The sequence below is a fragment of the Camellia sinensis genome, chromosome 2, assembly GCF_055761805.1.
Source record: "Camellia sinensis isolate YWXY chromosome 2, ASM5576180v1, whole genome shotgun sequence".
In the NCBI taxonomy this organism is placed as follows: domain Eukaryota; kingdom Viridiplantae; phylum Streptophyta; class Magnoliopsida; order Ericales; family Theaceae; genus Camellia; species Camellia sinensis.
In genome coordinates, this window is record NC_138962.1 from 41,383,838 (window position 1) to 41,455,926 (window position 72,089).

Sequence of the window (72,089 nt, forward strand, 5' to 3'; positions counted from 1 at the left end):
AGTGAGGTCATCTCTCTGCGTGGTTTCATCGGTGACTATCGAAGGGTCCTCTGTTACGCCTGCCATGGATGTATTTGAGTATTCCCACAGACGGCGCCAATTGTGGAGAAGTGGTTTGGAAATACTCTTCTGATCCCGGGGGACGCTAATGATCCTCTGCTAGTCACCTAAAAAGGAATAAACACTCCGATCGGGGGTGCTGGAATTAGCACTCTGACGGGCAAGTCAGTCTCTACACTCAGGATTACTTGTATTCTAAGTTAAGAACAATAGTTCTCACATACCTTTCTTTGACTGTTATTCCTTTATTTATACTCGTCTCCAAGGCCTCGGGGCCTGGTCCACTTTTCGCTCACTATTTGCTTATTTATTCGGCCCCATAGTTCAATAATTACTCGGCCTATTTATTGTATTCGGCCTCATAATAGTGCAGGTTAGAGCTGAGTAATGTCTATCTTCTGAAGCGTACGCTTCTAATTCTGCTAATTATTCGGCTCCCACAACTTTGTTATTATTCACTGGGCCTCCGCTCACGAGTTATTTATTATGTATGTAGGTGAGCAGGCTCATGATCAAGCTTAAGATAATGCTTGAAGCATTACATGTTGTGTTTTTCAGCCACCTTCTGCGCCTCATGAGGAGGTTCCAGGTCAAGTCATGTCATGTGGCTATGTTAATATGGATGTATAAGACTGTTCCTTTTGCTCTATGAACAAGTTTTCCTTTTTTTTTTGTACTTGAAGTGATGTGTAAATACTATATCTATGTCGTATATTTCTTTTGTCTGCACAGCTCGATGGACTGCGTATATTTCTTTTATGTATTCACTTCCGCAGCCCCTAATTACAAGCCTATTTGTTACGAGGCCTTCGGTAATCCAAGGATTACTGGCCGATTACGACATCAAACCTATAGAGGCGGGTTTGGGTCATGACATAATGCTAGATTAATAACTGAAACAAGAGCACATAATGTTTATAAAAATCATATCATGATTAGTAGAGGCCAATCTTTTGATCTAGCAAGCAGGGGTGCTCAATTCATGACCTTCCCCCCTCATACCTAAGTTCCCGAGCCGAGACAACTTTGGTGATGACGGACATGTGGCCTTTGGCACGAGTCATGGGTTTCCTAAATTTCCCAAATAAATATTTAGATGGTGACTCTATATCTGGCAAAGCAGTCCAATTTTGGCATTATTTGATTTAAAATCGATTTTCCAAAAAGATTTGCCAGATTTAGACTCTAGTGTTTATCAGTTTCATATTGCACTTTGTGAGATTAGATTCAGAACCGCAGGTGTCATGATTCGAACCCGCCCCCATAGGTTAAGGACATAACCGGCCAGTAATCACAAGATTACCTACGGCCTCAAACTAAATAGAACATAACTCATCAGGGTAAAGGGGCCAAACAGAAGCAATTTTAAACTTTTGTCCATAGAGCTATGCTTATATGGCACATCATAACAAACCATACATATACATGTTAATAACTAACATCAAAATATGTACTAACACAAAGCTCTGTACATACAGGATCATTCAAGTCTAGGTTAGCCAATCAAAACTATATACAAACATATCCAAAGTCCTCGCCGACATGACAAAATAAACAAGATAGCAAAAGGGCGAAGACGGGTCTCGTGCGTGAGACATAAGGGCTAACTCTTCAAAACCTTAGTTGTTTCACACAAACTTCACTGAGGCTGGGTTTGGACCTCTCTTAGCTCACCTACAAACACATGAATGAGCGTGAGCGAAAGCCCAATGAATAATATCAAATAAAGAAGTTATACAAGCGGTATGTAGAACAACATGCTTCAAACGGCCTTGAGCCCAATTCGTATTTCTATTTAGCATATATATATAAATTTAGGTCAAGTGACTGCGGTTCCAAACACATCATATGACCTCGAGCCCAATTCGTTCGTGTCATATTGGCCTTTGGCCCATTTATCTTTCACTCATGTCAAACCGGCCTTTGGCCCAACCATTCTTTCATTCAGATCAAACTAGCCTTTGGCTCATCCATTCTTTCATTCATGTCAAACTGGCCTTTGGTCTATTCATTCTATCATTCATGTCAAACTGGCCTTTGCCCCATTCATTTTGCGTAGCAAACATTTGTCCACCATTGAAATTAACGAATCTATAAGACTTACATAGGAGTAAGCAATTGGACAAATAACATACTTCAGATATCTTTGTGAAGATATTACTCACAGTGATCAGCTGGATGATTTGCCCTGGAGCTTGACCCTACATTTTACATAACACACATGGGTCACAAACGATTCAATCCGTTCCTTAATTCACATATTCCTCTTTAGGCTTCTTTCTTATCCTTTTAACTCATTTACAATGCTTAATGCATGTCTAAGAGTACTTAGAAGTGAAAGAGAACGGAAAACAAAGCATAGAACGCATTTACAAAATTTCAGAAACAGGGGTCCCCGTTTAAGCGTGGACTTCCCCGCTCGAGCGGACCCATTAGGTCTGCAAAAGTACTGGTTACTTTGTTTTTACGCTCGAGCATGAAGTCGGTGCTTGAGCTGGATGCCACTCTACATAGCTCCCTGCTTGAGCACGAACTTCCCCGCTCGAGCGGACATCCATGTCTGCAAAAATACTGGGAGCCCGAATTTCCCGCTCGAGCAACACTTTCCCCGCTCGAGTGGACCCAAATTCTGGAAAATCCAGAACTGTTCTTGAGCTTCAAACTTGTATTCAAATAAACATATCTTGCATATCACGGCTCAAACTTCACATATACATGTATCAACATGATCCAACACCAAATTTATTACATTATGAAGCTCAATTTCACAAATTAATCACATGTATGTCCCAATTTACACCAAACTCATTTCCAACATAACAAACTCGTGTATTCAAAACTCATATTCTTATGAATTGTACATGCATGTGATATATAACCCTCATTCTCAACTTAGATGATGAAGAGATGGTAAAAAATATGAGCACTAACTAAAATCTCACATGGATTATACATTTTGTGCTCAAACATGCAAATTCAAAGCAATTTCTCACATGCATGTGCATATTGACTTCCAATTCAACAAAACCAACTCAATTTCATCATAATCAATTTAATTCATGTTCTTGATCATTATTCAACCTTGAATTCACAAAATTACAATTTAAAATCCATGAATTTACTTACCTAGAGGCTTTAATCTTCACAAATTCTAGTTGAATCTTGAGTCCAACCTTCCAATTTCTCAAACTTGAGGCAAACACACAATTCTCCTTCTTTCTCCCTCTCTAGAGCCGGCCCCTCACTCTCACAAATGTGCAATTCAGATTTGAGTCCAACACAAAGTGATCAAAAGTGTAATAGGGCCCTTATATAAGCTCTCTCTCACATACACTATTTTAATATTAATTAATTGGGCATTAATTCATAATTTAATCTATTTAATTTGATCCGAATCAATTTTCAATTAAATTTCACCATAGGCTCTAAAAATTACGCCAATCATAATGGCGTAGTCAATTTCGGTTTCTGTGGCCGATAGGGCCTTCAATTAAAATTTCAAAGCAGATAATCAAACAGATAGTCCTACGGTGAACAGATAGAAATTCAAAACCACATATTTTCACATAAATGGCACACAAAATCATATCAAACACATAATCACATTCATAATAAAGACAAATTAGAATAATACGGACCAGGGTTATCACAGTAGGAGTCTGAACTGTAGGGCTTCTTTCGAGTTCTCCGAAAGGGGGTGCGAAAAAATCGAGATACAGGTCTGCTCGAGCGTGGAAAGCCCCGCTCGAGCGTCAAACATAGATGTCCGCTCAAGCGTGAGACTTTACACTCGAGCGTGAAATACACTCTCCCAGCAGTTTTGTAGATAGAGTCCCCGCTCGAGCGCTAGAAAGTCCGCTCAAGCATGAAGCCAAAATTTGTGAAGTCCGCTCAAGCACAAGAATGCCCACTCGAGCGGAGAAGCAAATTTCTGAGCAATAAAGGTTTGGAAAAACAAACAACCAACCTATTCCAAACACCCAATTACAACCCAATAACCAACAATAAGGGGAAGACAAGGGAAACAAGGTACGCACAACCATCTAAACCATACCAACCCGAATCCAAAATATCACAAAAGACGGTTCAAAAATTGGAATCGCTATAATCTCCCCTCCTTAAAGAATTTCGTCCCCGAAATTACAAATCATGTTCAAAATCATAATTAAACCAACCACAACAAGGTTATTCTTACAAGTTCATTACCATGACCCATTCTCTGGTCATCCATTCTCATTGACTCGATACACAAATCCCAAATTAAATTAAATTCACAATTTCCAAAACATTTTCAATGTTTTAATCAAAATCCATAATTCTCAAAAATTTTACATAGCATATACAATGCTCATACTTTTCATTAACATAACCAAATTCTTAATACTTGCTTATGCATCAATAAACAAATCCAGATATTTCTCTTGGACTCCCAATTCACGTTCCCAAAGTCACTTTCTCAACTCCGTGATGTTTCCACAATACCTTTACCAAGGAAATTGTCTTGCCTCACAAGACTTGGTCCCATTTATCCAAGACTCTCACCGATCTCTCCTCATAAGAGGCATCCTCATCTACCTCTAAGTTGGTCCAATCCAACACGTGTGATGGATCCGGCTCATATTTCTAAAGCATACTAATATGAAACACGTCATAAACCTCGGAAAGTTGTGGCGGTATTGCCAAACGGTAAGCAACCTCCCTAATCAGCTCAAGGATCTCAAAAGGGCCAATAAACTGACGGGACAACTTCCCACTCTTCCCAAACCTCATCAAACCCCATCTAGCTGATATCTTAAAAAACACATGATCTCCCACCTCAAAAGACAAAGGTCGCCTCCTACGGTCGGCGTAACATTTCTGACGACTCTGAGCCGTAGCTAGCCTCTTACGGATAAGTACAACTTTCTCCGTCGTTTCCTAAACCAACTCTGGACCTAACAAAGGTGCATCACCCACCTCGGTCCAACACATAGGGGATTTACGCGGTCGACCATACAAGGCCTCAAATGGTGTCATGCCAATACTCGATTGGAAACTATTGTTATAGGCAAACTCCACTAAGGGAAATTGCCTCTCCCATGAGCCCGTACAGTCAAGGACACAGCCTCGAAGCATATCCTCAAGAATCTGAAGAGTACACTTTGACTGTCCGTCAGTCTGAGGATGATATGTAGTACTAAAAGTCAATCTAGTGCCCAAGGCACTCTGCAAACTCTACCATAATCGAGCAGTGAAACACGAATCTCTATCTGAAACAATCGTCACAGGAACCCCGTGCAACCTCACTATGTCCCTAATGTGCAAGTTGGCAAGATAATCTACCGAGTCAGTTACGCACATAGGAATAAAATGTGCTGACTTAGTCAACCACCCAAACGGCATCACTACCCCGTTGAGTCCTCGAAAGTCCCACAACAAAGTCCATCGTAACATGTTCCCACTTCCACTAAGTTATAGGCAAGGGTTGCAACAAACTCGCTGGCCTCTGATGGTCGGCCTTCACTTGTTGACAAGTAAGGCACTTCGATGCAAACACAGCCACATCTTTTTTCATACCTCTCTACCAAAACTAGCGACTAAGATCATGATACATCTTTGTGCCTCCTGGATGCACTGCAAGGCGTGAATGATGAAACTCTCGCAGTACTTCCTCTCGGCAAGACTCTGCCACAAACAAATGATTACGATATCTCACACTTAGGTCAGGATATACAGTCAAACCTCTTTCTACTTTCCCATTGGAAATTTTCTCTCGGAGGGTTTCTGCCTCAAGATCACCCCTCTGTGCTTCTAACACTTGGTTCAAGTGCAGGTTGTGCAACTACTGTAAACAAAGCTGCAGACTCAACAAACTCGCCCAGATGCAAGTCAAACTCATTAAGAGTACCCAACATTTCCCATTCTCGAATGGCGATAGAAAGCTACACTGTTAACTGAGTTTCTACTCAAAGAATCGGCCACAACATTGGCCTTACCAGGATGATAATGCAACTCGAAATCATAATCCTCCATTAATTTCATCCACCTCCTATGCCTCAAATTCAAGTCCTTCTGTGTAAACAAATATTTCAGACTCTTGTGATCAAAGAACACCTCGAACTTCTCACCATACAAATAATGCCTCCAAATTTTCACGGCAAATATCACTGCTGTAGACACCCCATTTTTGACTATCCTCAAGACTTGGACGTCACCGTTTGAACACTCGGTGATCATCCATGTTTGTGTTCGTCCTGAGTTCTCGGAGGTCTCGGCCACGCGCCTTGTCTCAAGACCTCTCGACTTGCCTGTTTTGTGTTTGGTTTTGCACCAAACAGTTGTGTTTTGCTTTCGAGGGGCAAGGAATGGCTTGTTGGCCATCCCCACACCTCACCGGCCATGGCTTGAGGCCACCGGCTATTGTTTTGTTGCCATCGGCCAAACGTTTGGCCGGTCGGCAATATTTCTGGTCGGCCGACCATTATTTTGGTCAAATTGTCATTTTTTTCTGGCCGACCACTGTGCATCTGCTTTTGGTAGATATTTTGTGCCAACTGTGATAGCTGGCACCCACTTTGCACCCCCTTCATACACGTGTATGGAGGGATTTCACTCTTGCTTAGCTTGTTTTGTAAGCTTTGCAAGAGTGAATCTCTATAAATGGAGGCCTTCTCCTCCCTCCTCGAAGGTTCCAAAAAATTCCAGAGAGCTCTGAGATTAGGGTTAGGTCTTGTGTATCTATCTATCTCTATATCTCCTTCTATTTCACTCTTGTGTGCGTATAAGGTGTATTTGTTCTTAGTTTTGCACTAGGACACCTAGTATCACACCTTACCTTGGTTGCTGAGGTGCCAAAGGGTTGTTGCTAAGGTTTTTCAGTGGATTTAAGCTTGGAAAGGCTGCTGGAGCTCCATTCTTTAAGAGGTCTATAGGGTGAGATTTTTTCCCCTTTATTCCCCATTTTTGCATAAGCTGTTAGCCATCCTTGTATCTGTTTTTAAGCTTAACTTATAACATATAAAAGTTCTAATTTTAAGTTCTTAAAATAGTTGTGTAAGGTGGTTTTGGTGTTTGGCATTGTTTGACCCCTCGTAGGCCTTGTTTGGCCTCATTTTTGTGCATTTTTGGTGAGCTCCGGGACCACCTTGTCTTGGTTTCCTCACCATTGAAATCCAGAGGGATTTCAGTGATGGGGATGGTGCTTTAAGGTCCTAAGAAGGAGAGGGCCATCCCCTCTCCTTGTTGCCTTCAATATTGGCCATTTTAGCCTCATGTGTGAGCATCTTGTTTAAGTTCATGTTGGCGATGTCTTAAGTAGTATTTGTGCTTATTTTGTCATGATATAGCACTATTTTTTAATTGCTTTAGACACACCATGCATGCTTAGCATACTTGTCCTGTAATGCCATGAAATTGCTTTAACATGCTTTGTGCTTTGAGCCTTGTTTCTAGCATGATTTTGGCCTAGCTTTGTGAAGCTTTTATGCATGTTTTGGTGTGCTTGAGGTTTGTTTTTAGTTTCTCGGGTAATCCATGCTTTGCTTTATATAGCTACCCTACAATCTCCCTTGTAGGCTTTGAGTGTTGACCACTCTAGCATGCTTTACTTGCTTTGTTTCAGTGGTTTGGAACCACTTATCATGTCATTTCAGTCCTTGTGGCATGCTTGTATGTTTGTATTTGATGCTCCTTTAATACTTTAAAAGGTTGATGCCTTATGCCTCATGCTTGGTCATTTTGCATGTCTTTAGGTCTAGGCCATTTAGATGCCGTCTAGGTGGGTTTTGGGGCTCATTTTAGCATGTCATATTTCTATTTTGGTCTCTTAATTCATGCCATGTTTGGTTACATTAAGTGTGGTGTAATGCCTCTCTAGTGGCCTTGCATGCCTCATGCATTTGCCCCTTTTTGTTTTTAGATTGTTCGCTTTGGTCATCGCTTGTGTTAAGCTTACTTTACCATGCTTTAGGACTGTCTTGGGTCACATTTTCCATATGCCCACTGTTTTGCATGGTTTTGGTTCAAGCCTTCTTGCTATTTTTGGGCTTTAAGCTCTATTGCATGCCATGATTGGTTTGTTTATGTGATTTGCCATCACTCTTAGCACCATTTCAGAGCTTGCAACATTGTCACATTTGCATGCTTTTCATCCTCTTTTTAAGTGTGCTTAAAAATTGTTCTTTGATGCATAAGTGTTGGACCTTGCGTGCATGAATGTTTGTGTGTACATTCGCCTTGCATGTTGTCACACACTTGACCCCTTTGTATGTTGTTGCATGCTTAGGTGGTAGTGTATTTGGCATGCATTTCTTTTGCTTTGGTTGCTTAACATGTCACATGTCTTGCATGTTTGTTTATTGGCATTACATTTTGCATGCTTGTTAGCTTGCATACTTGTTACATGTTTGTATACTTGTCTCCATGTTCATGTTGTATACTAGCCTATATGCTTAGGATGCATTTGGCATGCATGTCTTGCCTCTTGAATCGATTATGATAGAGGTTGGGTCCATTTGTTTGTTTGGTTTGCATTACTTTTGACATCAAAATGCATACTTGGCTTCTTGGACCATCACGCATTAAAATGCGTAATTTGTGGTCCGAGGGTCGAGGACCATCCTCCTTTGAGTCAAGAACATGATAAGGAGGGTGTTGGTGCACAAATTTGCTTGAAATGTATTGCCATGCCATGTTTGTCCTCTATTGCTGTCAAAACAGGATTCTGCAGGCATACATGGTCGACTAACCATCTCTATTGCCCACTGACCAAACATTTGAGGCCGAGAGCCATATCAATGGTCGATGACCAATTCCCTATAGTCGGTGGTGTTCCCCCTTGGCCGGTGACATCCCACAACCTTCAGGGAGTGATGCTGAAGCATCCTTGGGATTTGTGCAAGTCTTAGAGATGCAGAGCAGTGTAAATAGAGGCTGCTTGTGCATGGCGACAGATTTCCGAGCGAATCCAAGCACACATGCATTGGACCCTCTTCTCGAGGCTGTTTTATTACTTTTTTAGCTTAGTTAATTTGGTTAACTAGTTAAGTGGTCTGTATTATTTATTTCGTCTCTCCGAGAGAGAGCATAATTGTGTAATAAGTGTGGGTGCGTGTGTGCATGTCTTCCAACCCCCACTTCTTTCTCCCTTTTACTTACCTGTTTTTGATGGTTAGTACTGGGGCACGTTTCATTTAGCATACCTTATGCTATGCATGTGTGCATCGTTCATCTGTATTGCATGCACCGGGCTCGGCGCATCATACTAACTGCATAAGTATTTCAAACCCAAACTTGAATACATGCTATTAGTTGCATTTCACATGCCATCCCTAGATTAGCCGAGCCTATTCTAGTTGCATTTTGTATGCGATGCATTAGTCATTTAACATGGACTTGGATCATACATTTGATTGCTAACAAGTTCCTTGTGTTGGCTTGGAGTACGATGTAAGTATTTATGCTTTAGCATCTCGCATGAGTGTGAATGATGACATGACAGCATACTTACCATGTGGCTATGTGCTTATGTGATATATCTGCCGGAATGTCTGTGGGTGAAGGTTGGGATTTTTGAGTTGGAACAACTCCTTGAAATCCGTGTTTTAGCCTACTTGCGAGTAGCAAATTTCAAACCGATTTCCAAACAAACGGATATGCGATGCTTTGTTCCAAATTAGGCGATCTAGTCTATACTTTTGTGTTGTGCGCATCACATAGTAAGATTAGCTAATTAACCGGAAAGAACACATAACATTTTCAAAACTAGATATCATGGTTAGTAGAGGCCGATCTTCGGATCGGGCGAGGGGGGTGCTCATAGCTGACCTTCCCCAATCGTACCCAAGTTGCCGAGCCGAGGCAACTTTGGTGATGACGGACACGTGGCTTTAGGCAAATGAGTCAAGGTTTACTAAATTCCCCCATAAAAAATATTTAGGTGGCAACTCTATATCTGGCAAAGCAGTCCATGTTTGGCACTTCTTTCTCAAAAATCTATTTTTCAAAACGATTTGCCGGATTTGGACTCTGTGGTGATTTATCAGTCTGACATTGCGCATTGTGAGATTAGATTAAGAACCGACAACAAAATGAGTCCGAACTGTGGCATCGGGGGCCCAAGGGCGCATCCACAGTTTCTGGCGACTCTGCTGGGGAGTTTAGAGAGCTTGACTCGAACTCATGATATCTTGTTTTGATTACACTTATGTGTTTCTTTGCATTGCATGTGCATCGGTGCGCTTAGGACACCGTGTTTGTCGTCTGCTATTCCTAAATGGTTTGCCGGAGGCTTGCTTTGATAAGCGTGCCATAAGGCTGACCAGTTACGGGCTCTGCCATGATGGGAACACAAACCCCGATTTTCACCGAGGCACCCTTTTTTGACCATTCGACCTAGTGCATGTTCGGAATCCATAGTGACCATTCTAAGCTAGGACAGGTTGCTACTCGATTATAGGTTGTTTGAAACCGCTGCGTGCGTAGTGAAACCCTAGCTCCTGACAAAATAGGACAGGGAAACCCTACCCCAATATAGGGGTGTTTTGGCTCCCATTTACTTGCTATGTGCTTTTGGAGTGTATCTCTACAGGGAATGTGCATATCAGTTTGTAAATCTGAGTACCAGGCCTGTGGGCACCAGTATTGGTATTCTGAGAATCAGTTATATCCGCAGGTATCAGATTCAGTTTTGGGGCAGTGATTTTGGGGGAACAGTAATCAGTAGTAGAGTACAGTTATTCAGCTACGCTTCTGTCTATTCTGATTAGGGCTGAAATGCTGCGTGTTTTCCCTTTCAGGTTTAGAGATTTAGTACAGAATAGCCAGTGTTCTCCTTTGCTGAGGCAAGATAGATATCTGATCTGTCAATCAACCGGTTGCGCCAGTCACCGTTCAAGTTCAGCGGACTTATGATGACACAAAATTCAGAGGAGATTGTGGTTACGGCAGCCGCGTTGGACCGAGGAACCATCTTGCGGGATGAGACCATTGTTGAAATACCACATCCGCCCAGGTCACCTGCTGCGCGCCCGATCTGGGAACCCCAGATGTTTCAAGCTCGTGAACCCACCATGTTTGAGTTAATGGGAATGATCGGCGACCTCCAGAGATCTGTGGCCGATCTGGCCTATGGGATGTCGGCTCCATCACCAGCCACGTCATACGCCGTGAACTTCATACCATAGGAGCCCCCGTTACTGGAACGGATTGTGATCGAGCTCAGCCAACCAGAGGTTGTCTCGAGCTGTAGCAATGACGTGTCAACAACAACCGGGTTTCGCTCTGATATAACAACCCAAACCCTCGATCAAGCTGAGGCCAGAGGTAAGAATAAGGTGGGAACAAATGCCGATCCCGTTCAACAACTGCTGTGGGCAATCGAGGCTTTGAAAGCCGTGGGGTATAATAAACAGCAAGTATTCGCAGTTATGACTAAGACTGTGGATGATGCTTTCCCCACTCCAACCGAGGGCAGTTCAAGCCAGGCAGAAAATTGGGATAGGCCCCGTCATGCCAGAACAGTTCCTTCCAATTCCAACCCTGCACCGGGAAAAGATCAGAAAGCCAAGGTAGCACCTGCCGATCCTTTTTTGAGTACATCCAGCAAAGGTCCACAGACTTTGAAGTATCTACCCTGAGGGCGCAGAGTTTTTCACGCCCTCTACATGCCTTTGTCTAAGGCACTTCAAATCCTGGCGGAAAAGGGTCATCTCAAACCTCTTGAGCCTCAGCCTCTCCCCAGTCATCTTCTAGCGGGCCATGATGCTACTCAATACTGCGCGTATCATCAGCAGACCGGTCACAGCACCGACAACTGTTTTCGTCTCCGCCACGAAGTGCAAGATTTGATTGACAATAAGGTCATCCTCCCGCTAAGCTCGGCAAAGTCTGTCACCGCCAGGTTATTAGATTTCGAGGATAGCGCGAGTATGTGATCACGGGTTGGACCACCTACGGGCGGCGCTCGGTGCCTTTCAGGTGTGGCGTTTGGCACGCACTATGTTGAGCATTTGCGAATGCAGTTTTTGTAATTTCTGGCTTGGGTGTCGAGTCAGTTCTCTGTTTTTGTTTTGAGTCTATCTCTTTGTCTTGAGTCAGTCGTTTTGCTTGAGGGTCTGTCTTGTTGTATTGAGTCGGTCCCGTTGTATAGAATGTTAGGTGATTTTGGGATTGTGGCCTCAAACACCGTTTTTTGTTTTGTAATTATCCTTTTGCTTTCTTTTGAGTCTGTCTCTGCTGTGGAGCCAGTTGCAACCAGGAATTCTGAATGAAACAGCTGCGGCTATCATGTTTCCGTGCTTATTGTTACTTTGAGCTAGTTGCGCCAGAGGATTTGAATGAAACAGCAGTACATCTCACCTGCTCTTCTACACCTTGAAGTCATTGTAATGACCTAAGTTTTTCAAAAAAAATTTTAAAACACTGTGTGATGAAAACGAAGAGGACGGAATTCCTCGGGATGTGAAAAACTTTGATCAATTGAGAGAAAGAAAGGCATTCTAAGCCCTTAATGACTAAGATCATGTTTGTTAACGTGAGTACTGAGAATGACCTTGGCTTGATCCAGATTGGTTCCGCACTGTCTTCAGCGCGAGCGATTAGTCGCTTTCTTAAAAATTTTCAAAAAAAAAAATGTTTTGCGCAATCTTGTGAAGATCTGTGTGGAATCGCTCTTGAGATTGTGCAGCCTAGGATCGCTCTCAGCCTCAAGATTCAACCCCTTTGCTTTCAAACCTTGAACGTGCATTCAGAATGTTCAATGGCCAAACCGCAATGTGAGGCCCGCGTGGCCAGATTCGGAGCAGCCCTCGAACAAGAGGCACCAAAGTCAGATCAAGAAAATCAGATGTTATCAAGGCAAGCTTGTGAAGCTAAATCATAAGCATCCCTCAAACTAAGGGCAATAATGTCCAATGCGCTTGAAGAGCCGAAGATGGATCCTTCCGCAAATCAATACAACGGCCGTTCTCCTGGATTCAGATGGCTTCAAAATCCTAAAACCATTTGGCATGGACAAAGCTACACTTTTACCCTTGAGAGGCTCGCTGGGCTGAAAACCCGTAAGGGCGACCTAGGCAAAAGTTAGAGTAAGAAAAAGAACAAAAAGAACAAAAACAAAAGAGGAAAAGAAAAGAAAAGAATACAAAAAAGAAAAAAAAAAAGAGAAAAAGAAAAGAAGAAAGAAAGAGAATTGAAAAGAAAAGAAGAAGAAAGTTCGCAAGGTTGAAAACCCGGAAGGGCGGCCTTGGCAAAAGTTAGAGCGTAGAAGGTGAGGGTTAATACACGAGTGTACCTTAACCAGAACTACGTAAGGCTTGATTTCCATGTTTGGGATACGTAGGCAACTTCATCCTGAAGTCCAGCCATCAACACTTTCAAAGTGACTGTGTCCATATATATTGGTTTTGACCATCTTCATCTTCTCTGTATCCAAGAGCTTGGTTGCGAGCATCACTAATGAGGACTATTTACAGTATGCTGTGGCGTTATCCAGACAAGGGGCAACTTTCCATTGCCATGAGTCGCCATTCAAACAAGGGGCAACTTTCCATTGCCATGTAGCTCTCTTCAGGCAAGGGGCAATTTCCCTTCGGATCCAAGGTTGTGCATCTCGAGAGTAAGTTTCATGCTCGTTGAGCACTGGCTGTTTGCCAAAATGATTTTTGAGAATTTTTACTAAAGTTGACTAATTTCTTGAAATTTATTTCCAAAACTGGACCATTTCTTGGACCCAAAAAGGAAAATTTTCAGTGCTCATAGCCTGACTTGCATGATTTCAAATCAGAAAATTGAACAAGCGTGTTAATCTAACTCTTATTTTGGTCAAAATTGTTTTAGTAGAAAACAAAACAAAAAAAATGGTCAAAAAAATGAACTAGGGGCACAGTTTAGTTAGGTGTTCTGTCTTTTCAGCGTTGACAATGCATTTGCCAGAATGGGCACCATACTTGCTAAGAAGGGCACCTTGTTCGCCAGAAAGGGCACCACTGAAGCTAACCGCAAAAGGGCAGAAAGCTCTCACATCGTCCAAACAATGAGGTATCAAGCCAAGTGCGAAGCACGAATCGGAATGGATCAAGATACTCCATTCCCTCATCCGGGGGATTGACTAGACATCACCGGAAGAAATAGCCGCGAGCTGATAATTTTGGGCATGGACCCACAACTTTCTATTTATCCATCAACCACCCAGGGGAGGGATAAAACAAAAAAAAAAAAAAAAGAGAGAGATGTACGTTGAGAGAAAAAGTGAGAAAATGGCTTTTAAAGAAAAAACAAAGCCTGAGGGCCGAGTGATGTGACAATCACAAATAAGAAAGGGTAGGAAATAATACCCGGAGAATTGGCTCCTCGCGAACTGAGAGGTCTCTTGTCTTTGTAACACGTTTGTGTGTCGTGTCTTTTGTTTTGTTTACCTCAACTTTTTCTTTGAGTCTTTTTCGAGTGTTACTCGATGTGTTTAGGTCGTGTACCTTTTGTTGAGTCGTAGCATGCTGTGTTCAGTTGTAGACTCAATACCTGGTTGAGAACCCTTTTCTCATTTTCAAAAAAAAAATCATTTTGTGCTCAGAGTGCTGTGCCATTCTCCACATTTGTGCAAAGCAAGACTAGTTCTTTCAACAACCGCAAGGTTCAACCCAGGCCATGTCGGAACAGTAGAACCAGGACCTATCCGAGACTATGTGGGTTTCGGACCACTAAGCAAAAGAAAAGAGGAAAATTGTGGAGCATCCATGTTTGTACCAACTTTTACATGCCCCGTTTTTGCATCCCGTCTTCAAGGTTGAGTTGTTTGTTCAGAATGGGTTGTGTGTTCAAAATAAGCAGTGCGTTGTATGGGCTGTGTGCCGAGTAAACCAAGCACTGTGTTGAAAGATGTGTGCTCAGAATGAGCAGTGGGTTGTATGAGTTGTTTTGACGTTAGTTGGATCCCTACTTGGTTGTTACGATGCAAGTGTTCCAGTTTTTAGACAAAAGATCAATCTCATTTGCATTGTTATGTAATATGATGCGATGCAATGCGATGCGATGTATGAAATGTACGAATGCAACACTTTTTCAGACAAAAAGCTGGTTTCATTTCATCATCTTTTCAAGTACATAGTTTTGAGGAAAACAAAACCTGCCCGCGGCAGTACAAAGTGCTCAAAATACTAGCTAAAAGGAAAAGAAAAGAAAAAAAGGAAAGGCAACAAAAATTCTGGATCAATGTCAACTGCTCTCAGGCCTGAGGGTCTGTCCTCGGCCACTTTCTGGACGAAGGTCCAGGAGCATCATCGCCAGCTCCACCATCTGAGCCCGAACCCAAGTCATCTCCGGTCTCCTCCTCGGACGACTCTACCTCCACCTCCGACTCCACCTCAGACTCATCATCGTCAGGGATCGGTGCCCGAGAGCTACTCCCAACATGAGTGCGCCCCGCTTTGGTGCGGGGATATACTGTGCCTCCTCGCCCTCTTCCTCGAGCAGGAACAGAAGGTCCAGCTGGAGCACCCCTTGCGGCCGACATCTGGAATGGAGGCTGAAAAGCACAAATGGCAAACGCATCATTATGCTATGCAAAGCAGAGTATGAATACTGTGAGCAGTGTATCAGTACAGAATGCAGTGTGTGAGTACAGTGTATGAATACTGTGAGCAGTGCATCAGTACAGAATGCAGTGTGTGAGTACAGTGTATGAATACTGTGAACAGTGTATGAATATAGAACACAGTGACTGAGTGCAGTGTATGAATGCCGTGAGTAATGCTGTGAACAGTATATAGGTTACAGTGTATCAAATGCCATGAGGGCCGTGTAACAAGTGCCATGTTGATAGTGCGATGCATCAGATTATGCGTGAAACAGATTATGCACAGTTTGAGATTGTGGTTGAAAGAGAGCTTACCGGGATACCGTAGATAGCTAGCAGGTCGAGGCTCCGCTATAGCATCCCCATCACGGAGGCGGTCAACTCCAGGGACTGGCGACTATACTCAGATGAAGCCTGCAAAAGTGTTAGAAGTATCAGTATTCTGTGGAATATCAAGAGAAATGAAATGAAATGATTGTACAAAATACAGTAGTACAGACCGGGGGCAAGTTATAGAACCCGACTAACTTATGATCAGCCGGAGGGGGAGCGATGGGGATCTGATAAGTCTCCCCACCCTGCCGTCTGCATGTCGTCATCGTGGGTAACACTAGCCATCCAGCTCCCTGTCCTCTCCGGGACCCACTCCTACCACGAGCCCGAGCCATCCTCGGTGCCTCTGCTCCTGCCTAAGCCATCCTCGGTGCTCCTACTCCTGCTCTAGCTGCCGGCGCTGCTGGCCTCTCCCTCTCAGCTCGGCCGTCACCACTCAGAGGCCACATGATATAGGTCTGGACGTACTCCGTGTAGTCGCCCTCGCCCTTGAAGCCCTCTGCATCCCAGCCGATCGTATAAGTTGCCATCTCCCGTGGGGTGTATCTCTCTGTCTGCCTCATGGTCATAGGAGGTGGACCCGGGGCTATCTGCTCTAGTAAACCTAAGGTCTGACGCAAGAAGCGCTCGCCCGGGTACCAAGCCCGACAGACCGGGCCCTCCAGCAAAATCCTGAATCGGGCAGTCTCTTCAGCACTAGCATACCACCCCCGAACTGCGGCTGGCAATGGAGCCCAAGGCTGCCAGGTGATCTGTAAATGATATGCAATTTGTTATCTAATGTTATCAAAAGAATAATGTAAAGCAAAGCTTAAATGAACTGCAAATTCTAAAAATACCTCTACGGCGGTAATGGTATCGAAGTAGCGATGGAAGAATATGAATTACTCCCGTGGTCTCCGCATGCATCTCACATCGAAGCGTCGAGAGAATGGAACGCCGAGGGAGGTCTCCTCTTCTGGCACTGGGGCAAGCCTCGGGAAGTAGGCATAGACCCACAACTGCAGAGCAAATATTAGTATGCTTATCAGATAAAGAAGAATGTAGAATAAAGTAGAAATCGCAGAACTGTATATTGTGCAGTGTATCGTGCAGAGTGTACAGTGTGTGCAGTATACAGTCAGTGTAAAGCAGATTGCGTGTTCGTAGTATGTGCAGTGTACAGTCAGTTGGCAGTAGATTGTGCAGTATATGAGGTGTATTGTGTAATGTGTCAGTGTAAAGCAGATTGCATGTTTGCAGTGTGTGCAGTATACAGCCAGTTGGCAGCAGATTGTGCAGTATATGAAGTGTATGCTGCAATGTGTGTAGTGTGTAAAGCAGATTATATGTGTGTCGTGTGTGCAGTATATGACCAGCGTGAAGTAGACCGCAGTGTGTGGAGTGTACAGAGTACAGAAAATGTAAAGTAGAAATGTAAAACAGAAAAGAAGATGTACCTCCCAAGCCCGCCAGTAGCCTCCGAGCAACTGTCCGCTACAACGGGAGGATGAGCTCATGTATCCGTAAAGGGTGACCAAGCCAGCACCACCCCAGTCGTAAAGGCGGATCCGTGTGATGTCCACTAAAGCGCTTAGTAGACAGAGGGGCATGGTGTTTGCCCGGTCGGCGAAGAGAGTCGTCCCTAGCAAAAACATAAGGAAGCCGCGTGCATACTGCTCCGCCTCCTACTGAGCCATCGGTGCCTCCTCAGCCAAGGCTGGCTGAATCCTGAAGTGGTCCTCGAACCACGAATATCTGACAAATCCTGGACGAGCAAGAGATGGCAGCTCGCCAAGCAGGTACATCTGGGCGGCCTCCCACTCGTCCATATCTGTGTCAAAGGGGATCTGATCACCCCCAACCCCGATGCCGGTGAGCATCAAGAAGTCGAAGGGAGTCATCGTCATGTCTCCCGTAGCAGAGAAGTGGAAGGAATCGGTGGTGTCCCACCACCTCTCCACCAGAGCAGCAAGGAGAGGCCTGCTCGTAGTAAGGCGCGAGAGTCCCCTGCAGAAAGTGCCGAAGCCGGCCTGGTCGACGATGTGGCAGACTGTATCAGGCAGCTCCATGTACCACCCTCGGGCCATGACGTTCCCATACCCCCGGAAGGCATGGGAATCCCCCTGTGGTGCAAAGCAAACAGTTACGAAGCAATGTTAAATATACAGTTTTGAAGAACATTCAGAATGGACAAAAATACAGCGTGTGTGCATGTGTTCAGATTCAAACAAACATCGGGTGCCGGTGTGCTCACAATGAACTACAGCGTATGATGTATCAGTATGTTCACGTGGTTCAATGAAAATACAGTGTGTGTGCACGTGTTCAGATTCAAGCAGATATCGAGTACCGGTGTGCTCGCAGTGAACTACAGCATATGATGTATCAGTGTGTGTTTGAGTGGTTCAGTGAAATATAGCGTGTGTCCACGTTTTCAGTTTCAAGCAGATATCAGGTGTAAGTGTGTTCACAATGGACTACAACATATGGTATATCGGTGTATCTGGGCCAAACATTTAAAAGACAGAATCAAGTATTGCAGTTGTGTATTCTACTTTGCAGAAAATGAAACGGGGAAGAATGTACCTCGGAAGCGCCGTATGACAGATTTGACTCTGGCTCGCACAGAAGAAGCTCCGGCAGCACGGCCCTATCAAAACTCCGGAACTGGCAAAGTCCGTTAGGAGGCAACACGTGAATCATCGACCTGTAGGCCGCCGGGTCGAACGGTCGAACACTCAAAGGCAAGAGCTCGGCCTCAAGGTCCATCTCCTGCTCCGGAGGAGTCCCGCCCTGTGGAAGATCGTCTGCCATGCCGAGAATGGTGTGAAAATGGCCGAAGGTGTAAAAACCGGGCGAAAATGTGAAGAGTCAACCGAAAAGTCAACCCCGGGAGGGTGAAAAATGGTCGGAAAGGTCGGGGTGCGAAAAAGGCACAGAGATCGAGGTAAACTCGATGGAAAGAAATCCCGAGTGGTGGCAATCGAGAAAAAGACACTGAAACAAAGATTTGTTCGGTTCAAAATGTTCGAAACGGCGAGGGTTTCGCGAATCAAACGTTGAAACGGGCCCAAAAACCAAGGAAAGACGGGGATAGAAGATTCAGAAATAACCTAGAGAGAGAGGGGGCTATTTTTTGACCAAGAGGAAAGTGAAAATATAGGGCTAGAAGCCCTATATTTAAAGACCCATACCGAATTGACCAAACTGCCCCGACATAGGCACTTTTGGCCGGTCGGCCACATTGTTGGCCGGTCGGCCAAATCGATGGCCGATGGACTTTTTTTGTGGCCGATGGATGGCCGGTGACCTCCCCCGATGGCCGATGAGTCTCCTACACCTTTGTTTGGCTCTTTTATGTGGTTTGGGGCCTCCATGCTCAACACAGTGCAAGAAATTGCATTTCCGAAGCTTAACCGGTCTCTGTGCTGTGTCTTCTGTGCGTAGCACTCGAATATGTGCAAGGTGTATCCTTTTTGTATCCTTTTGTCTCTTGAGAGACTCGGAAATTGCTTTACATACGTTACGTTACAACGTTTTGTCGTGAACGCGCGTTGAGTTATACATTATCTTACTTGCATTGTTATGCATTTTAATATCGGTCTAAGAGACCTTAAATCCTCTGAAGGTGCAAATCCTTCAGTGTTTGTCGTGCCCAAATGGCTTTTGGTAGGTTTTATCTTCGGTTGCATTGTCATGCATCCCCCGACTCGCATTGTCATGCATATCACGCGTTGTTATACGCACCTTACATGCATTGTCATGCATTTTCCTTATCTCGCATTATCATGCGCAGTTTATTTGCATTGTCGTGCATTTCAATAGACGCGCATTGTCGCGCATTTGTGTCTCATTTGCATTGTCATGCATTTCAAAAAAAAAAAAAACAAACATGCATTGTCATGCATATCTCATTCCATTGTAAATATTGCATTTACATCCATTGTAAATAATGCATTGTCATTCATTCATTGTAAATAGTGCATTGTCATGCATCATTGTAAATACTCCATTGCATATAGAATATATTGCATTGTAGCTTGCATGCATTCACTGCATCACCTCCATTTATGGTTTGTGCCTTTCCAAGTTAAGCTTGGTCTGGTATGTGCCCGTACCTTTCGCGTTGAAGCACGGTTATGATATTATGTGTACGCACCTAGTGTTGTGGGTGATGGCACCGTTTCTGTGTTAAACGCGATTTGTATGTGTCCATGCCTTTCCTAGGCAAGATACGTTTTGGCCTCAGGCCTTATCCATTCAATTCATTGCATATTGTATATATTGCATTGTAGTTTGAATGCATTCATTGCATCACCTCCATCTATGGTTTGCGCCATTCCATGTTGAGCTTGGTCTGGTATGTGCCCGTACTTGTCGTGTTGAAGCACGGTTATGATATTATGTGTACGCACCTAGTGTTGTGGGTAATGGCACCGTTTCTATGTTAAACGTGGTTTGTATGTGTCCATGCCTTTCTTAGGCAAGACACGGTTCGGCTGCATGCCTTATCCATTGCATCCGCTGCATTCATTGTAAATGTTGCATTGTACATAGTTTGCATTGTCATGCATTCATTGTAAATATTGCATTGAACATAGTTTGCATTGTCATGCATCTACCCTTATCATGCATTGTCATGTATCTTCTTACTTTGCATTGTTATGCATTTCAATTACATGCATTGTCATGCATTTCAGTATATGCATTGTCATGCATTTTCCTACCTCGTATTGTCATACACGTTTCATTTTGCATTGTTCCTGCTATACACATTGCATGCGTTTTCGCGCGTGCTTTACTTACATGTGTATATTTTGCTTGCTTTACACATTGCATGCGTTTCCGCGTGTTCTTTACTTATATGTGTTTATGCATCCCCCCCAGGTGGTTACACATTGTATGCGTTTTCACGTGTACTTTACTTATATGTGTTCATACCTTGCTTGCTTTACACATTGCATGTGTTTCCGTGTGTGCTTTACTTACATGTGTTCAAGCATATTTTCAGGAGGTTACACACTGCATGCGTTGTCGCGTATTCCTTTACTTATATGTGTTCAAGTTTCCTATACACATTGCATGCGTTGTCGCGTTATGCTTTACTTATATGTGTTCAAAGTTTCTATACACATTGCATACATTGTCGCGTTATGCTTTACTTATATGTGTTCAAGTTTCTATACACATTGCGTGCGTTTCCACGTATGCTTTACTTACATGTGTACATTTCAAGTTTCGATACACATTGTATACGTTGTCGCGTTATGCTTTACTTATATGCGTTCAAGTTTCTATACACATTGCGTACGTTTCCACGTATACTTTACTTACATGTGTATATTTCAAGTTCCTTTTATACACATTGCATGCATCGTCGCGTATTGCTTTACTTACATGTGTACATTTCAAGTTCCTTTTATACACATTGCATGTGTTGTCGCGTATTGCTTTACTTACATGTGTACATTTCAAGTTCCTTTATTTTCACACATTGTACATGTCGTCGAATGTGCTTTACTTACATGTGTGCATTTCATTCATGCCACACACATTGCGTACGTTTCCACGTATGCTTTACTTACATGTGTACATTTCAAGTTCCTCATCATACACATTGTGTACATTTCCACGTATGCTTTACTTACATGTGTACATTTCTAGCTCCTCATTATACACATTGCATGCGTTGTCGCGTATTGCTTTACTTACATGTGTACATTTCAAATTCCTTTATTTTTACACATTGTAGATGTTGTCACATGTGCTTTACTTACATGTGCATACTCTTCCCTGCCTCCACACATTGTACACATTGTCGCGTGTACTTTACTTATGTGTTTGTGCCTTCGTAGCATTGTTATGCCTATTTCCAAGTCTCATTGTTATGCACACATTCGGGTTGCGTTGGTATGCACCCCTTTCACCCGCATTGTCATGCGCCCCTTCACCTACGTTGTCACGCACTTTCAATTACATTGTTATGCATACTTCTAACAATATTGTACCTATTAAGTTTCTTTCTCTTTCAAGCACGATATTGTATGTACGGTTCATTTGAAGCTAGCACGACCAGACGAACCGCACGGGTATTATATTCTTCGCGTGAAACGTAGCGAGAATAACATAATTCTCTTACATCCTTTCTACATTGTAATGTAGTTTGGCTTTCGGCTAGCTTAAAAATGTTGCATGTTATGCTTCGTTACAGCTTTCTTTGCGTGATCATAAGTTATGTTCGGCTTCTTGCATTGTCAGTTGCATTTTGGCCCCGCCTTCGGGGGCATATCTTTATTGTCTTGCATGTTTGTCTAAGTCTTCGGCCTTGTCAAAAATGGGTCGTCTCTAGGCTTTGACACTCACTCCCGTCATTGTTATGACTTCCGAGTTCTGTCAAAGAGGGGCAACTGGAGACACCCCATTTTTGACCGTCTTCAAGACTTGGACGTCACCATTTGAACACTCGGTGACCATCTATGTTTGGGTTCGTCCTGAGTTCTCGGAGGTCTCAGCCACACGCCTTGTCTCAATACCTCTCGACTTGCTTATTTTGTGTTTGGTTTTGCACTAAACACTTGTGTTTTTCTTTTGAGGGGCAGGGAATGGCTTGCAAGCCATCCCCACACCTCACCGGCCATGGCTTGAGGCCATCGGCCATTGTTTTGTTGCCATCGGCCAAATGTTTGGCCGGTCGGCACTATTTCTGGTCGGCCGACCATTGTTTTGGTCAAATTGTCATTTTTGGCTTGCCGACCACTGTGCATCTGCTTTTGGCAGATATTTTGTGCCAGCTGTGATAGCTGGCACCCACTTTGCACCCCCTCCATACACGTGTATAGAGGGATTTCACTCTTGCTTAGCTTGTTTTGTAAGCTTTGCAAGAGTGAATCTCTATAAAGAGAGGCATTCTCCTCCCTCCTCAAATGTTCCAAAAAATTCCAGAGAGCTCTGAGATTAGGGTTAGGTCCTATGTATCTATCTATCTCTATATCTCCCTCTATTTCACTCTTGTGTGTGTATAAGGTGTATTTGTTCTTAGTTTTGCACTAGGACACCTAGTATCACACCTTACCTTGGTTGATGAGGTGCCAAAGGGTTGTTGCTAAGGTTTTTGAGTGGATTTAAGCTTGGAAAGGCTGCTGGAGCTCCATTCTTGAAGAGGTCTACAAGGGTGAGATTTTTTCCCCTTTATTCCCCACTTTTGCATAGGCTTTTAGCCATCCTTGCATTTTTTTTTAAGCTTAACTTATAACATATACAAGTTCTAATTTTAAGTTCTTAAAATAGTTGTTTAAGGTGGTTTTGGTGTTTGGGGTTGTTTGACCCCTCTTAGGCCTTGTTTGGCCTCATTTTTGTGCAATTTTTGTGAGCTCCGGGACCACCTTGTCTTGGCCTCCTCACCCCTGAAACCCAGAGGGATTTCAGTGATGGGGATGGTGCTTCAAGGTCCTAAGAAGAAGAGGGCCATCCCCTCTCCTTGTTGCCTTCAATATTGGCCATTTTAGCTTCATGTGTGAGCATCTTGTTTAAGTTCATGTTGGCCATGTCTTAAGTAGTATTTGTGCTTATTTTGTCATGATATAGCACTGTTTTTTAATTGGTTTAGACACACCATGCATGCTTAGCATACTTGTCTTGTAATGCCATGAAATTGCCTTAACATGCATTGTGCTTTGTGAAGATTTTATGCATGTTTTGGTGTGCTTGAGGTCTATTTTTGGTTGCTCTGGTCATCCATGCTTTGCTTTGTATAGCTACCATACAATCTCCCTTGTAGGCCTTGAGTTTCTACCCCTCTAGCATGCTTTACTTGCTTTGTTTCAGTGGTTTGGAACCACTTATCATGTCATTTCAGTCCTTGTGGCATGCTTGTATGTTTGCATTTGATGCTCCTTTAATACTTTAAAAGGTTGATGCCTTATGCCTCATGCTTGGGTCATTTTGCATGTCTTTAGGACTAGGCCATTTAGGTGCCATCTAGGTGGGCTTTGGGGCTCATTTTAGCATGTCATATCTCCGTTTTGGTCGCTTAATTCATGCCATGTTTGGTTGCATTAAGTGTGGTGTAATTCCTCTCTAGTGACCCTGCATGCCTTATGCATTTGCCCCTTTTGTTTTTAGCTTGTTGGCTTTGGTCATCGCATGTGTTGAGCTTACTTTGCCATGCTTTAGGACTGTCTTGGGTCACATTTGCCATATGCCCTCTGTTTTACATGGTTTTGGTTCAAGCCCTCTTGCTATTTTTGGGCTTTAAGCTCTATTGCATGCCATGCTTGGTTTGTTTATGTGATTTGGCATCACTCTCAGCACCATTTCAGAGCTTGCAACATTGTCACATTTGCATTCTTTTCATCCTCTTTTTAAGTGTGCTTAAAAGTTGCTCTTTGATGCATAAGTGTTGGACCTTGCGTGCATGAATGTTTGTGTGTACATTCGCCTTGCATGTTGTCACACACTTGACCCCTTTGTATGTTGTTGCATGCTTAGGTGGTAGTGCATTTGGCATGAATTTCTTTTGCTTTGGTTGCTTAACATGTCACATGTCTTGCATGTTTGTTTGTTGGCATTACATTTTGCATGCCTGTTAGCTTGCATACTTGTTACATGTTTGTATACTTGCCTCCATGTTCATGTTGCATACTAGCCTATATGCTTAGGATGCATTTGGCATGCATGCCTTGCCTCTTGAATCGATTATGATAGAGGTTGGGTCCATTTGTTTGTTTGGTTTGCATTACTTTTGACATCAAAATGCATACTTGGCTTCTTGGACCATCACGCATTGAAATGCGCGATTTGTGGTCCGATGGTCGAGGACCATCCTCCTTTGAGTCATGAACAAGATAAGGAGGGTGTTGGTGCACAAATTTGCTTCAAATGTATTGCCATGCCATGTTTGTCCTCTGTTGATATCAAAACTGGATTCTGCAGGCATACATGGTCGGCCGACCATCTCTATTGCCGACCGACCAAACATTTGAGGTTGAGAGGCATATCAATGGTCGATGACCAATTCCCTATAGCCGCTGGTGTTCCCCCTTGGCCGGTGACATCCCACAACCTTCAGGGAGTGATGCTGAAGCATCCTTGGGATTTGTGCAAGTCTCAGAGATGCAGAGCAATGTAAACAGAGACAACTTGTGCATGGCGACGAATTTCCGAGCGAATCCGAGCACGCATGCATTGGACCCTCTTCCCGAGGTTGTTTTATTGCTTTCTTAGCTTAGTTAATTTGCTTAACTAGTTAAGTGGTCTGTAATATTTAATTAGCTAGAATAGTTGATTATTTATTCGGGTTTGTATTATTTATTCGGTCTCTCCGAGAGAGAGCATAATTGTGTAATAAGTGTGGGTGCGTGTGTGCATGTCTTCCAACCCCCACTTCTTTCTCCCTTTTACTTACCTGCTTTTGATGGTTAGTACTAGGGCACGTTTCATTTAGCATACCTTATGCTATGCATGTGTGCATCATTCATTTGTATTGCATGCACCGGGCTCGGCACATCATACTAACTGCATAAGTATTTCAAACCCAAACTTGAATACATGCTATTAGCTGTATTTCATATGCCATCCCTAGATTAGCCGAGCCTATTCTAGTTGCATTTGTATGCGATGCATTAGTCATTTAACATGGACTTGGATCATACATTTGATTGCTAACAAGTTCCTTGTTTTGGCTTGGAGTACGATGTAAGTATTTATGCTTTAGCATCTCGCATGAGTGTGAATGATGACATGACAGCATGCTTACCATGTGGCTATGTGCTTATGTGATATATCTGGCAGAATGCCTGTGGGTGAAGGTTAGATTATTTGAGTTGGAACAACTCCTTGAAATTCGTGTTTTAGCCTACTTGCGAGTAGCAAATTTCAAACCGATTTCCAAACAAACGGATATGTGATGCTTTGTTCCAAATTAGGCGATCTAGTCTATACTTTTGTGTTGTGCGCATCACATAGTAAGATTAGCTAATTAACCGGAATAAGAACACATAACATTTTCAAAACTAGATATCATGGTTAGTAGAGGCCGATCTTCGGATCGGGCGAGCGGGGGTGCTCAGAACTGACCTTCCCCAATCATACCCAAGTTCCCGAGCCGAGGCAACTTTGGTGATGACGGACACGTGGCCTTAGGCAAATGAGTCAGGGTTTCTTAAATTCCCCCATAAAAAATATTTAGGTGGCGACTCTGTATCTGGCAAAGCAGTCCATGTTTGGCACTTCTTTCTCAAAAATCTGTTTTTCAAAATGATTTGCCAGATTTGGACTCTTTGGTGATTTATCAGTCTCACATTGCACATTGTGAGATCAGATTAAGAACTGACAACAAAACGAGCCCGAACTGTGGCATCGGGGGCCAGAGGGCGCGTCCACAACTGCTGCTAACTCTAAGTCATGAGTAGGATAATTCGTCTCATGTGTTTTCAATTGTCGTGAGCCATAGGCTACCACTTTCCCCTCTTGTATCAACACACAACCCAAACCTTCCCGTGAAGCATCACAATATACTGAATAACTCAAACCCCTCTCCGGTATAATCAATACTGGAGCAGTGATGAGTCTAATCTTAAGCTCTTGGAACGACTTTTCACAAGTCTCACTCCACACGAATTTGATTTATTTTCTTGTTAACTTAGTCAAAGGTGAAACTAGTCTTGAGAAATCTTTCACAAACCGATGGTAATACCCGGCCAACCCCAAGAAACAACGAATCTCGAAAGCATTCTTAGGTTGTACCCAATCTTGCACTGCCTCTATCTTGGACGAATCTACAGTCACCCCTTCCTCGGATACCACATGACCTAAGAACTTAACTTCCCTCAACCAGAATTCACATTTCCCAAACTTAGCATACAACTTGTGGGCACTAAGTAACTCAAGCACTACTCGTAAACATTCCTCGCATTCCTCCTCAGAGGGTGAATAAATCAAGATGTCGTCCATAAAACCAACCACAAAACGATCTAAGAACTCACGGAAGATCCGATTCATTAGGTCCATAAACACTGCTGGTGCATTGGTTAGCCCAAAAGGCATCACAAGAAACTCATAATGGCCATGCCGCGTAGGGAATGCCGTCCTTGAGATATCCTCCTCCCTTACCCTCAACTGGTGATAACCCGATCTTAGGTCTATCTTAGAGAAATAACAAGACCCCTTCAACTGATCAAACAGATCATCTATACGAGGCATTGGGTACTTATTCTTAACAGTAACCCGGCTCAATTTTCAGTAATCAATACAAAGTCGTAAGGCTCCATCTTTCTTTTTAGCAAAGAGAGTCGGTGCTCCCCAAGGTGAAATACTATGATGAATAAAACCCTTATTTAGCAATTCCTGGAGTTAAATCTTCAACTCACTCAATTCAACAGGTGCAAATCTATATGGAGTCATGGAAATCGATGCCATACCAGGCACTAAATCAATAGAGAGCTCGATCTCTCGATGAGATGGTAAACTAGTAAGATCCACAAGAAAGACATCTGAGTATTCACAAACCACCCTTGGCAACTCAACCCGAACTTCATTACACTTACTACCCAAACAGCTAGCAAGAAGACAACTAAGCTCACTCCGCCCACGCGGATCATACACCTGTGATAAGTCTCTTTCCACCTGGTCCACCAAGAAATAAAAGCAATCACCGCTCAAGGTACATACAGTAACCTTCTGACGGTAGCAATCTATAACAGTCCGGTATGACGATAACTAGTCCATATCCAATATGACATCAAAATTAAGCATGTCTAGTAATACAAATGCAAAAGATAATCGACGACCAGTAACCTCAATGTCATAACCCCGACATCCATGTTTTAAGATAACCTTACCACCAATTGGTGACTCTACACAAATAGAAGGTGCTAATTGTGCCAACTCCAAACCCAAAATTGATGCAAATGTAAAAGAAATAAAAGAATGGAATGCACCCGTATCAATCAAAACATTAGCAATTGAATTGCAAAACAAGAAGGTACCTCTCACAACAGAAGGAGAAGGTACAAGATCTGGTGTTACAACTGTGTACATACGCCCAGTAGGTCTCTGCTCAACCTGTTCACCTCTCGAAGCATAAGCCTGATACACCGACTGAGACGAAGAGGCTCCCTGATTGGCCCTCAAGGCCTGTACTGACTGTGCTGGCTGGTGACTCGTGTCTGTCTCAAACCAGACGCACCAGGTGTGCCACCTAACTATGGGCAAAACCTCTTCAGGTGCCCTGCCTGCCCACACTAATAACAAGTGAGCGGTTGGCTTCTCACTTGACTCTGGCTTTGAAAACGAGCCGAAGATGATGCTGCTTGTTGCCCTCCTCCTCTCTGGGGACAAGCTGGAGACTTGTGGCCCAACTACCCACACTTAAAGCAAGTGAAATTTCCCTGGCCACCCCTCCTAGAACTCGAACTCGGTACTAGAAAAGTGGACCTCGATTAAAACCCCTAGGACTGTTGAGGGTTAAAACTCCTCTGCCTCTTACTATCCCTCTGACTATCCTGACTCCTCTTGGAGCCCTTCATCTTCTCCTCCTCTTCCTGCATAACAATCTCGATATGGGCTACTGCCTTCACAAGGTGCCTAAAATCTCTAAGCATGGACTCGGCCACTCAAAGCTTGATTCCAATCCTCAATCGTTTCTCAAATTCCAGACAGCGGCATTCCTCAGTCGCCACCAACTCCGGTATGAACCTAGACAAGCTCGTAAAGGTTGCCTCAAATTTAGCCATAGGTGTACTCAACTGCGCCAATTTAGAGAATTGATCTCTCAACATCTCCCTAATTGTGGGAGGTAGAAACTTGTCTTGGAAAGCGTTGACAAAAGCCTCCCAAGTCATCTCATTGCGTCCATGTGCATACTTCCACCACTGACCCGCATCGCCCTTCAGCTAGAATGATGCCAAGGTCACCTTCAAATGGTCATCCTCGATGCCAAGCATCTCGAATGTTTTCAACTACTGCTGTAGCCACTCACCTGCCTTCAATGGCTCTCTAGGATTACCCAAAAACTCATCCGGATTCGATCGGAAAAACTCCATCTTTAAGAAGGATGGCCCTGCTTCAGCTACATGGGCCTGGAATTGATTCTCAACTCGAAGAATGTCCATAGACTCCCTAAATGCTTTGGCTATTTTGCGGGCTAAGGCACCCATGGCCTGCTGACCAACTGGCTTGGCTACATTAGCCTGACTAACCTTCTTCCTGTGCTGGAATATCATTCGATATGGGCACCTCGTGCCTTCTAGGCCTACCACGCCTACCACCACCACGTCCACGTCCTGACATCCTAAGAAAGTAACAACAAGTATTAGCACATTTAAAACGTGCCAAAGCTAACTCACTTGCATTCTAATACAATGGACAACAGTAAATCATTCCACATATGCATGTAATCACATAAACACATACGAATTTCCTTCCTAGATAATGAACGTCCCACAGCGTTGCTAGAGTTCCAATTAGAAATAACAGTGATCAAGTGCTCTTCTAATAGAACTTTCACAAACCCGTAGACTCAATCAACATCTCAGGAACTAAATTCCATACCCACATAATCATATAAGCATGTTATCACATAAGCGTACAAGACATGTTAACGTCTCAATCAAGCGAGACAAACCCACTGTGGTATTAACCACTTCCCACGTACCCTAAGTATTCAAACCCGGTACACTTTGATACCAAGTTGTAACAGCCCTAAAATAATACAATAAACTTATCTATCATGCGGAAGAATATAACATAAATACAATACTTGCATTCTTCAGAGTTCATTGTTTAACAACCAGTTAAATGCCATGTAGGCTTACATCTTCCCAAATCATTGCTTGGTTACACAAATTGAGTCTCACTCATTACATCTTAAGCCCTTGGCTTTACAAATAACAAACATACTAATAACCAAAGTATAATAAAGAAGCTCTTGCTTCCTAAAAGTCCATCCACGCTATTGCCTTGGAGGAAACATCTCATCTGCACCTGAAAATGATGTCCCCATATAGGGTGAGCCACAACCCAGTAGAAATAATCTAACACAATATATGAGGTTTAGCAAAGATATAAGTACTACGTGCATAAACAATGCTGATACTAAAGCATCCACAAGGCCTGCATATCCATATGCCACTAAGACAAAACCTTAATCCATTTTCCTTCAATTCATTTCCAGCTCATATATATATATACTTCTCAATTCAACTTCATAACAACAGCCCATTTTATTCAGACAACCAAATTGAGACTACAACTCAATGAGTCTTTAACCATCATAATCATCATACAAATTGAGACTACGCTTGAGCGTAAATCCAAAATTTGTGAAGTCCTCTCGAGTGCAAGAATGCCTGCTGGAGTAGAAAAGCAAATTTCTGGCCAATAAAGGTTTGGAAAAACAAATAACCAACCTATTCCAAACACCCAATAACCAACAATAAGGGGAAGACAAGGGAAACAAGGTATGCACAACCATCTAAACCATACCAACCCGAGTCTGGAATATCACAAGAGACGGTTCAAAAACTAGAATCGCTATATGTATCTAAGGAGCACAGACAGAAGCTGGACGATAAAGCTACTCAATGCATCTTTATTGGCTATGGAGATGAAGAATTTGGATACAGATTATGGGATCTGAAAAACAAGAAGGTCATTCGAAGCCGAGATATGGTATTTCAAGAAGGCCAGACCTTAGAAGACTTTGGGAAACCAGTCAAACCCAAAGTTAATGATGTTTCCGAAATTATTCCCAATCCTACACCATCACAGCAGGCCACTGATGAAGAAGAGCTACCACAGCATGCTGTAGAGACCCTAATGTTTGGTAACTACACTTGAAACCCTAAGCCTTAGGTTAATAGCATTTTAGCCCTAGTTCCATAAAAGTCTGCATAATGGCCCAATAAAGAATAATTTTAAATCCTAGAACACCACTTTATAATTAGAAATACCCTAACACTTGGCTTTTATTTATTTTATCTCCTCGTTTCTAAATTAATTCATACATTCTATTTTTTTTAGCCTAGTTGCAAATTTACTAATTCTTCGAATCCTTATTATTTATTTGAGCAAATAAATAGCTATAAATATATTAAAAAAAATAGTTTTATTATTTATTTTAATTTTTAGTTGAGCAAATTAGTAGCAAATTAGTGGGAAAAATATCTAGATATTTATAAGTTGTTTAGGCATTAAGATAGAAGGGTAGAATGGTCCTTTTAACCCTCACGTTTTTAGCAGCTCAGGGAGAGGGTGAGAGAGGGAGAGTGTGATCAAGGGAAGTAGAAAAAAAAAAAAAAAAAAAAAAAGAAAAAGAAGGAAAAGTGATTCAAGAAGGTAAGAACACCTCTTCCTCTTGTCTTCTCCAATTCTTTCACCATCCCATCATATTGTTTAGATGCCGTCTTATGTTGCATATTAATGGGTAAAAGAGCATTTGGTGTGTATAAAAGTGTGGGTTTGAGTTAGTGACATTGTCTTGCAAATCTGTCAAATTAGGCACTGCTGTAACTTCTCAAATTTAAAAGAAATATCAAATTTATTTATTTCTCAAATCTGAATTTAGTGTAGGCTATTTGGTGTGTTTACAGCTTGTGATAATTTTATTAACCTCTAATTGTGTGTTGTTAGGGCTTGGATATTTTGTTTAAAAATCTGGTCCTGAGTCTCTCAAAAATAGTTCACTTCTTGAAATTTTATAAAATTCCAGAAAAATCATCTTAGGTTGGTTCTTCTCTAAACATTTAGGATTTTGAGTCCTCTTTCCAATGGAATTTATTTGGGTGAAAATCATTGGGTATATTGAGAGGAAAGCTAGTTTTCCCAAAGGGTGACAAATCTGGACAGGTTTTCGAATATAGCTTGTAGATGAATTTCTGGAGGTGCTGTGCAAATTCTGAGAATTGGAATTCAAACTAGACAGGTTAATTATTCTTTCTGTGCAATTTCAGCTCCTAATTTGACCTAGAAGTATTTTTCCGAAAGCACTCTTGTTAGCCCTGCAAAACCGAACAGTGCTAGAAATGGTATTTTATTGTGTTATTTGTCTCTGAGTGTTTCAAAACATGCCTAATGTTATTTGCTTGCCTTACCATACTTATGTATGACTATCATGGGCTATATTTCCTCTCTTACGTTTGTCTCATGCTCTTTTATATTACCGAATTACCGAATGTGACTAACTTCCTTGGCAAAAGATCTAATAAATAGGAAATGGAAAGGGGTTGGTAATGGGTGACGTTCACCCTTGTGCTTTAGAATGATTTATGTGATATACATGTGAATGGAATTAAAACCAAATGAGTTAAGTCTTGCGCAAGTAGTCTAAGCGAGTGTAGAAAACCTATTTTTTACCGTCCTTAAGACTTGGATGTGTTTGTAGGTACATCCGATTACAAGTTTGATTGCTCGCTGAGCGCTCAACTTTCGCGACAGAATGCCAAGTTTGCTCTTTCCAAACCCTATTTCCATTCTGTCCCATTTTTTGACCATGCCTTGGTCCCTCTATATTGATGTTTGTGATGGCCTGCCGGCCATGGGGAAGGGGCTTCTGACCATGGATTTGGCCCTGTCGGCCATTGATAAGGCCTGCCGGCCACCACTGATGGCCGGCAGGACACTTTGTTTCAGCAGATATTATTTTTGATCTTTTGAGCCAACTGTTTTTCACTGAGGTGTATGGAGGGATGGAGGCCATTTCAAGCTTGTCAAGCAAGCTTTGCATTGCATTGCTCTATATAAGGGAAGGCTCCTCCCCTTTTCCAGAGTTTCAGATTTTTAGAGACAAAATCCCATCCTCTCTTTAGAATTCTCGCTCTCTCTCTCTCTCTCTGTATTGTGCTCAATTGTGCCTTAAAGTGTGTTTTCTTCATATTTTTGCAAAGGAACACCTAGTCAAACACCACTACCTTGGAGCTGAGACTTTTGGAGGTTTGTTTGGAACTCGAAAGGCTGGTTTTGGCTCAGAAAAAGACAAGTCTTGTTGTTGTACTTCAAGGGTGAGCAGGTTCCTCTTTTAGGCATATTTTTGTATACCATGTTAGCCCTCCTTGCATGATGTTTTAGGCTTGATTGTTAACTACAAAAAGTTCTATTTTTAAGTGCTTAGAATGGTTGTTTGAGGCCTCTTTGGTGTTGAGGATGTTCTACCCTCTTATGTGCCTTATTTGCTTAGGTTTGGTGCCAACGCTTTAGGCCCTTGGGTTCACCCTTGTTTGGCCTTTCCATCACTGAATTCCAGAGGAATTTTAGTGGAGGAAAGTGGGTTTTGAGACCCAAAATGGATAGGGGTTGCCTCCCCTCCCCCCACCCCCCTCTTTTGTGCTTTGTTTGCATGTGTTGTTGGCTCAACACTTTGGCATGTTTTTCTACCCTCTTGAGGCTCTATCTCAGCATGTTTTAGGCCTTATTTTAACATGGTATAACTATATTTTGGGTTGATTTGGTTGCCACTTGCATGTTTCATGTACTTGTGGTGCAATCTTGTTTACTAGCCTAGCAAGTTTGGTGTTTTGGCCTATTGATCTAGCATGTGTATGCTCTACTCCAGCACATATTTGGCTTTGATTTAACATGATTTAGGTCTGATTTGAGTGGTTTTGGTCGTGCATGCCTTGCTTTGTATGGCTCTAGTGTGATTGGCCTTGCTAGCCTTAAGCTTTGAGACCTCTAGTATGTCATATTTGAGCTTTTTGCATGGCATGGCATCATTTGGCATGTTATTTTAGATCATATACCTCTGCCATATTATTGCATTTATCGCCCTTTTGTTGTGCTTTAGGGTTGAGCCTTATGCTTCACTTATAAGCCAATATGTATGCATACTTGCCTAAGCTTTGGGGCTACCATCTCAGCATGTTTTTGGTGTAACTTTTCCATGTTACAACTCTGATTTTTGTTGGTAGAGTCACCACTCACTTGGTTTTGGTATGTGTAATGTAATCCCACTCATTGGCCTTGCATGCATCATGCTTCATGCCTCTCATTCTAGCTTGTTTTGGCTACACTTTATCATGTTTCTAGCATTGTTTTGGCCTGCCAAAAGATTGTTTTGAGTAATCTTGGTCCTTCGGGGCTTGCTTGATATGGCTATGGTGCAAGTACCTTAGCTAGTCTTGAGTTTTGAGCACCGTAGTATGCTATGTTTGTGATGATTGCTTGTTTGGGCATCGTTTAACATGTTATTTCAGAGCATATACATGTGTCATGTTCTTACTTCTTTCATTCCTTGAGAGCTTTTGAGAGTTGTGTTTAATGCCTAGCTCGCGAGCCAATGCATGAGCATGTTGTTGTAGCTTTTGGTGCTTCATTTCCAGCAGGATTTTGCCACTGTTTTGGCATGCATGGGGTCTGTTTAGTGTTGGTTTAGTCCATCGAGCATTGCTTTGCATGATTCTAGTGTTGTGTCCTTCACTAGCTTTTAATGCTTAAGTGTTCTAGTATGCTGTGCATGAGTGTTTGCATGTTAGAGTCTTGCATTTCATGCCAAGATTAGCATGTTGTTTGCATGTCATGTTTCTTGCTTTGCATTGTGTTCAATCGGATGTTGTGTTGAACACAAGGTGGATTAGTTCATTTCATACTTGAAATGATGAAGTAAGCCAATCTCCCTTGGTCTCCATTGCCTTTGATCTCTCATGATAAGGAGATGGTCTAAGTGTCTTGTTTGTCATGCATTTATTAAATTTGTACATGTTGGATCTTTGGCCATCATGCATTGAGATGCTTGATTGATGGTTTTGGATCCAACGGTGCCTCTCCCTTGATGTTTTGAGGTGATATGGAGGGGTATGGTACATACATGTCCTTAGGAGACCCTTCATTTCCTCTCTTTTGAGCTCTGTTGCAGAATGGAGTTTCAGTACATCAGTGGCCGGCAGTGCCCTATTGATGGCCGGCACCTCATCATCCGTGGTCGGCACTGCACATACTTGGCTGGCAGGAGGGTCGGCAATCACCATTCATGGCCGACAGGCCACTGGTGCATTCCCCGGCAATGATTTGGTAAGGTTCAGCAGCAAGTTCTTGGAGAAACCCTGCAAACAGAGCCTCTAAAGAGCAAATCGGAGAGCTTTTTGGGGCGGAAACCGAGCATGCATCCTTCATTTTCAAGGTGGAGCTATAGCAGCCTAATTTAGATGCTTTTCATACTTAGTTGGTTTTGTAACTCAATTAATTTGATTAATTAGTCAAAGTTTTGTAATAATTAATTAGCTTAGCATAGTTAATTAGTTGGTTTGTAATGATTAGTTTAATTAGCATAGCTAGTTAGCTAAATTCATTCGGACCCTCCATCGAGAGGGCACAATTTTGTAGTAAGGGTGCGTGTATGTGTGCATGTCTTCCAACCCCATTTCTTTCTCCCTTTTACTTATCAGCTTTCGATGGTTAGTTTTAGGGCATATTTTAATTAGCATCCTTATGCTTGCATGTGTGCATTATTCATTTGCCTTGCATGCACTGGGCTCGGCACATCATTCAAACTGCATTGTATTTCAATACATTTACTTGGATACGTGCTTAACATCATGTTATCAAGTGTTGCATTCATATGCCATTTTAGGTAGCCAAACCTATTTTATTGCATTTTGCATGTGTTGCACTAGGCATTGCTTAACATAGCTAGGATCATGCATGATTTCAAACTAGTTTTCTGTTTTGGCTCGGAGTGCACTATAAGTGTTTCCGCTTTAGCATCCTTGCATGTGTGTAAGTGACTGCCATGATAGCATGCTTGCCATGAGGCTATGTGCTTAAATGATTAACTGCATGAATGCCTGTGGATGAAGGCTTCATTACTTGAATTGGAACAAATCATCAAAATGTGAGTTTTAAGCCCACCTTGTTTGGTGGCAAATCCGTATTTCTAAGCCCACTTGAGGGTGGAAAATTCAAACCATTTTCGAAAACAAACATTGAATTGTTTTGTTCCAATCCGAGCGATTTAGTCTATACTTGTGCGTTGTGCGCATCACATAGTAAGTTAGCTAATAATCAAACAAGAACACGTGAGGTTTTCAAAACAACATATCATATTTAGTAGAGGCCGATCCTTTGATCGAGCGAGCGGGGGTACTCATTTCAAGACCTTCCCCTCTTGTACCCAAGTTCCCGAGCCGAGGCAACTTTGTTGATGACGGACACATGGCCTTTGGCATGAGTCAGGGTTTCCTAAATTTCCCAAAACAAAATATTTAGATGGCGACTCTAAAATCTGGCAAAACCGTCCATGTTTGGCGCTTTTTGATTAAAATTGATTTTTCAAAATAATTTGCCAAATTTGGACTCTTTGGTGATTTATCAATCTTACATTGCACTTTGTGAGATAAGATTCAGAACCGTGACAAGAGATCGAACTGTAGTAGCTATGAACCCAATTCGCGTCCTCGCGCGCGGATCGAGTTCGGGTTGTCTACAGTTTCTGGCGACTCCGCTGGGGATTTAGAGAACTTGACTCGAACATCATGATATGTTGTTTTGTTTACACTTATGTGTTTCTTTGCATTCCATTTGCATTGGTGCGCCTAAGACACCGTGTTTGCCATCTGCTATTCCTGAACGGTTTGTCGGAGGCCTGCTTAGAAAAGCGTGCCATAAGGCTGACTAGTTACGGGCTCTGCCACAATGGAAACACAAACCTCGGTTTTTACCAAGGCACCCTTTTTGACCATTCGACCTAGTGCATATCGGAATCCATAGAGACCATTCCAAACTAGGACAGGTTACTTACCCAAATGTAGGCTGTTTGAAACCGCATGCGTGCGTAGTGAAACCCTAGCTCCTGAGAAAATAGGATAGGGAAACCCTACCCCACCATAGGGGTGTTTTGGCTCTCACTTGCTTGATATGTGCTGTCAGAGTGCATCTCTACAGGAATGCATGTATTAGTTGGAAGTTCGAGTATCGGCCTAAGGGTATCAGTTTACAGGCAGAATTTTGGGTAGAATTCGGTAGAGAGCACAGTCATTTAGCTATGCTCATATTTGTTCTAGTGAAATCAGGCTGAGATGCTGTCTGTTTTCTTCTTTTGCAAGGTAGTCTTGGAACCATAGCTTTAGAAGGCTCCAATATCCCCCGAGTACACCGGACTTGTGTTGACAGACTTTGTCAGGTCAGAGATTCTGTTCAGGGGCAACCATTGTTTCTTTCGCCAGTGGTAAGGCAAAAAAAGGCCAGTCAGGCACAGATCACCAGTTTAACAATCTCCAGTTCAGCAGTCACTATCTACCTCACTTGTGCGTAGTTGGGCTAAGATATCTGTTTCCACCTCAGAGAGGGGATACACACTATTCAGTCAGATCAGTAGTTTTTAGTTAATATGGAGGACATGATGCGTCAACTCCAAGAGACCATGCAAGCCATGCAGCGGGATACTGCCCGCCAGGCCGAGGTTACTGCACGTCAAGCAGAAGTAGTAGCTCAATAGGCAGAACTGATTGCCAGGCTTCAACAACAGCAGTAACCACAATAAGCCGGAGCATCTGCTTCGCATCCACCCCCACCCCCACCTAGAGTTCCAACACTCGGGGAAACTGCAAACATCAAGGAGAATACGGACGTCCCCACAGGGCCAGTCCTGCCTCAATTGTCTAAAGCACCTGCTAATCTAGTGGATACACTGTTTGAATTTGAGGTGAACCCAATCGTGCTGAAAGTGAGTAAGCTTGAAAAGCTGTTCAAGCAGGCCCAGTGAGTCAACTTGATCCCAGACATAGAGGATGGTTACACCGATTCAGCAGTGACATTGCTAGACCGGTTCAAGATGCCACATATAGACCGTTTTGACGATTCTGGAGATCCTATAGTACATCTGCGGTTGTTCTCGGATATCCTACGGCCAATGGGCCTCTCCAGATTGCAAAAGCTTTCACTCTTCGGTCGGACCCTGTCTGGTATTGGGGCCATATGGTATGCCAAGCTGGAGGACTCAGTAAAGAGGAGTTGGGAAGAGATGGCCGAGGCCTTCATCGCCCAGTATTCATACAACACCCAAATCGAGGTCACGACTCGTGATCTCGAGGTGACCAGGCAAGAGCCGAAAGAGGGCTTTTCCGATTTTGTCACTCGATGGAGGGCTAAGGCTTCCATGATGACAACTCGGCCACTAGAAAAGGATTAGATAAGGATGGTTGTGTGCAACCTTCAACCCAAGCTCATGCAGAAAATGATCGTCTTACTCCTTCCCACTTTTGCTGACTTGCATGAAATTGGGGTATAGATTAAGGATGCTATAAAGCAAGGTCTGATTGACCACAAAAGGGAGTCACCCAAGAAGGGTTATACACGCAGTTTGAATGCGACCACCAGTGGTGATGTAGCTGCAAGATCTTTTGAAGTTGGAATGGTCATCACCACTTCGAAGACAGCTACCTCTTTTGTTGGTACGTCCAATCCAAACCCCCAAACTTCGAACTATCTACCCCGAGGCAAGAGAGTTTTCACCCCATTTTATATGCCTTTGTCTAAAGCTCTAGGGGTCCTACTCAGGAAAGGACATCTCAAACGGTTAGAACAGCGGCCTTTACCCTATTCTCTCCTTTCAAAGCATGACCCGGCTACATACTGTGCCTTCCATTAGTAGCACGGTCATGATACTGACCTCTGTTTCAGACTACATCATGAGATTCAAAATCTCATTGACGACAAGGTAATAGCACCCCCAGAAAAACCAAATGTCAATCAAAACCCTCCACCTAGGCAGGTAAACTTCATCCAAACAACGGCCAACCCGTCTGACCCCAGTATATACATCACCCCAACCCATTTACCCAAGCCTGAGGTGTTTATTCCAGAAAGCATGGACTTATGCATGATGGGTACACCTGAACCCCAATCATCTCAAACCCGTGAACGCAATACTGATGAGCTGGAGAGCATTATTGAAGATTTGCAAAGAACTGTGGCAGATTTAGCCTTTGGAATATTGGCTCCATCATCAACCACATCACAGGCCAGAAGTTTCATGCCAAAAGGCTCTCCAATCTTAGGGCAAGCTGCAATTGAAAATGGCCAACCTGAAGCCATCTCAGATCTGGGTGGTGGCATGTCAACAATAGCTGGGCTCCGCTCTAATATAGCGACCCGATCCTTTGACAAGGTGGAAGCAAGTGGTAAGAACGAGGTAGGGGCAGGCATTGGTCCCCATGGACACCTTCTGTGGGCTGTTGAGGCTTTGAAGGCCGAAGGACTGAACAAACAGCAAGTGCTCGCGGTTGTTGCAAAGACTGTGGATGACACTTTTGCCACTCAAGTTAGGGGCAGTTCGAATCAAAGGGCAAGCCGAGACAAGGGATGTCGTACCAAAAAGACCCCTTTCAGCTCTAATCATACACTCGGAAGAGATCGACAAAACCAGTCAATCCTTGCCGACCCTTTCGTCGGTACATCCAACACAACCAGTTCACAACCTGCCAAATACCCACCTCGGGGCCAGAGGGTGTTCACCCCACTGTAAATGTCTCCGTCAGCGGCCCTGAAGGTCCTGATCAGAAAGGGGCATCTAAAGCCCCTGGAGCCGCGGCCATTATAAAATAAACTTCCTCCCTCTCATGATCCGGCCGAGTATTGTGCCTTTCATCAACAAACCGGTCATGGCATTGACATATGTTTTCGTCTTTGCCATGAAATACAAGATTTGATTAACAACAAGGTCATCGTCGCACCAAGCTCTGCAAAGTCTATCAGCACTGGATCAGTGAACTTGGGGGATAATGTGATCATTTGATCAAGGGATGAACCACTTGCTAGTGGTGCTCAGGTTACTCCAGACGTGGGAATGGCACTCACTGTTTTGAGCAATGTGCAAATGCTAGTCGTTTTACTTCCTGACTTGGGTATTGAGTCAGTTCTGTTGTATTATTTTGAGTCAGTCTTTTTGTACAGAGTCAGTGGAGTCTGTCTTGTTGTATCAAGTCAGTCCTGTTGTGTCGGAGTCGGGTGATTTCGGGTGTGTTACCTCGGACATCACTTTCTTGTTTTGTTTTTGTCTTTTACACTCTTTCTTTTGAGTCTATTTCTGCCATGGAGCCAGTTACGCCAGAAGATCTGAATGAAGCAGCAGTGATTTTCATCCTTTTGCGTCTGCTTCTACCATTGCGCCAGTTGTGCCAGAAGATTTGAATGAAACGGCAGTGCTTTTCACCTACTTTTCTGTGCCTTGAAATCATTGTATTGACCTAAGTTTTTCAAAACTTTTTGAACACTGTGATGAAAACAAAGAGGAAGGAATTCCTCGGGGATTTGTGAAAATTTGATCAATTGAGAGGAAGAGAAGCATGCTAAGACCTTAATGAATAAGATCATGCTTGTTAATGTGAGTACTGAGAAGGATCCTGACTTGATCTAGATTGGTTCTACACTGTCTTCAGCATGAGCGACTAGTCGCTTTCTTAAAAGATATCAAAAAATGTTTTGCGTGGTCCTGCGATGACTTGTGTAGAATCACTCTTGAGATTGTGCAGCATAGGATCATTCTCGACCTCGAGACTCAACCCCTTTTGCTTTCAAACCTTGAACCTTGGATTCAGAATGTTCAACGGTCAACCACAATGTGAGGCTTGTATGGCCAGGTTTGAAGCAGCCCATGAATTAGGGGCAAGAAAGTCAAATCAAGAAGATCAGATGTTATCAAAGGAAGCTTGCGAAGCTAGATCAGAAGCATCCCTTAAACTATGGGCAAAAATGTCAGATGTGCTCGAAGAGTGAAAGATGGATCATTCTGTAAAACCAATGAAAACTGGCAAGAAAGCCAAATTCAAGGAACGGAGAGAATAAAATTTTTGCCGAAGGACAACCGAGTTCCTATCCACAACACTAGGGGCAATTCAGCCCCCATTAGATGGACTTCTACATCATCAGCGAATAGCAGCCATTCTCCTGGATTCATATGGCTTTGAGATCCTACGACCATTCAACATGGACCAAGTTGAACTTTTACCCTTGAGAGGCTCGCTGGGTCGAAAACCAAAAAGGGCGACCCAGGCAAAAGTTGGAGCAGAGAAAAAAGAAGAAAAATAAGAAATGAAAAGAAAAATGAAGAAAAAGAAAAGATGAAAAGAAAATGAATGAAAAGAAAATGAAAAGAAAATAAAAAGAAATGAAAAGAAAAGAAAAACAAAGCTCGCAAGGTTAAAAACCCGGAAGGGCAGCTTTGTCAAAAGTTAGAACGTAAAAAGGAGAGGTTAATACCTTAGTGTACCTTACCCGGAACTACGTCAGGCCTGATTCCCATGTCTGGGATACGTAGGCAACTTCATCCTGAAGTTCGGCCCCAATCATTTTCAGCCTGCTTGGCTCATCCATGTTGATTGGTTTATCCTTGTTCAACTCGGCTATCTTGTCCATGTGCAAATTGGCTTGTCTTCGTTCAAAATCAGTTGTTCTTTTCCGTTAGAGGATTCAGCTGCAAGAAAAATCAAGTTTAGATCTGAGGTTGTGCATCTCAAGAGGAAATTCTATGTTGGTCAAGTAGTGGCCATTTGCAAAAACAATTTTTGAGGATTTTTACTGAGGTTGACTAATTCTCTTGAAAATTATTCCATTTTTCCAAAACTGGACCATTTCTTGGACCAAAAAAAAGGGGGGAAATTTTTAGTGCTCACAATCTGACTTGCATGATTTCAAATCAAAAAATTGAATAAACATGTTAATCTAACTCTCATTTTGGTCAACATTGTTTTAGTAGAAAGCCAAAACAAAAAAAATGGTCAAAATAATGAACTAGGGGCACAATTGAGTCAGGCTTCCTGTCTTTTCCCCGTTCTCAGCATACTTGCCAGAAAGGGCATCGTACTTGCTGGAAAGGGCATCTTACTCGCTAGAAAGGGCGCAACTGAAGCTAATAGCAAAGGACTGAAAGTTCTCACATCCTCCAAGCAGTGAGGTATCAAGCCAAGTGCGAAGCACGAATTGGAAATGGAGTAAGATATTCTACTCCCATATTCGAGAAGGTCTGGTCACATCCGAACTGGCCAAGGGCATCATCAACCGATGTCAGCTGCGGATCTGCCGCACATCCAGTCGCATCACAACCCCTCTGTGGGAGAGAGCTCATTGTTGTGAGCGGAAGAATGAGAATCTAGTAGAATACTAGGGGCAAGAGCCCACACTTTCTTGTTTATCCATCAACCACCCAGAGGAGGGATAAAAAAATTAGAGAGATTGAAGAATAGAGAGATGTGTTTTGAGAGAAAAAGTGAGAAAAGGGCTTTTTCAGAAAACAAGAGATTGAGTGCTAGAGTGATGTGAGGATCACAAATAAGAAAGGGTGGGAAACAATACCCGAAGAAACTGGCTCCTCGTGAACTGAGAGGTCTCCCATTGATGGTACACATCTGAGTGTTGTGTGTGTGTTTTTGTTTGTCTCGATTCTTATTTTGAGTCGTTTCAAGTGTCAATAGATGTGTTTAGGTTGTTTACCTTTATTTTCCTTTGTTGAGTCGTGGTGCGCTGTGGTTAGTTGTAGGCTCGATACCCAGTTGAAAACTTTTTCTCATTCTCAATTTCAAAAATGAATTGTTTTATGCTCAGAGTGCTGTGTCGTTCTCCATATTTGTGCAAAACAGGATTTGTTCTTTCATAAAACTGCAGGGTTCAACCCGGGTCATGTGAGAACAGTAAAACCAGGACCTATTTGAAGTTGTATGGGTTCCAGACTGCAAAACAAAAGAAAAGTGGGAAAATTGAAGCATCTGAGTTTGTTTCAGCTCCAGAAAGTTCTGAGATTGCGTTCTGGATGTACCTCTTCATGTCTTGTTAATGCTTCGGAGTATGAGTGTGCCTCTACCTCAAGCTCAAGCCTGTTTCAAGCTAGAATGGCGATCAAAATAGCACTCTCTGAGCATCATTTCCATGCCAGAGGCATCTTGGTTGTGTTTGCAATGAGTTCCTAAGAGACCAACTGCGACGGTGGAAACTAGAGTTCGAATGGCGATGCCTAGAATGCAAAAGTTCAGGATTTCCGAGACTAAAGTCTGGTTTAAATGCCCAGGGGTGTATCCCCGGCTTGAAATCTGTATGGAAGCCCCATAGGTTGAGGTAGCGGGTATGTGCCTCAATTCTGGATACTGAACCAACCTAGTCTGTCACCCCATTGGAGAATAGGGAAAGTTGTGAACATGGACAGGAAGAAAGGTAGTTCCTGTGGTTTGGAAGCGCAGATGCAGAAGCAAGAGATCCCCAACAACACGAGAAAATGTAAGGGAAATACATTTTTTAAGCTCAAGTGGCCTGTGCGGAAGCTCCGGATTCTGTTCTCAGCATGTGATGCTCAAGACGTACGAGGTGTATCCTTTTAATCTGTTGGAACTCCTCCGAGAGATAAATCGGAAGTTGCGTTTGAATCGGTCTTGTCAAGACGCGAATTTCTTCATTGAACATATTGCATCGAATATGCATTGATTACTATGCACAGAATATGTATGATGCGTTGCGTTGCACTCTCTATGCACTTTTCACTTGCATTGCTATATACCATTTCACTTGCATTGCTTTGCACCATTTCACTTGCATAGTTATGCACCATTTCATTTGCATTGTTACGCACGTTTCACTTGCATAATATATGCACCTCTCACCCTTGCATAGACTATGCGCTTCTTATGTTCGCATTGAGTGTGCCTTAACATCGTCGCACTCTTGGATAGAGCATGCATTTTGGTACCTGTCAAGTTTCTGTCTTGTACATGCACGATATTGTATGTACGGTCCATTCAAAGCTGATGCATACGGTTCATTCAGAGAAGTTCCTCATAAGATCATTTTTGTCTCGGTAATAGAACTTTGCGTACTTAGTGTATCTATCACACTTCGTCCACTTTGTGTATCTATCGCACATGCTCACCTAGTGTATCTAAGAAACTGTAGACGTCCCCGAACGTCCTGGAAGGGAATCCTGTTTTGTTCATTTGGGGCTCACTGTAGTTCGGACTCAATGTCACGGTCCTGTATCTAATCTCGCGGAGTGCAATGCAAGACCGATGAATCATTAAAGAGTCTAAATCTGGCAAATCGTTTTGAAAAATTGATTTTTAGAAAGAAGTGCCAAACATGGACTGCTTTGCCAGATACAGAGTCGCCACCTAAATGTTTTATTTTTGGAAAATTTAGGAAACCCTGACTCGTTGCCTAAGCCCACATGTCCGTCATCACCAAAGTTGCCTCGTCTCGGGAACTTGGGTACGATTGGGGAAGGTCAGCTATGAGCACCCCCGCTCGCCCGATCAAAGATCGGCCACTACTAAACATGATATTTTGTTTTGAAAACATATGTGTTCTTATTCCAATTAATTAGCTAGAATTTACTATGTGATGCGCACAACACACAAGTATAGACTAGATCGCCTAATTTGGAACAAAGCATCGCATATCCGTTTGTTTGGAAAATGATTTGAGTTTTTCCACTCGCAAGTAGGCTAAAATACGGATTTCAATGAATTGTCTCAATTCAAGGAATCCAACCTTCACCCACAGGCATTTAGGCAGTTATATCACATACGCAAATGGCCTCATGGTAAGCATGTTGTCATGGCAATACTCACACATATGCAAGGATGCTAAAGCGTAAATGCTTACCTAGTACTCCAAGCCAAAATAGAAACTAGTTAGTAAACAAATGCATGATCCTAGTTCATGTTAAGATGGCTAATGCAACACATGCAAAATGCAACTAGAAATAGGCTCGGCTATTCTAAGATGTCATGTGAAATGCAACTTGATACATGTATTCAAATTGGAATTGAAATACAATGCAGTTAGCATGATGTGCCGAGCCCAATGCATGCAATACGAATGAATGTATGCAAACATGCTATCATAAGTATGCTAATTGAAACGTGACCTAAAACTAATCATTGTAAGCGGTTAAATAAAAGGGAGAAAGACGTGGGGTTGGAAGACATGCATCACACACACGCACGCTTATTACACAATTTGCCCTCCCTCGGAGGGACCGAAAAAATAATACAAATTAATTAACTAACAAGATAATTAAATATTACATCACACTTAACTAATTAAAAGAATTAATTAAGCTAAGAAAGCAATAAAGAGGCCTCGGGAAGAGGGATGAATGCGTGCACGCCCGGCTTCGCTCGGAAATCCGACGCCATACTCATATTGCCTCTGTTTGCACTGCTTTGCACCTCTGAGGACTGCACAAGTCTCAAGGTTACTTCTGGATTACTCCCTGAGCACTGTGGGAGGTCACCGACCAAGGGGAAACACCACCGGCTATTGAGAACTGGTCATCGACCAAAAATTATACCACCGGCTGGGTTTTGATAGTCGGCCGGTACTGAAAATTGCCGGCCGGGCATTTCTCCCTGCAGAATACTGGTTTGCTACAACAGAGGACAGACAGAGTATGGCAAACCATTTTCAAAGTAATGTTCGCACCACCACACTCCTCATCATGTTTACGACTCAAAGGAGTATGGTTCCCGACCCTCGGGCCACCAATTGCGCATTTCAACGCGTGATGGCCAAATGAGTCAAGTATGCAACTTCAATATTAAATGCACAAAACACAAAACATACCAAGGGACCCCCAACCTCAATCATGGTTGATCAAGAGGCAAGGGATGCATGCTCAATGCTATGCAATCCTAAACATGCAATCATACTAGTGCAACATGGGCATGCCAACAAGCAATGTATAATAAACATGCCAAATGTAATGCAACCTAAACTATTATGCAAACATGCAAGGCATGTGACAATATTCATGGTTAGGCAAGCATGTAACAACATGTGAGGGGAAAACTCATGCAAATATGCAAAGCAATTTAACATAAGATGCATGCCAAATGCAACACCACTTAAACATGCAACAACATGTCAATAGGCCAAGTATGCAAAAACATACAAGGCAAGCATGCAACAACATGCGGGATTGGTCTTAAACCAATTTGGGCAGCTCTCAAATAAGCCCAAATCAGCGGCCAACCCGAATTATATTGTTAATATATAAATATATATGTTAAATATAAATATTATAAATTATTGATTATTTTCTTATTGTTAGATTAAATCATATTGCATTTGTGAAAGATCTACCCTTATATTATTTTTGAACATGTAATGACAAGCACTCAACACATAAAAGTTCAAGTGTACACATGCACACATATAGACCTGGATTCCCTCCAATACATGATTTAGATTAGAGGATATTGTCTGAGCTCATGAGATTAACTACGGGTCTTATGTTTATAATCTGAATCATTTATTTGATCACTCTTCGTATCATCCACACAAAAAATTATATTAATTCGATAATTGTATCCTATTCAATTTAAGCATTTGTTTCAACAAAAAAAAAAAGGACAATAAATGTATTTTTAAAATAAATCATTCATTTTTTAGTGATAAACGGCACAAATTGAATAGACTATAAATATCATATCGATCTAATTTTTTTTTTATTTTTATATTGATGATATATACGAAGAACTCTATAAAATAAACAATTTGAATTATCAAAATGAAACCATGTTGGTGACCACTTCTAGTCCATATTATGAACTAGAGGGGATCCTTGTCTCATATAGGACATTGTTATGTAAGATTAGATTTTGTGGATTTTCTAATATAACACAATTAAAGTTGTACAAATTCTTGTAGGAATAATTTTCAATAATCTTATAATGACATTTGAGAAAATAAAGTTAAATACAAAAATAATAATAAACTCAATTTGCTGATACTAAATTTGTAAAAATAATTGTTTTAGACAAGTAATTTTTTTTTAATTTTATTTATATAAAAGGGTTACCAATATTAATGTCCCAGTAAAGTTCATATAAAAGGACTACCAATATTAATACAAGCAATCACATATTATCACTCAACAAACAAATACAATAAGAGATTCATCTCAGGAACACTTTACAAGTTCTTCCTCTATTCTCTTTGTTTGAAGGACTCCAACTTTGTCATCAGAGTATCCCCAGCCGACAATCCCGGTTGAGTGACGTCAACCATGTTTATCTTTGCAGATATACAGGGTAAAGCTCATCTCTTTATTGGATCTCTTCAACAATCCATGTGAGAGAATTTTCTGGGTCTCGCAAAGACTAGAGGTTGAAAAGGCATTTTAAATACACTTCAAAATTTCTAAAACCAATTAAAAAAACCTTAATCAATCTTTTTTGGAGTTGAATGGAAAAATTATATAAAGGGCATTCGAAATAGTGATACTCAAAAAATAATATATATAAAAATAAATGATAAATTATATTTATGATCTTTAAGTATGCATTTTGTGTCACTGTGTCAAGTTTTAATTTTGTCAATTTTGTCAATTAAAATTTTAATTTATATTAATTTGGTCTTATTTAAACTCATAGCTTAAATAGTTAATGGAATAACAATAACAAAATATACATATGACTTTGGTTCTTAACGTTTTGTAATCTTGTTAATTTGTTCTCGAAACATTGATGAGAAATAAAACATGACTTATAATATTGAGAGATGAAATTAGCAATATTAGAACTTTAAGGACCAAACTGGCACATGACATATATACTTTAGTGATCATATTTAAAATTCATAATTATTTTATTAACAATTTAAACGATAGTTTAAAAGTAGACTAATTTGATAATTTAAAGAAAAAAATTAATAAAATTAAAATTTAAAGGACTAAAGTGATATGAAAGGCATGCGTCTTTGTCTTTCATCTAAACTTAAAATAAATAAATATGATCTCTGATCAAATGAGTTGATTTTAGAATCTTTCTAATTAAAAATCCTAATATTATATTGTGCATGCTGTTGGTTTTATTCAGGGAAACTACTCTGCAATGGTTTTTTCAAAAAATTATTAACTAATTAATGAAAAATTTTATACTTTACACTTTAATATTAATAAAGTTTATTATTAATTTTTAAATATATTTTTACCTACATTGACATGAAGTTTTCCCTTTTTTCCACCTCAATCTTGACATTTTCTTACAGAAGATCCTGAATTAAACCAAACTAGTGGGTAGTACATGCAATGCGTGTACAATTCAAATAAGTAAGAATAAAAGAAAATAATAAATAAATTAATATTATAATATGTATACAGCTTAAGTGGTATAAGTCTTTTTACCTTAAACCCATGGTCATGGGTTCAAACTTTGCCTACCTCTTTGTATAACTTTTTTTTTTTAAATAAAAAAAAATGTCACGTGGCATAGGAGAGCAAAGGTTTGAGGACACCGACTGAGGCCTTTGCTTAATATAGTATGGATAGATAGTGTAGATTAGAGTAGATGAAGATGAAGAGATTGAACCTCTTGAATTGCGAAGAAGAAGAAGAAGAGACTGAATCTGTTGAGGGAAAAGAAATAGAATAATATTGAAATCATCGTTAAGGTAATTCAAATCCCTTCTTACTTTAGTTTTCACTTCGTTTGGATGGAGTGATTTGATGAGAAAAGATAAGAAATAATGAAAAAGAGAATTCGCATGGCTTCACATAATTATTTGTGAGTCTGGTGGGATTAGAGTGGTTTTTTAGAATTAGACCAATTTGGTTAGGCTTATAGATGACACTCACTTATTAGGCTTTTGATTAATTGATTTTATACGAAAAGAGAGAAAAATACCCCAAGAACAACATGATCTATACTTGTTTATATTGACAATCATATGAAGCTAGAAACATTGTTCTTTCCTTGGTATACTTATTTTCCCCAAAGCTAGTCAGTTTTGAATGAGGTATGGGAGTACTTAACTTTATAATAAAAAATTTGGGTAAAATATTGATTCGTGATTATGTTTCAATTTAAAACAGTAAACAACAACCTCAATCAAACAATCAAGATAAATCGGCACAACGATTTAATATCAAAAAACCATAATGTGAGCACTTCCAATTGTGATTAAAAAACCATGGACCAAAGCCACAAAACAATCCAATAAGAAGATAAAAAGGAATTACTCATGAGTATTCTCAATTATCTAGCGAATCCATGCTCGAATTGAACCAAACCCAACGTGCCTCTTCCAACGTCATCTTCACTACGGAACTGCTTTGCCCAACATTGAATCCACAATGCCGATTTGAATCCACGACGATAAGCCACTTTGGAATCCACTAAAGCTTTAGGTTCAAGTTTCCCGGAATTCACCGAAGAACCTCTCTCTCTTTACGTGATTAAAAGAACTAAATCAACCCTTGATGTTTTACACTCTATAGTTCGTTAATCAATCAATTACCTTTTATATATCAAGGAAACTCATATAAAACACCCTCAAATGTAGAACAATTTGTATTTTACCCTTCTTTGAGAATTTGGACGAATTCAACCCTAAAGTAGTAAACAGCACACTTTATAGAAAATAGAAACGCAAAAACTGCTCAAGGAGTGTGAGTAAAGGCGGTGCAAAACATATAGGCTAACCACTCGAGCGGTGTAACAACTTTCCCAAAAGTTTAGTTTGCAAGCAGAGATACTGGATGATCAACTTCATCGCTCGAGTGCACAAATGACCGGTTGAGCGTAAACCACTTTAACTTCTTTTAGTTAGCGAAGTGGCAAACAAAGAATGCTCAAGATACGAAATGTCATCACAAACTCCCCTGCACAAGCACAATTCGGGTTGGATTCGCATCTAAACACTCACAGCCTCACCAAAACATAAAAACGAATAAAATTACAATTAAAATGAATTTTGTCAAATGGGATTGACAGTTACAAAAATCTAACAAGTTATATAGAAACTAACCACATAAAATACACAGAACATTCATATTAGTGTATATTCAATAATTTATGGGGCCCACACATGTAAATATTCTGTGTAATTTATTTATGATGATTTTTACATACATAGAACCACTATCACTTTTTTAATCATGTTGAATTCCTTGTTTACAGTTATCAATTCGTGAACTCTTGAGTTTGGATTCATTTCACTAGAGGTAAGTCATCTCATACCACATCCAGAATTTCTTTTAACTGCATATTTTGGTTTGAAGATGTTTACACATTGAGTAATGAAATCACCTCTTTGTTATGGATACAATCTCTCCAAAAATTGGGGTAAGATTGCATACATTTTGTCCTCTTTAGATTCTATTTTATTCTAGGTCTCGTGTGCCGATTTGTTTTTATTTTTATTTTTTATTGCTATAGAAATATTTTATAAGATCATTGGGGATTCATGTGCTTTATGAAGGATATGAATTTAGTTTGACAATAATGTGAACCCAAAGCAAATGGGGGTTTAATATTGACACATAAATATTGACAAAAAACCTTAGAACATTTCCAATCCTTTACCTTTCCTTTCATCAAATGTAGATTTGATGTAAAAGTGTTCAAAAATCATCTCTAATCCTTTCATCAAATGTTTATCAAATCAAGGAAGAGTCATTTTTTTTAATCTAATTGAGAACTCATCAAATCCTTCATCAAACTTGAGTTTGATGAAAATTTAAAAAGATGAAGCATTGGAGATGATTTTTTTTATCAAATTTGGGAAAAGTGAAATTTGAGATGAGAATGTAATTTTTTTAAAGATTTTGATGAATATTTGATGTAAGGATTGGGGCAGCTCATATCAAACCAAGTATTTTAATTCAAATTTGAAATCAAATTAGATGAAATTTTAGTGAATGATTGGAGATGGTCTAAGCTACTTTCTTTTGATTTTTTACCATAGAGCTAAATGTGGTTTTGGCTTTTGTCACTCGTTAGTTACTATGGTTGCATTTGCAAAAACATGAGTTTGTGTTTATCAAACCCGTTGAGTTTTGGGTTGATTGAATGGAATTATTGAATTTGTTGAGCTATCGAACAAAAACACAATGTTTCGATCTTGGGGTAAGGGAGAAAAAAAGTACTATGATTTCTCATCTAGTTGAGAAAAGAAAGGGAAAAAAAAACTGTGTGTTTTCTTACTATCATATTTTAGACTGATAAGAAAGCAAATCACGTGAGAGTCGGATTTGAGTGAGATTTCTTTTTATTCTTTTTATTTTAAGGGGTAATCTTATTTCTCACCAAAATCTCACAACTTTTGGTAACAAATCAAATAAGGGACTTCCCTTTCTCACTATTTCTCATACTTTGTCTCCATTTCTCATCTACTTATCTCTCTGAACAAATGATAAAGTCTTCTCTTCTCACCAAAACTATTTAATCCAAATTAACTATAAATCCTACAAGTTTTTAAGTTGTATAATCATGGAACTCACCTTATTGGAATGATTTTATGTTAAATATTAATCGAAGTACATGATATTTTCTTTACACTCCCGAATCACAAAAAAATATGTTGTTTAACTTTATTAATTGAAATTATTCACTTTTTCTTTTGTATACTTGATTTAGCCAGTTGTTGCAGTAGTTAATTATTGAGCTACCAAATTGATCGTCTTCCTCTTGATTACAGATCCAGAAGAATAGTGTGGTGGAAGCGGTGGAAGTTATTATTGGGATAGAGTGCTACGAGTAGAAGTTATTTTGAATTGTTTTGTTGGGACATTAGTTTAAATTATAGAACTCTCGTTTGCTTTGATGGAGGCAATTAATCTTTCTATTAGTCAGATTATGGAACTCTAGGTTGAGCATGCTCTAAACATTAAACTAGCTAAACTGAATTTGTGGATTGTTGTTGAGACTTTTGGTATTATGGGTTAAAAAATTCCGGATTGTGCTTTTATCGCTTGATTGCCATGATTATTTTGTGGAATGAAATTGAAATGAGTTTCTCACCATCTCTTCTCTGCATGCTCACAGGGGGCTGTAAGTCTTATTGGTGTGTGACATTGTCATGTGCCTAGCTTGGTTGGCTTTGAGACATGACAATTATTCTTTCTTTGTTTTTCAATGTTGTATCGTTATTTTTCTGACTTGATGCAGTAAAGGCAACCGAAAGGAACCGTTATCATTAATTATGTGAAGGAGCAGACAGACATCAATTTCTAATTCAGACAATTAAGATTGGTTTGTTTGAAAGAAGAAGCACAAGAAAAGAGAGTTGATGACTATTAGTCGCGAAGCTTCTCTAAAGAATGGCCTCTCCTATGTGCTTGCATCAAAATACTTGTCAATATCAGTATTACTTAGTTTCTTGCTTGCCTTTAAGATCCAACTCAACTAATTTTAGGTGTCCCCTGGCTAAAATTTCTCATCCATTATGTTAGGCTTGCACAAGCTCTCCATTTGATCCGGTCATAGAAAGGGCAAAGAAGGTTTTGGCTTAAATTTCTTCAAATTTTATTGTCAACTAATCAATTAATGTTGATTCTACTTGGTTTGAAAGACTAGTGGTGCCTGAAAAATCATGGCAAAAAATTTCTGCAAGCTTAAGTTTTGGGGATTAAGAAACAATTGGAACATTGATTTCTTATCGAAAAATAATGGGTCCAATTATAACAAAAAGTATAGCAAGAGGTTTAGTTGCCTGTAATAGTCAAAAGTCAGTTTGATCAATATGTACTTAATTAGCTATGTAAGCAGAGTTTCATAATGCTCTGCACATCAACAAAAACAGAGCAATGCTACAAATAGGAATTGGATGTGAACCTTTTTATTCTTGTATGGTGACCCAACTTATGACAAACAAATAATGTAACTAAAGACTTCCAGAGCACACTAGCATATAAATTTAACTAAATAATGGCGAGTGATATACTTATATTGAATAGAGCATGCAGAAATTATTATATTTACAGTGGATTATTACTAAGGTAAATTACAAATACATTTTATGAGTTTCAGAAATTACAAATATCCCTCCCCTTACAAATACACTTGATTACCCTCCAATAATGAAAGAAAATGACTATATTACCCTCACTTTCTTTATCCTTACTTTCTACTTTTTTTCCTTTCTTCCTCACTAGAACCAACACACTGGCCAGAGAGTGAGAGGACGATAAAAAGAATTGGGTTAGGAAATGAGAAAGAGCCAAAGAGTGAAAGAAGAGACGAAGGAGGAAGGAGGAATGATGAAGGAGGCGGTTGGGTTATGGTGTAACATTATTATTATTTTGGTGCAGAGACCAGAGTATTGAGGGTTAAATAAATATTTTAATAAATAAAATCATTGACATTAGCAAATATAGTTAATTGACCTAATGGTTGACTAACAAAAGGGGTATTCGTCATATAATTTGAAGATAATCTGCATATTGCATATATTTATATATCAAGAGTGGACAGTAAAGCTTTTATTGCCAAAAGGGGAGCATTATTTTGTTGAAAAGGTGTTGATAAAAATGGTAGGATATTCTTTGGTCTTTTGTTGCTGTGGATGATCACAAGAGATGGTGAGAGTTTGTGGCATCAATGGCGGGTGGTGTTGGAATTGGTGGTGTTGATGAAGTAGAGAGAGAAGGGGAGGAGAAGAGAGAAGAGAAGAGAAATCTATGGTTTTTATTTTTATTATGGCTTTGTTTGGGAAGAGGGTTAGGCTAAAATAGCCCTACTAAAAGACAAAATATGCTAAAATAGCTAATAAGACAAAATATCACATTTAATCCATAATCAATTCACTTTTTCTCTCACAACCATCATATCAATTGTTAAAAAAAAACCAACCAACTTCCCAAACAAGGCCTATGTATAATAGAGACAAGGCTAATTTAATTTCCTACACCAGAGGGAGAAACGTTGAGGGAGGTATTTGTAATTATATATAATATAGCTAGCAAAATGGTTCCAGTCTTCATGATGAATGGTTTTTTTTTTTTTTTTTTTCAATACATTGTTGTTTGTTTTTCTGCAATCATTTTTGGTGGCTAGTTTAAGGTCGGCTAAAACCCGTCTGTTGTGTATATATATATATATATATATAATATGGACATATCTATTGCCATCTTCATTTTCCACAAATCAATTATATTATATTCATGGGGCTAGTAGAACAAATGTTTCTTTGCATGTTACTTACAAGTTTATTTTATTCACTTTGATTGATTTTGTATCTCACACTAGGCGGGGTATGGCAAAAGGAAAGTCCAGTCCTCTTCACCTTCTTTGTTTGGTTTCCAGAGCTTAATTGGCATCACTCTCCAAATTAGCATAAGGCGAGTTTCTGCGATTCCTAAGATTCAGTTGTTCTTCATTGTTCCTGCTGTTTTTTTCTTTTTCTTTTTCTTTTTCTTTTTTTATTTTTTGCTATTAAGGTTGGGCCCTCTTGGTTTTTTGGGGAAGATCATGAAAGGAAGTGAGCCAAGCTTGTATGGATACCCTGTCTAGTCAAGATATTAAAAATATTTGCCCTGAAATTAGGTTTTTCACCCAATCAAGTCCCCTAATAAGTGCATAATATCTTACAATTCAAATGATGTACCCATGGAAATTATGCAACTTCCCCTCAAGACCCCCAAGATTTGGCCAAGGATCCTCTAAAAAAAGAATCTTGTGATGAGCATCTATTTGAGTAGATCATTTCCAAGATCTAATTCAAGTTTTTTCTTATGTAGTGGAAAGCCTTAAAATTTGAAGTTTCATGCTTAATGGAAGAAATGTTTTTGGTGGATGCAAGACTTGGAACCCCCATAATTTGTATTGCTAGATGCACCTATAGGAGTGCCAATCCTCCTCCTTTGATGGATTAGGATCCCCTCCAGTCCATGGAGGGAGCTGTTTGGGCCCGTGGGGCCCACCACGGGTCTCGTTTCGATGATCTGAACCATTCATTTTGTCGGGTACTTTGTCTATTTCATCCACACAAAAAATTAGGTCAATCCGATAATTGTAACTTGTTCAATTTATTGCGTTTGTCACTAAAAAATGTATAGCTTATTTTTTAAAAAGACAATTGTTGTCTACTTTTTTAGTGAAACAAATTACAATTATCGAATCAACCTAATTTTTTGTGTGGATGAAATAGACAAGTGCCCAATAAAATGAACAGTACGGATCATCGAAGTGGGACCCGTGGTAGGCCCCACAGGCCCAAACAGCTCCCTCCAGTCTAAAATCTGGATTGGAGTGGATAGAGGATTCGAGGACAGAGTATTCCATGTTCTAGAATTTATCTATTTAGTTTTAGTTGAGTAGAAAAGGACCCTGCTCCATAATAATTGATGGTTGAGCTGATATATATAACAGCAAGCAATTGCTCTTGCTTTAGGAAGTAAAACATAAATATATTACCAAGGTACAGAATTCAGCAGTAAGCTTTTGGCAGTAAAATATTATTCTTCTTAGATTGTCACTTGTGCCTTCTTTCTCCTAAAATGGAGAGGGAGTGGAGAGGGAGTAGAGTACAAGACATGAACAAGCTTTTGTAGGTGGTGGGTGTGCAACTTGTTTCCAGTTATGTCTCTCTCCCTCTGTATATGTGTTTGTGTGTGTATTTGTTTTTCCTTTTTTCCAAAAAAAAAAAAAAAAAAAAAAAAAAAACTGAATTGTTTCAACTCATGTTCTCAGAGTATGTTGCCTCTGTGATTGTTTTTAGGCAAATAATTGAGGCAAGTTCAATTCTGTATCTAGAAACTTATTTTTATCTTTGAAAACTCAATCTCTAAAAATAGTATGCAGTGTACTAGCTAGGGAATTAGTTTCAGCAAAATGGTTCTTAAAAAAATAAAAATTAAAAATTCTGCAAAGTTGCTAGTTTTTCCTGGAGATGTCTGGGCAAAACATTCTGCTTGCATTCACTTTTAGTAATATGCAGCAAATAGCAACATAAAATATGTTATTAATAGTTGGCTCTTGGAGGTTTGTGGGTTTAGACGTAGAATAGTTCCAAACTCTGATATAAATCTTATTCTCGTTTGTGTTTCAAATCATCCACCTACCTGAAATTTACAAATTTCAGAATATAAATTCTTTAACAACATAAATGCTGGTTTATTCTTAATAATCAGTCTTTTGTCAGTTATACAAGACTAACATTCTATTAGTTTGAGGTGAATGTGAAGTCAATTTGTTAATATTAGCATAATTTTGTTTCTCTTGCTTTTGTAAATCAAGATTCAAATTGCTTTCTAGCAAATGTCAGAATTGTTATTGAAGTTTTCTTTAGGATTCTTCCTGTTAACTACTATCTTCTTCACTATTTGCAGGCTTGGCCACACCATGGAATTCTTATGTTCAATTTTTGCATTTAGGAAGAATATGTGAGAAGCAACTGGAAATTGGGTTGGATATTTCAATAGCCTTGATGCTAATGTAAAAAATCTCAAAAGAAAGACAGAGCGTTTGAGCAGTCAAGAGAATGACATAAATAAAGAAGTGACTAATGCAGAGCAACAGTCAAGGAAAAGACGAAAGAAAGAAGTCGAAGTTTGGCAAGATGTGCAAAGGGTAAAGGGTGATGTCCAAACTTTGCAAAGACAAGTGCAAAAAATAGTTGGATGGAAGAACGTTGTCACGTGCGCGGTTGGGAAAGCTGCTTGTGCAGATGATTCAAGAGGTGGAAGAAATACAAGAACAGAGTAGATTTTCTAATGGTTTACTAATTGATGATCCAACTAGTGGACAGTTCATACCAACAACGGAATCTTTTGGGAAAAAAACAAGTGCAAGGAACATGGAGAGAGTTTGGGAATACTTTGTTGGATGATAAGGTTAGAAGGATTGGTGTTTTCGAAATGGGGGGAGTTGGAAAAACTACCATCATGCATCACATCAACAATCAACTATTGAATGAAACTTGTAAAGCATTCAACATTAGAAATCTACAGAGGCAGATAGCCAAGGCACTGAATCTTGATGTTTTGAATTATGGGGATGAAATAAGAAACATCAAAATTACATAGCATGCTTTCATAAAAGGAGAGACATGTGCTCATCTTTGATGATCTATGGGAAGCATTTCCTCTGTACAAGGTGGGTATTCCAGAACCAGCCAAAGATATTGGATGTAAACTAGTGTTAACTACACGATTGTTCGAAGTGTGTATGAAGATGGAGTGCTATGCTGTCAATCAAAGTGGAGCTTCTCACGGAAGGGGAAGCACTCTATTTATGAGTAAGGTTGAAGGACATCAGACAGTGCTTACTCCAAAAGTGAAAGCAATTGCAACATAAGTTGCAAAAGAATGTGCTTGTCTGCCCCTTGCAATCATTACTCTAGCTAGAAGTCTGAGAGGAGCGAATGACACTCACGAGTGGAGAAATGCACTAAATGAATTGATCAGCTAGACAAAGCAGATCATGGACAAAGAGAGTGGGGTATCTGAGCAACTAAAATTTAGTTATAGTCGCCTAAAAGATGAAAAGATCCAACATTGTTTCTTGTATTGTGAATTGTATCCAGAAGATCATATCATCCCTAAGAAACATCTCATATAGAGTATTGGATTGCTGAGGGACTAATAACTGAGATGGACAGTATGGAAACAATATTCGACAAATGTCACACTATATTGAATAAACTCACAAATACCTGCTTATTGGAGAGTCTTGCCAACATACACAAGAAAGTATTCATGAGGTCGAATGATTTGAATAAACTTACGAAAAACAGCTGCTTGGCGAGTCCTACCGATGAAGATCAGGGAAAATATGTGAGGATGCATGATTTGATCAGGGATATGGCTCAAAATAACATCAACTGCTCCTTGATTCATGGTACGAGCTGGTGAGGGATTAGAAAGAGTACCATATGAAGATTGCTCTGAAGATCTTGATAGGGTTTCCTCTGGTCACAACAACGTAGATGAACTTCCTTCTAGACCACCCGTTTGCCCTCAGGTCACCACCTTACTACTGACAATGTATGATTCGAAGTATTACGGATTTCAAATTCTTTCTATGCTCATATGCAGCATCTCAAGGTATTGGATTTGTCCTTCACCACCATACAATCTCTGCCAGAGTCCATCTTCATCATTTTAATATTGAGAGGGGATGGGGATCATAATTTCAAATATGAAAGGAAAAGAACAAAATGAATACATAATAAATAGTCAATAACTAATCCTACACTTATTCATAGGATTATTACTATTAATCATGTTAATCAAACAAGGCCTATGGCTGTAATTATTTATCTATTCTATTCAAAAGTTTGGCACATTTGTTTTTTCCCCAACAAGACGCTTAAAATTGTTAGAAATGGTTTTGGGAAAATTTGGAAAAAAACAGATTTTTTCCTAAACTTTGGTCTATTTTTTAAGTGGGACCCGTGCGCCAAAGTTGGCGGGTCTAAGTAGTAACGCATTCTATGCCGCGTTGTGATTCACGTGGTATATTTGGTTGCTCAAAACCATTATTGGGTGAATGGAAAATTGAAGCCAAAGAGAGCTCCATGGAAATGGTGTTTTTGGTGAAATTTCCTAAAGGTTTGAATAATGGCTTGTCCCACATTGATTTGGTGGGAAACTTTGAGTGGGATTATAAGGCATAGAATTGGAACTTGGGGTATGCCCCAAGGGGCACCCAAGTTTTGTAGAGAGGGAGGTTATGGGCTAGACCTATTGGACCCAAAAATTACCACGTGTGCCACCGTCATCCGGTTGAGTAGGCGCGGGTGTGAGGTTGGGCTTGTCCGGCCCAATACCTATCTTTTTGGGCAAAAAACATTTGAATTTATTTTTTATGTTTTGGAAAAATAAATTCTAGCAATTTTGAATTCAAATTTTCAGTTGGAAAATTCAAAACCTCTGAAATAAATTTTCATACACCTCTTCAATTTTTCTGTACAGATTTTATCTGTCCGAAATAAATTCAAATATGTGCAAATTAAACCAAACATATTCGGTTATCTATTCAAACAGTGCCAAACAGGTCTTGCACCTGTTCAAACAGGTTTCATACCTGTTCATTCAAATTTGTACAACTACCACTCCATCTTTAAATAGGCAACCCTCATTTGATGTTTTCATTCACAATTTTCATACTTCTCCTCTGCAAATAATCTTTGCAGTTTGCTGCATTAAATTTCTGTGAGAAAGAGTATAAACACTTTAGTGTGTTCGTTGTACGAAAAATTTGTAGTACTACTATTTTTCGTTGATTGATCATTTTATCTTGGGAAATAGACGTCCATATTCTGAAAGCACCGTGGAGAGGACAAATCTACCTTAAAGACACAATGTCTAACACTAGGCTTGATTAGAATATTGTTCAAGAAATTAATTAAGTAAGTTGTTATTTTATTTTCTAGTTTATTATTTATTTAAATCAGATTTTGATTTTGATTTTGTTTTTGTAACAAAATAAAAAAAAAATTATTCATTTATTTATTTATTTATTTTTATTGGTTTGACTTTTGTAATCAAACAATCTCTCTCATTTCCTATTTTTATTTTGTATTCCGTTTGCTATTTAGTACACAAATAGAATTCATTTCATTAAATACAATGAAGATTGTCCAACAAAAATAACTACTACATAGACTATATAGCGACCCCGGTCTTTTCCATTTGATTATTGCATCCGGACTTAGGATCCGTTTATTCTGTCATTGTATAATTGTTGTTGTCATCCTCTATTTTCTCATTTGGAGTTATAGGATGTGTTGGGCAGGTTTGTTTCAGGTTGGTTGGGTTCGTAAACCAAGAGTTGCTGTCCAGTTTTTGGGTTGGTCGCTCGAGCCAGGGTTTGGTCACTCGAGCGAGGGTTGTATTTTGTGTCTTCTGGCTCGATCCAGCTTTGTTTCGCTCTAGCGAGCGATTGCGTCTAGTATAGACCTGAGGACAGTGCTTATTCGCTCGAGCGAGATTTTCTTCGCTCGAGCGAGCGAGGTGTATGTTTTTGAGTTCCTTGCTCGAGTGAGCATTCTGTCGCTCGAGCGTGCTCCAGGGTTGCAGACCTGAAGCATTGCATTCTTGGCTCGAGCGAGCTTTTCTTCACTCGAACGATGTTCTTTTGTGTCTGGTCGCTCGAGCGACCATGTCTTCGCTTGAGCGAGCCTGTCCAGTTTAATTAGACAGCAGCGGGTTTTTTTATCAGTTTTCATCATCTTTTTAGATTCCAAACCCTAAGGTCCGACTTCTCTCTCACCCTACTCACCTTCTCTCTTAGATTTGATCCAATTAGGGTGTGTTTCTACCCTAGATCCTTCATTAAAAAGAGTGTGTGAGTAAAGGGCTTCATTTTAATCTAAATTGTTGGTAGTTTGGAGCACTTTGAAGTTTGGGTCTTCATCTCCATCTTCTCTTTTGGGGCTATTTCTTCGAGGTAGGGATTTCCTACTCCATTCTATAAGTTTTGTTCTAAGTTTTGGTATTTTGACATGTTGGGGATACTTTGGTAATTTTGGGAAAAACCCTAGTGGTATTAATAAGTTAATTTGTATAATTATTTAAAGGAAATTGGGGAAATATGGTTGAATTCATGGAATTGAGGAATTCATTGATTAAGAGTTGTAGTTGGATAATTTAAATCACTCACCCATTGAATTGTTGATATATTTATTTTCAGTCTAGAAATAACTGTTTTGGGCTATCGGTGGAGGATAGCTGTGATTGTTGTAGACACTGCATGTGGATTAGGGATAACTGAAACTAATCATTGGTTAAGTCATCAATTTTGACTGTTGAATTAATACAGACATTATGTGTATTGATTGTGTGTTGTATATGTTATGTGTTTACATACATTGTTTTGTGTGGGAGGAGATAGGGGATGTACTCCACGGTTTAGGGGAAGATAGGGGATGGACCTCTAAATCGGATTTTGTTTGGGAGGAGATAGGGGATGGACTCCATTAGCATCACTTTTATGTGTGCTTATTTATATAGAAGTGTTTTTATTGATACAGCACTAAAATGTGTATCAATCTGGAAGTATGAAGTGTTTTGATTTGAGCTTGAGTCTCATTTGGTTGTTGTCATTGGAAGAATGTGAATATGATATATATATATATATAATTCACTGTTGTAAGTTTGGCCAGGTTCTGAGCCATATTGATAAAGTTGGAAAGTAAAACGTGTCTTAGACAATAGTGTCATGAGACTGTAAAATGAAGTAATTGATTATCTTGGTTAACCATCTGTTGAATGCTATTGCTTTATTCATTGCTTATATGTAGTTTAGTATATTTCTACTGGGCTGTGGCTCACCCTTTATGGGAACATCATTTTCAGGTTCAGGTGATAAGCTACCTCCAAGCACTTAGCTTGGAAGGACTTGGATTCTGAAGACTATTTTCAGTTGTTTGCTTTTATTTGTTAGTACATGTAAACACTCAAGCCTAGGGCTTTATTTGTAATTGAGTTAGAACTCATACTTTTGTGTCCAAGTGTTGGCTTGGAAAGATGTAAGCCTGTAGGGCATTTAATTTGATGTTACATGTAATGCTTTTGTTTAGTAAGACTCTGATGAATATTATAATGAATTATTAAAGTGTTTTCTTTAAATAATGCATGTCAATGATATATATAATGGGTTAATTTTGAGGACGTTACAGACTACTAAAACAATTACAAATTCAACCCATCTTCATCATTCATCAAATCATCAAAATTTTAGATGTAAAATTACAATCACATCACATTTATACTCACCGCTAGTATAGAACTCAAATTCATCATAATTAATGTTCCCATATTGATTCCGAGACAAAGAGATAACAAAGAAATCAAATGCATTAAGAAAAACAAGAATTTGAAAAGAAAAAAATAATAACTTAAATTGAAAACCCTAACCTTGTGAGCTGATCTGAAAACTAAAAGAGGAGTGCTTGTGGTGGTCAGTGTCGAAGAGGGAAGTGATTGTTGAGTACTAGGAGAAGGAGAAGGAGGTTGTGATTGGATGAGCGAGCGACGTGGTTTTGAGTGGCGGCGATGGGTTCGAGTCGGTGGAGAAGGAGACGGAACAGGGAACCCTTTCTCTTTTCTTTTCTTTTTTTTTTTTTTTTTGACAAATTGCAATTGTATTTTAAATTTTGCGTCATTTTGGTCATTATATTTTTAATTGGTTCAATTTTAACTTTTAATTTTAAATTTTATTTCTATTTAATCCAATTAATAATATTGTTAATATTTTCTAAGAAAAATTATCACTAAATTTGTTAAAATTAACTAACTAACTGAGTTGAATAAATTTATAATTTTATTCTTAAAAATATGACATGTAACATTTATATGTTTATTTTTCATTAAAAAATATTAAGAGTTATAATTAATTGAATTAAATTATAACAAAATTATAAATTTAAGATCAAAATTAAATTAATTAAAATTATATAAACTAAAATAATATAAAACATAAAATATAAGCACTACCGTCCTAATTTACCCAATCTGCTTTTCTTTGGTCAAATCACACGGACCCTCCATCACAATTAGTACATAAGTCACAATTAGGGCAAACCAAAGGATGGTTTGGAATTCGCTTATTGGGTATATTTTTGACCTTTTACACACACACACCAAAAAAAAAAAAAAATTATATGCAGATTAATGTTGTGTATATTGCATTTCTTACCTCATTCACAATAATGAGATAACAGTGATATTTTTAAAATTGTAAGTCACTCACTTTAATAGGTCTTTTAATTTAAAATAAATAAACACACTTATACTATCTCATTCTGTATAAATTTTTTGTATGAATTTTCTAATTGTATGTCATTACTCTTACTCTCGTAGTTATTGTCCGTATCACTTTACCCTTTACTAAGGGTGTAAAAATGGCCCGCAGCCCGTGCGCGACCTGAAACCTACTTGGGGTGGGGTTGTCTCGGTTAGGCTCTCGCCCAACCCAGGACCCTGGGCTTGTGTCGGCATTTTGAATCCCGACCCATTGGCCAACTCAAGGACCACTTAAAGCCCGACCAAAGGCCCGGTCTGCCCGAGGCCCAACGTCATTTTTGGTGAAATAAAATAAATTTTTGGTGAAAAAAATTAAAAAATTTGTTCAAGCCTGCCTAAGGCCCAAATACCCCCTAGGCTTGGGCCTGATTTTTTGGCTCGTGGACCGGGTCGGCTAGGCCCAAATTTCAGTATGAGTGAAACCTGTCACGGGCTGGCCCGAGCCAGGGCTCGGATGGGCCAGGCCAGGCCATTATTACACCCATACCCCTTACCAAAAATTTGGGCACTTACATTTCATTTTTTATTATTTAAGTTTTTTTTTTTTTTTTTAAGAGCAGAAATTTTCATTAAGATCATCCAAACGATACTTGCAAAATGAGTCCGTCCAACAAAATGACTTTTACACCGTACAAAGTAACAATAACAAAGAAACACCCAAGAAAAAACTATGTAAATATCTAGATGCAAAGCTCGCACTACGAAACAGACGCCAATTGTAAAAGTTCGACAATAAAGCAAGTCTACGATAAAAGCATAGATTTTAACCACAAAATGGGTAAGCCACAATCAAGCACCGATGGACTCATCACACAACCAAAATGCAAAACAAAAGAGAGAAAATAAGAAGACAAAGCTTATAATCAGCCCAAATACCAAATACCAAATACCAAAAGGAGAAGAACACCTCACAAAAGAGAGAGAAAATAAGAAGACAAAGCTTCCAAAGCTTATTGAAACTGAAAACAACAAAGAAAAATAAAGGAAAAAATGGGGTAGAAAGAGGAGAGAGGAGGGTGGAGACTAGAACCCCACTCCTCCACCCTAAGTAGCGCCTAAGCAAACCCTAAAAGAAAAAGTTAGAAAAAGAAGCTCTCTTCTATCTCTCTCTCTCTCTCTCTCTCTCTCTCTAATCCACTTCCCATCCCTAACTATTCTTGAGTAATGATGTGACACAAATGATATATAAACAGGAAATTTGAATAATAAATTCATATAGAATGACATGACATGTTAATCGTGTTTGATTTTGATGATATATAAAATACATTAGATTTATAATATTTTTAGTACACATTTTACTTTCTTTGATACAAAGTATTGTCTATTAAAATATATGGTGTATGATGCATTCAAAATCAATAATATTTGAATAGATTTTACGTGGGGTTGTTTGGTATGATAAATATAAGTGCACTTATTTTTCTGTATATTTTTTTTTTATAAAAAGTCAAAAAATATATTTATTTATATCATTCTAAATAACTCCAACAATTTTAATATACCCATATGGTTGTGAGTTGTCTTCATTTTCATATTTTCCTTTCTTCCTATTTTTTGCAAATTTCCTCAAGAGTGGAGTCAATCACTGAAAAATTCAAATGGTAAGAAAAAGAAGGAAAATGGAGCATGTCAAAATCTCTTCAACGGTTATAAACTTTTGAATAGTATAAAAGGGAAGTCCATTTTGCAGATTTGATATCAATGTTATTTAAATAGGTTTTATTGTGAGAGTTCTAAGTTCTCAATCTAAATTTTATAATTTTTTGATTTTTAAAAATTAAAAAAATATTATATTTTCTAGCTCTTATTCAAGCATAAATAAATAAATAAATAAAAATTAATATCCCTTGATTTATGACTTTCAAATAAAAAGTATATCAAATCTTAAAAAAATGAAAAATATACTAATCTATTTCAAAATTCAAATTTGAGAGTCACTAAATATGAAAAATAATCTATTAATTTAAATTTAAAATTAACGCAATATAAATTTAAAATTATAATGATCTATCTCATGATTTATAATTTTTAAATACAAATTTAAAATTATTATAATTAACTCATAATTTTTATATTTAGAAGTAATAAGAGTGACGTTGAGATTATTTATATATTTTACAAAATAATATTTTAAAGAAGATATATTATGATAATTTCAAAATCTCATGCCAAATCTATATACTATTATAATTGAAAATGTTATCATCCTATTAAAGCTTAAAGTTGCAATTCTTTTTTTTTTTTTTAGTTTTTTTTATTTTGTTTAATTTTTGTTAATATGTGTCACAATATGATTGGTTTATAAATTAATTTTATATTCTTAAAATTAAATTTTAAATTTAGATTATTTCTTAAATTATGTTACCAGAAAAAAATCAATATTCATTCTTTAATTTATGTATTTTTTTATTAAATTATAAAATAAAATTTTAAATTCAAATTCTTTTTAAAATTACGTTGTTACAATTAGAATGAGATCAATATTCACATATGTCATAATATTATTGGTCTAAATATAATATGTATTAAATATACGTATTCAAATTATTAATCATTATTACAAGATTATATTTTTATTTTTTTTGTCATTTTTGGTTTTAAATTTTATAAATAAAAAAAAAATAGGTCCTTTTGTCACGACCCAACCCTTGTACCTAGCGGTTAGGTGTCGTGACAAGACAATAATGAGGTCATCAAAAGTCAATTCAAAATTTAATAACACAACATAATAAAATAAAATAAAAAGAAGTACCCAAACATTTATTTTATAAAAAACATACCTTGAAAATTATTTATTTACACGACAACTACGATTATAAAGTGTCCTGTGCCTATTCTATGCCCAGATCCCGCTACTTCCAACTTATGGATAGGGGTTAAAACCCCTCTCTAAGCCTAATCACTTGAAAATATATAGCAATTATAAACACATAGTAGAGTGAGAGATATTATACTGAGAGGATAAAGGTATAAAAGTCACCATAAATAATTATTTGGCTAAACAGAGATTAGTTTGGTCTGAATAAATCATTTTAAATAACAGACATATAATGCAGAGATCATATAAGCAAAATACTTATAACCACGGTACAGAGCAGAACAGAATAAAGGGTCAATGGATCCATAACTATCAGAGGGTCACCAAAATGACTAATCAGTGACTAATCAGATAACCAATGGTTATTTAAGTCTCTCAAGATATAGAACCTCCGTGATAGTACTAACAAAATAATTATCCAAAATACATACAATAAACAATTATATCTATAAATTTTTTTTAAACAACTAGAATTTATTTAACAAATAATATATATTAATAAATACTTACATAAATTGTAAAAAATAATTTATATAAAATAAATTTAATTTAAAATATAATAAAACTCGCCTAGAAGATATTCTTTTTCCTCTAACAGTCTTTACTGAGCGGTCTCTCTTTTATTGTATGCCTGCTCTATTTTTCAAGCCAACGTCTTTTTCCTCTGACAGTCTTTACTGAGCGATCTGATTCCTCTCTTTTATTGTTTGCCTGCTCTATTTTTCAAGCCAATCTCTTTTTCCTCTCAGTCCCGTTTGTTTTCAGAAGTAGATTGAAGGGGATTGATAATGAGTGAATTGTTAATGAAGAGATTGATAGTGAGGAAATTAAGTAAAATTGTGTTTGTTTTTATGATAGTTACTAGTGTAGGGATTGTTAAATTATTTTTATGTAAAATAAATATAAAATAATAAAATAAATAAAAAAATACCAAAACATTAAATATTAATGTTTTAAAAAAATGCCTAACATGTAAAAAAATTTTAAAAAATAAAAATAAAATAAAAATTTTTTAGAAAAAATAAAATAAATAAAATAATGATTTTTATTTAACAAAAAATACAAAAAATTAAACATTAATGTTAAAAAAAATGCCTGACATGTAAAAAATAAAATAAAAAATAAATAAAAATAAAAAAATTCTTGTCTGCCGGACTGTTTTTCTAATACCAAGTCCGGGAGGCCCATCCAAATCCCATCTGCAAGGCCTATCCTAAGCCCTTCGGCTTAGCAGTCATTTCCTTAACTCTATAAACAAACAGCACATTAAATGGGATCCACAGCTATCCTAATTTTAATTCCCCTCGCATACCCCAAAACAAACGGGGCCTGAAAGTCTTTACTGAGCGGTCTCTCTTTTATTGGGCCTGTTTGGAAAGCCAAGGTTTGACTTTTTTTCAGTTAAAATTTTTTTAAAAAAAAAAGGTTAAAATAGTTAATAAGATAAAATGTCACATCAAATCCATAATTATTTCTTTCTTTTTTCACAAACATCACATCTAACTACAAAAAAATCCAACTCTCTTCCTAAACACAAATATTTTAGCCTAATAAAATAATCAAAAATTAAAATAACTTACCAAAATAGTCAACTTTTCAAACAAGGCCATTGTTTGCCTGCTCTATTTTTCAAGCCAACCTCTCATCCTAAACTACGGTCTCATCCAAAATCATGATTCCACCCCAAAACCACGGTCTCAAATTATGGATGCGAGTAGTAATAGTAGGGGTAATTTATACTTTTCGAATCTCTCTCGATGTATGTCATCTTATTATACCTTTAATTTCATGCTGTTAATGAAATTTTTCTTTACTGATAAAAAAAAAAAAAAAAAAAAACCACGGTCTCAAACTATGGTCTCACCAAAACCAGAGTCTTACCCAAAACCAAGGCAAGATTTGTAACTTCCTACGACTATACAAAACTAGCCATATTGTCATCTTTTTGATAAGACATGATACCCCCTAATTTTACGGTAGCGATTGGTAGCTCGAGAGCTTCGGCTCGAAATTGGCTCGAAAAAGTGAGAGAGAAGGAGGAGGAGGGAGAGGGAGAGGGAGAGGCTGGAGGAGGGCGGAGGAGAAGGAGGAGGAGGAGGAGGAGGGACTGGGGGGGGCCAACATATCGGGGTGGAGGTGGAGGCGGGGGGCGAAGGCGGAGGAGGGGCTGAGGCGGAGGCGGGGGCGAAGGCGGAGGAGGGGCGGAGGCGCGGAGGCTGCGACGATCGGGCAGAGGCGACGGCGGAGGGCTGCGACGGACGACCTGCCTCCTCTCTCTCTCTCTCTCTCTCTCTCTCTTTCTCTCTCTCCCTCTCCCTCTCCTCTCCCTCCGGTTTTAGACCAGCACGACGAAGAAGAAGAAGAAGAAGAAAAAAAAAAAAAAAAAAACAGCCCAAAACGACGTCGTTTTGGGCTGTCGAGCCGTTCGAGCCACCGCACTCTCGAGCTACCACGCATTTTCCCTAATTTTAATTACATTACATTTTAATACACGCAACAGATAATTAAAATATCTTGGGGGAGTCACACCTTCTAAATTACAGGAACTTAAAAAATAATTTTTTTAATATAAATATTTTTTTAACAAAATATAAAAATATTAAAAAAATGAATGATTTTTTCAACAATTTCCAAACATAATGAATTTTTTTTAATCTCCATTGTTAATTAAACAAATTAAAATAAAAAAATAAATTTTTTTAGCTTAAATAATTAGGAAGTGACTTTTGCTACAATTAAATAGAAATAAATATTTTTTTCCATTAAAAGTAATAGTTGGTGAATTTTATTTTATTTTATATATATATAATAAAAAAAGAACATGAGAGTTACATGTAATAATTGTGAGAATTAAAATAATTTTAATTCAGAAAGAAGAATACATTCTGCCATGATATTCAAGCCTTTGAATCTTTATCCCTGAATGATCAAATCTTGAATGTATAAACAAAACCCACTCACAGAACACTTTTCCAGAACCATATAGGAAAAGAATGAACCAAGTTTCAAGCCTATTCTATTCACAAAACAATGTCTGTGTTTGATGGCTATCACCGACATATATATAGATAGGCTTGGACCCATATCCAAGTGTAACTCCTTATAACTTCCCACCATCAGGAAAGTTGTAAAGTCCCATGAAACCACCATATGGGATAGTGAACAGACATGAGTTACCCATTAGTCATTAAACCAATTAATTAGTCATTGAACCAATTAAATATATATAATAAATATATATAAATAAATAAATAAATAAAGCAAACATGTGGCATATGGGCCACTTTATGGATATTCTTACACTCTCCCACTTGGCACATATAACACATGTTGTTGATTGTCGGGTAACTAACAAACTGATGATGATCATAAAAATACTCAAACCTTAGAGGTATAATACACGAATCATGGCGGTTATACTCTATCAATTAAGTATTTCCTTCCATGTATTACATTGTATCACACTCTCAACTTTATGTGTTGTCATTCTTTATGAAAAACTTCTAATAAGTTATTCTGGGTCCAATGATCCTTATGGATCAATAATCCCAATGGACTGCATAGCATCACAAATACTTTAGGTGCACAAAATGTCATGACAAAACAAAATAAAACAACAACTAGAAAAATTATTGACCTAACCAACTAGTCCCATGCCCTCAACGTGTTTTGAAAACACCTTTACAGAAAGACCTTTGGTCATGGGATCTGCAATCATCATATCGGTACTAATATGCTCAATGCTGACTTCTTGCTTCTTAACACGGTCTCGAATAGAAAGATACTTTATGTCAATATGCTTGCTTCGGTTACCACTTTTGTTGTTGTTAGAGAAGAAAACCGCAGCCGAATTATCACAGTAAACCTTTAATGGCCTAGAAATTGAATCCATAATTCGAAATCCTGTGATAAAATTCTTTAACCAAATAGCCTGTGTGGTTGCTTCAAAGCAGGCTATAAACTCTGCTTCCATTGTTGACAATGCAATTATCGTCTCTTTGGCGCTCTTCCATGAAACAGCACCGTCTGCTAGCAGATAGACATATCCTAAAGTGGATTTTCTGGAATCTTGACAACCCGCAAAATCCGAGTCTGAATATCCAACCACCTCAAGACAGTCAACATGCTTGTAAGTAAGTATGTAGTCCTTGGTTCCCTTTAAGTACCTCATGATTTTCATTGCAGCCTTCCAATGTTCCATTCCTAGATTGCTTTGGTATCTTCTAAGCATCCCAACTGCAAATGCAATGTCAGATCGTGTACAAACCAGAGCATGCATTAAACTGCCTACGACAGACGCATAGAGAATGCTAACCATTTGTTCCTTTTCCAAATCATTCTTCAGACATTGACTTAAACTGAATTTGTCACCCTTTAAAATGGGCGCTGCATTAGGAGTGCAATCACTCATCTTGAATTTCTCCAAAACTCTTTCAATGTAGACTTTATGAGACAGTCCTAATGTCCTTTTGGACCTTTCTCTGTGAATCTCTATGCCAATGACATAAGAAGCTTCACCCATATCCTTCATTTCAAAATTTTGAGAAAGAAATTATTTAGTATCTTGCAACAATCCCAAATCATTACATGCAAGTAAAATGTCATCCACATATAGAACTAAAAAAATGTATTTGCTCTCACTAACCTTAAGGTATATACAGTTGTCAACAACAATTCTAAGTGAATTTGAAGGACAATAAAATTTGTAATCCTTGGAGTTTTCCGCATAGCCTATGAAAAATCCACTAACTGTTCTGGGGTCCAATTTCTTTAAATGTGGGTTATACACCCTCACTTCAACTGGACAACCCCAAACATGTAAGTGTCTTAAACTTGGCTGCCATTATTTCCATAACTCAAACGGTGTTTTGGAAACAACCTTGGATGGAACCCTGTTTAAGATATACACAACGGTTTTCAAAGCTTCACTCCATAAATTTATAGACACATTAGAATAACTAAACATGCTCCTTACCATGTCCATAAGTGTTATTGAATATTGTGCGATAATGCCATCTTCCTTAAGGAACTTAACAAATGGACCTGGTAATTGTCCCAATTCTGTGTATCTCCCATAATATTCTCCACCCCATGTAGACGTCCCCCGAACGCCCCGGGAGGGTGAGTCCCGTTCTGTCCATTTGGGGTTACTACAGTTCGGACTCTCAAGTTGTCACGGTTCTTAATCTTGAACCAAAGAGTCCAAATCTGGCAAATCGTTTTGAGAAAACAAATGTTTTGAAAAGAGAAGTGCCAAACATGGACTGCTTTTCCAGATACAGAGTCGCCACCTAAATATTTTATTTTTGGGGGAATTTAGGAAATCCTGACTCGGTGCCGAAGGCCACATGTCCGTCATCACCGGAGTTGTCTCGGCTCGGGAGCTAGGGTACGATTGGGGAAGGTCAGCTACGAGCACCCCCTCTCGCCCGGTTCGAAGACCAGCCTCTACTAATAATGATATCCGTTTTTGAAAACTTTATGTGTTCTTATTCCAATTATTATCCTAGAATTACTATGTTATGCGTACAGCAAACAAGTATAGACTAGATTGCCTAATTTGGAAATAAACATTGCATATTCGTTTGTTTTGGAAAGCATTTTGGAATTTGCTACTCGCAAGTAGGCTAAAACACGGATTTTAATGAGTTTTTCCAATTCAAACAATCCACCCTTCACCCACAGGCATTCAAACAGTTTTATCTCATATAAGCACTTAGCCACATGGCAAGCATACTGTCATGGCAACACTCACACGCATGCGGGATGCTAAAGCATAACTACTTACATTGTACTCCGTGCCAAAACAGTAAACTAGTTAGCAAATATGCATGTCCTAGTTCATGTTAAAATGACTAATGCATTGCATGCAAAAATGTAATTAGAATAGGCTCGGTTAACCTAAATATGGCATATGAGATGCAACCAATTGATTCATGTATTCAATTTGGAATTTGAAAATACGAATGCAGTTAGCATGATGTACCGAGCCTAATGCATGCAATACAAATGCATGAATGCACGCATGCATAGCATAAGGTATGCTAATTTCAAAAATGCCCTAGTCTACCATCATAAGCAGGTAAATAAAAGGGAAGAAAGAAGTGGGGATTGGAAGACATACACACACTCACCCATACTTATTACATCATTGCCCTCACTCGGAGGGTCCAAATAAATATTACAGTCCCAAATAATAAACAAATAAAATTATTACAAAATTTCTAATTAATTAAAAGAAAGGATGCAAAAGAAAGAAGAGGGTGGCCGCAGCCTCTGCCTCGGGATGCGCGAATGATGCGTGCTCGGGAACCGGCTCCCCTGAAAAACCCGTACCATATCTTTGCCACCTCTGTTTACACTGCCCTGTCTTTCTGAAAATCGCCAAAACCCTAGGACAGGTTCCTTGAATGTTGCAGAGTACCACCGGCTTAACAGAATTTCCACCGGCAGTCCAGGATTTCCATCGGCACTGTTTTGATTTATCGGCCATTCAAAGATTGCCGGCCGGCACTGAATTATGCCGGTCGGCAGAAACTTCCTGCAGAAGACAGTTTTGACAGCAAACAGAGAACAGACAGTGCATGGCATGGGGTTTCAGGCATATATGAGCATGGTCATGCTTCCTATCATGCTTTGAACTCAAAGAAGCATGACCCTCGATCCTCGAGCCATCAATGGTGCATGATAGCCCAAGGGATCAAATTTGCCACTTAATGTAAAGATGCATGCAACATACAAATGAGATCCAAAGCCTTATCATGTCGAAGTCAAAGGCCCCGGTGACCGAGAGTTAAGGCGTGTTTCATCACTTGTAGTATGAACACCCCTTAACACTCACACTTGGTTTGACACCCCAAACCAAGCAATGCAATGCATGCTATGTAAATATGGTTCAAATGCAACAT